Below are 72089 nucleotides of genomic sequence, written 5' to 3'. Positions count from 1 at the left end.
GTGTTATAAATAGGCAAAAATAGAGAAATAACCTTTGCTAAGAGCGAGGAAACCTTTGCTAAGAGCGAGGACGAAGTGGTGCAAAATATCACACTGACAAAAGTATTGCAGATATTAGAAAATAAGGGATACTGAGAGTATTATATTTCTTCTTTTTCTCTTCTTGATGTTTTTCACACTTTGAACAACCCGAAGTGCTCTATTTATAGAGCCACCTCAACGAAAGCTTACAAAATTTACTATTAGCATGTGAAACATTACTATACATATATGGGCAAACATACCCACTGTTTACAACATTGAGGAGTTTTTTTGGTTTTTTTTCTATTTTTAATCAATGTGGTGCATATGTGGTTTACACTTTAGGTCCATATAAGAGTCTCACGCTTATCATGTTATCAATTTAATAAAGATTAAACAATCAATCTGGCCAAATGCATAAATTGATACTATGGCGGGAACGAATTCCACACAAGTGTAGAATTATTATGGTATCCCTACGACCAAGAAAGAAAAGACAAGACTTTATCACACCGGTATGGTGTGAACCAAAGACTCTCTAATGCCTAAGTTAGATTTAACTGTAGGAAGAATGAATCTCAAGCTATAGGTTTCTTGGCTAAGAAATAGTTACATTGTCATGTAAATGATCATGCCTTTATATAAGGTCAAACATGGGATTGAAGACGAATCACCACAGCATGTGTAGTGCTCCCTTAGTGGTTAGTTTGAACCCCACGCAATTTCACTTATTTAGCCAACAATTGTTGACCATGCGGAGATGTGATGAAGGGCACCAATTATGAGTCCATTTAAAATTAACTCTTAACTACATCGGTGATTGTGGCATATATATGGATGGTTTGGAGATCATGTCGAAGCTTCCTTATTCAACCATTCTAGGCTAGGAATAGGATTCTCTCCCCTCCTCTTTCCATCCCCTTCCATCTCTTCTCACATTCTCTATTTTGTCTTTCTATTTATATATAAAAAAAATTAATATAAGATGTTGACATGGTTTAACCGTGACCGTTTAAATAGGAGGGGAGGGAAGGGGAGGGAAAAAAAGAGAGGAGAGAATCCTACTTCTCTAGGCTAACCTTATACGTGGGTCCAACTGGGCTCACGAGATCCATTTTGGGCAATGCATGTCCAACTGAGCCCATCCACTTTGTTGTATGGTTGTGGCTCAATGCATCATTTTATGCGAGTCCATCACATGTGGTGTGGAGAACGAGAGATATTTTTATGTACTCAAAACAAAAGTCGGTAAATCACATGTTATAATAAAATTGGAGAGAAGATAAATTTTTTAGTGGCTTTACTTATATTATGACATGTGATGTACCATCTTGTGTTTTCTGAGTACACTGAAAAATCTCTGGTGGAAAACACACTAGCCTGGCAGAGGTATCACCTCGGCCAAACGTGGTTTTGTGGGAGACATCTTTTCATTGGATTAATTCTTAACCTATGTGAGGGTTGGGGATTGGAGTAACCCTATGGGTTATTTTATCATCCTAACTCGCTTAGTTAATGTGGCGTTGTCTCTGAAGCCGGTGAAATTTGGTTACTAAGAGAAAATTAAAACTTCATAGCCCATTGTGAAAATCACTCCAAACCTTAAAGGTGTGCGATATAATTAGCTATATTCTTTTTATTCTTTGATAATACAATTACTCAGCCCTTATGTTGTTATTTTTCTTTTGTCTTCTCTATGGTCCTTAGTTTTGATTTCGTTGTTATGAAGCTTCATCTGATGATTATTACTTTGGTAATGGGATTAATCATTCACATGTTTTTACCCCATCATTTTGTACTTGTTTACTTTTCTCAAAGTGGTTTTTGAACATTACCAAAATAGTGGTTTATGAATTCTTTTATTAAGTTTGTTCCTACGCTCTAAGTAAATTACATATTTGATGCACCTGCACTGCACTCCAGGTAAAACATAAATTCAAAAATTGTTATATACCTAACCAATTAGACAGCTCTATTCCAGTTATTTAAACCCAAATTGTACTTTTTGAGCAGGTAATAAACTAGCATAAGCAATGCCCATCTACTGAGCCGGTAGAGAAGGTGATATTTTAGGTGTATTATTTATGAGATAAAAATTTACTCTTATGACTCATAGAGAAAGTAGAATTTTGCTTCCTATATGATAAATGAAATTAGCAAAATAGAAAGATTTCAATCTTTGGTGGCTGGAATAGAAAGATATGGAAGACATGAATGACAAAGTATTGAAGGAGTGAAATATCCGAAGTACCCCTCTATAGATATGCTATTGAGATAACATAGATATCATAGGTACATAGTCTTTAAGGAAAGGGATCGTCATTTTTTTTAAATGAGGATTAGTTGTGGGGTCCACACCACTTCGAACTTCAAACAATCTAAACCATCCATTTTTAAGTTGTACATCATAGATCATTCTTGCAAAACCTTGGCCAAATCGGAAATATTTAAGGCATCTATTTCATAACAGTTCAGCAAGATATATAGGGATTTGAGAATTGAGATTGAAGAATGTAAGAAAGAAGAAAGAGATGAATGATTTTTGTTATTTCATAGGCTAAAGGAATACACTGAGTTATCTGCTATTTACAGAAACTAGCTAGCTTGCACATTAAGCAACCTCCTAACTAACCAATACACATGATGATGCCATCTGACCTTACTAACTAACAACACAAGATGATGCCATCTATCATTACTCCCTTTCAATTTTAACTGGGGAACCCCAGCTTAAGATTGGAACAGTGCTGAAAGAATGATGGTCCATGTAGGCTTTTTGTAAACACCTCAGCTAATTGATCACCAATTGGACTATACTGCACTTGCATATCTCCTTTCTGAACCCGTTCTCAAACAAAATGAAAGTCAGTTTCCAAGTGCTTAATCCATGTATGAAACATTGGATTTGAACATAATGCTAAAGTAGGGACATTATCACAATGCAATGTTGGAGGTGAAGGCAGAAACATCTGCAAATCTTTCAATATCAACTTGTTCCAAGCAACATCAACAACTGAATTGGCTAGAGCCTTATACGCTGCCTCAGTGGAACTTCTTGAAAGATACCCTTGCTTTTTGGATTTCCAAGACACAAGATTTTACCCCAGAAAAACTACATAGCTAGTAGTTGATCACCTTGTATTAATATCTGAAGCCAGTCAGCATCACTATAAGCTTGGAGATCCATTGCTGGTGTAGTAGTATAATGAAGACAACATTCCATAGTCCCTTGCAAATATCTCATAATTCGTTTCACCAAATGAAAATGAACATCTGTTGGATTTGCCATAAACTAGCAAGCATAGTTAACAACATATGCAATATCTAGCCAAGTGAAGGTTAGATATTGCAAAGCTCCTACCAAGCTTCTAAAAAATGTAGGATCATCCATTGGCACACCTTTAACTTTGAGTAACTGAGTGTGGGGTTTACATGGTGTAGGAGAAGATTTGCAAGTTTCCATCATTTCCTTTTTTAATAAGTCTTTCACATACTTTGCTTGAGAGACAAAAAGATCTCCATTCGGTTTATAAGAAATTTGAAGTCACAAAAAGAATATAAGTGGTCCCATATCCTTCATTTCAAACACTTCACTGAGATCATCAATCACTTGTTGAACTAAAACTTATTTGAGCATGTGATAATAATGTCATCTACATATAATAGTAGAATGACCACATTAGAACCATGTGTTTTCACAAAGAGTACTGTATCTGAATCTGAGACGTTGAACCCCAAATTAGGTAGATATGCAGTGAACTTTGAATTCCAAGACCTTGGTGCTTATTTAAGACCATAAGGGGACTTCACCAATTTGCAAACATAGTCAGGATGTGTGGAATACTGAAATCTTTGTGGCTATTTCATAAAAACCTCATCTTGTAAGTCTCCATGAAGAAAGGCATTTTTTTTTTTACATCAAATTGCACTAAAAACCATTTATGTGAAGTTGCCAAGGCCAAAACAATTCTCATAGTGCTGTGTCGAACTACTAAGCTAAATGTATCATCATAGTCCAATCCATGTTCTTGACTGAAACCTTGAGCTACAAGTCTAGCTTTGTATCTATAAATAGCTCAATTATGATCCTTTTTTATTTTATAAACCTACTTACTCCCTATAATGTTTCTGTGAGAGGGTGGAGAAACCAATTCTCATGTTCTTTGTCTCTAAAGTGCCAAGAACTCTTCAGTCATAACTTCTCTCCACTTATCAGATGAAACAACTGCCTTGAATGAATTAGGCTTAGAAGGTTCAAATATATTGAGCAATGTAGTATAACCTTTAAAGTTGATATATCACTTGAATTTTTAGGTGAACATGCAAAGAATGCACTATAATCCTTTCTTTGAATAGCACCTAATCTTAATCTAGTATTCATAGAATGTAGAGAAGATGAAACTAGAGAATTCTGAGCTGTAATATCATTAGTTGCACTAAGAGAATCAAGTGAGAGAAGTACCTCTAGTTGTGTAAGGTTATGGACATGCGACAAAGTATGAGTTGATTGGAGAGAAGTGTTGAGTGGAAAGGTCTGTATTTGAGAACTTGGAGCACTATTCTGAGAAGAACTAGAACTCAACTGTACTGAATTAATAACACTACTCTGCAACATAGGATTTGAACCCAGCTGAGATGAATCTGATCAACTGACTATCTAGGATGACTAAAATGAATGGGTATGTATTTCAGGTGTTGAATGTATTTCCCTTGAGTTTTAAGCCCTTTTTGTATCATTATGCTGATGATGTGATAATATAATAGGAAAAATCATAGGGTGTCTCTAAGAAGCCTTATATAAGCTATTCAAAATTGATCCATAATTATCACTTTTTGAAAGGGAAAAATAGTCTAATCATGAATTACATCCATGGAGTTGAACAATTTATTCTTCAATGTATGATAACACTGTACCCCTTTATACCCTAAATAATAACCAACAAACACACATTGATCAGTTCTAGCCTCTATCTTGCTAGAATTGTGTGGTCTTAAGTATGGATAACTACTGTTCCATATACTTTCAAAGTTTTCAACTCAGGATAGACTTCTATTTATAGAAACTAGCTAGCTTACACATTAAGCTACCTCCTAACTAACCAATATACAAGATGATGCCATATGGCCTTACTAACTAACTACACAAGATGATGCCATCTGTCATTACTATTGAGTTCAAAGAAATTGTCAAATATTATGTTATAGGAAACTAATGAAATTTTATCGTGACAATTAAATAGGTAAATGTTCTGATTGAATTGAATTTTTGTAACGATGATCTATGAATCGAGACTTATAAAACAGACAGTTTGGATCGTTGGAATTCGATGTGAAGTGGGTCCTAGAACTAATTCACATTTTTTCGAAAAATAAAGATCCTTTTCCTTAAAGGGCATAGGATCATAGATATTCCCTTTCTTTAAAGGGCGCTCTAGCATTTTAATAATATAATAGAAAGTTTAGGGAGAAGAGCTTGATGTCTACTTCTCGAGCCTTTACCGTCCCATTCTGTAACTTCTCTTCTTTCAGAGCTATAACTAGATGATCATCCCCTCTCTCTTGACTAGACTAATCTCGTCCCATCTATAATTATATATTGTGTAGATTTTGTTGATACAATGTCATAATGTGTATAAACCATCTATAAGTACACAATGTTGTCGATAATTGTAATGGATATTTTACAATGTGGTGTTACATATGTTAGACATACCATCAGTATATTCACCATATTGTTCACTCACTGCCATCCACAATGTTGCTATCACCAAAACCTAAAATTTTCTCTCAGTTACAAGCAAAAAAATCCACATAGAAAGTATGAAAAAGATCAATTGAAAATTGAACTCATAAGGAGTTGGAATCAATTGCGATTCAATGAGGGAAAGCCTCGTAATTAAAGATCTTCTTGCCAGAGTTTTCCTTCTCTTCTTTTTTGAAGTTATGCAGAAGAAATATTTGAATACCAACTAATGGCCATTGACCAATATCATTTTCCAATGACGAATTATTTGCAATCGAAAAATAGATAAGTTTTATATTTGCCTAACTAGATCCTCTGGAAAGTATGAGAAAGAGGATTCATGGGTGGAGGTTGGCTTTCAATGGGGAGGTTTTTAGAGGCGACGAGATATGAGGGCGTGGATGTTTGGGGACTCCTGTGATCCTAAAATAATTCCAAAAATTCTAGAGGTGATACGTGGACTTTTGCTCAAAAAAGATAAGATTCCTTATTAAATGATCAGGCTTCTCAGATACCGCTACACCTAGCTTAGTACCCCGGAAGGTCTAAGCAGTTGACAACTGCCCACAGCTTACCGACCCATGGCAAGAACAAGTCAAAGTATTAAAGATAAGGATTAATAAACCAAATCCTATCTTTAATACATTCCCAATTGAAGATTGACTCCATTCAAGTATGTAATCCCTATTTAAATCAATTAGGGATATTTACACCATTATCTCAAGATATTATTTCCTATTTTATACCTTGAGAATATTTAAACCTTGGCCAATAGGATGCCGCCATGTGTAGGGTAAAACCCTAATACCATGGTCGGCCCCTTCTCCTATAAATACCGTCATCTCTACCAAATTTCTGTAAGCTTTAGCTACCCCTAAAAATCCTAAACACTTACTCTTTTCAGAGAAACTAACTTAGGCATTGGAGATCCATTGGCCTAACCTCCCACCTCGTGGGCGCATGAGGCTTAGGCCTTTGATCAAAGATGTTGATTATTCTAGAGGTGCATTTTTGTCAAAGCCAGAGATGACATAAAATTGCCTCGACGACTCCCACACAGAAGGGAGCTTGGCTGGTGGAGAGGTAGGCCGAGCGACATACTGAGGTAGAAGAGAGATTGAGATCGAGAGAGAAGGGAAGGAAACTCATGAAAGTGAGAGGAATGATGCGTAAGGAATTTACAAAATATGGGCATTTTGAACTTTTCATGCGATAAAAAAATTCTATACCAGCACAGATTTAAAAAATTTCTATTTCAGCACCTTACGTTTGAAATCATTCTATTAATTTCTATGCTATATATGAATTTATAATATGCAGATGTCTTTTGGGCGTTTTACATGTTCATAGTTGAATGTTTGGATGAGTTTATCTTAGTATTTTTTATCTGAAGATTTTTTATTGGTGAATGCATGTATTTTGGCACTATAAATATTTGAATAAAAAAAATGGTACAAAAAATTAAGAGTAACTTTGACTAAAGGTAAGAAGTGTTGTGCGGAAGCGGCATTCAACTGTAAGTGAATAGTTAAACAGAACAGAATAAAACCACTATCAACAAGAACACCAAGATTTATACTGGTTCGGCAATGCCTACATCCAGTTTGGAGACGACGGAGTATTCCACTATAATCAATGAGAACATACAATAGTGTTTATCACTCAATTTCCCAAAGACCCGAATAACCCAAGCTCTCACACTTACAATAGGAAGAGAAAACCAAAAATACAAAGCAAGACAATTTGAGAAAATTCTTCTCTATGCCAAATGGCTTCTTGCTCTTTCTCCTCTCTTCCTTGTTCTCCTCTTGTCTCTACTCCATGCTTATGAGATGCACCTTGCTCTCCTTTTATAGCCAAAGAAAAGCTTCTCAAAGACATCAATGGCCAAAGGCCTACCATCAAGTCAAAAAGAGTTAGGCACAAATTAGGCACAAATGTTGTTTGCCTCCCATTACCACAAAGTAGCCCAAAGATTTGGACTTTGACTACATGTTTGAGTCAATAATCAACAATCTCCACCTTGGCTCAAACCCTCTAAGAAGAACTCCTAATAGTCGTCTCCCAATCCCCCATGGGGCAATCAACAAATTTTACAAATGCCAATCAAGTCTAAGCAGTGCTTAAACTTGTGCAACGAAACTGGCTTTGTTAACATATCCGCAGGATTGTCAGCGGTCCCAATCTTCTGAAGAAGAATATCTCCCTCGTCAATAATCTCACGAACAAAATGGAACCTCACGTCAGTGTGTTTCGTACGTGCATGATGAACTTGATTCTTTGCTAAATGAATAGCACTCTGACTGTCGCAATGAACATCCACATGGTCTTGTTGAACCCCTAAGTCATCAAGCAACCCTTGAAGCCAGATGGCTTCCTTTATAGCTTCTGTCACAGCCATGTATTCTGCCTCAGTAGTCGACAAAGCAACTGTAGATTGCAGAATCGACCTCCAACTTACTGGACCTCCAACAATAGTGAATACAAAACCAGTAGTGGACCTACGCTTGTCCAAATCACCTGCGTAATCAGAATCCACATATCCAACAACACATTTACCAGTAACTTTATCCTGCTGGAACAATAAACCAACATCTACAGTACCCAGAATATACCGTAGAATCCATTTCACAGCTTGCCAATGCCCTTTTCCTGGATTATGCATATATCTACTGACAATGCTAACAGCTTGTGAAATATCAGGCCTAGTACACACCATAGCATACATCAAACTACCAACAACATTTGCATAAGGAATTTGAGCCATGTACTGACTCTCTTCAATAGTTTTAGGGGACATAGAAGCGCTAAGTTTGAAATGAGAGGCAAGAGGTGTACTAACCGGTTTTGAATTTTCATTCATCCTGAAACGTTGTAGTACTTTCTTCAAATACTGCTTCTGACACAGACTAATCTTGCCCTTCGCTCTATCTCTTTCAATTTCCATACCTAGTATCTTCCGAGCTTCTCCTAAGTCCTTCATCTCAAATTCATTACTTAGTTGAGTCTTCAACCTTTCAATCTCCACTTTGCTCTTACATGCTATAAGCATATCATCAACATATAAAAGCAGATAAATGAAGGTTCCATCTTGTAGTTTGCGAAAGTATACACAATGGTCATAGTGACTTCTTGTGTACTTTTGCCCGATCATAAATCGATCAAATCGCTTGTACCATTGTCTTGGAGACTGCTTCAAGCCATACAATGATTTTTCCAATTTGCAAACCCAATTTTCCTTTCCAGCAACCTTAAAACCTTCTGGCTGAGACATATAAATCTCTTCCTCCAAATCACCATGTAAGAACGCAGTCTTGACATCAAGTTGGGCCAACTCAAGGTCAAACTGCACAACCAAAGCCAACAAAATACGAATAGAAGAATGTTTTACTACAGGAGAAAATACCTCATTGTAGTCAATGCCTTCCTTCTGAGCGTAGCCTTTAGCTACCAATCTGGCTTTGAATCTTACATTGTCTTTTCCCAAAGATTCCATCTTTTTTGGCATACACCCATTTACAACCAATTGCTTTCTTCCCCTTTGGTAACTGAACCAGCTTCCAAGTCTTATTTTTATGAAGAGATTTCATCTCCTTATCCATAGATTTCTTCCACAACTCGCACTCTGAACTCACGACAGCTTCTTTGTAGGCGGATGGAATATCATCTTCAATAACGGGAAGTGCATATGCCACAATATCAGTAAATCGAGCAGGCTTTCGGATTTCCCTTCTCGATCTTCTGGTTGCAATATAGTCTTGTTGCTGTGGAGGTTCTTGGGTAGGTGCCTCCTCTTCATCATCCTCGTCCTCATCATCAGAATTAACTGTAGGACTAGTGTTTGAAACATCAGACCTTACTGGAACAACTGGAGTCTTCAGTAACTCCACCTGCTTTGAGCTCCTCATGGTTTTGGTCGCTTCAGTTTCGCCTTCATGCTTGTTCTTATTAACCATAGCAGCTTCATCAAAAGTCACATCTCTACTTACAACAAATTTCTTCTCATCTGGACACCAAAGTCGGTATCCCTTCACGCCAGTGCTAAAGCCCATAAATAGAGCTTTCTTTGCTCTTGGATCCAACTTGCCTTCTCTGACATGATAGTAAGCAGGACAACCAAATATGTGTAAAAACTTGTAATCAGTACAAGGTTTACCAGACCATACCTCCATGGGCGTTTTGCCCTCGTTCGCAACAGCTGGCAATCGATTAATGAGATGGCTTGCATAAGTAATTGCCTTAGCCCAAAATGCCTTGCCTAATCCAGCATTAGACAACATACACCGAACTTTCTCAAGTAAAGTACGGTTCATGCGCTCCGCCACCCCATTCTGTTGCGGTGTCTCCCTAACCGTGAAGTGCCTCACAATACCCTCATCTTGACAAACTTTCAAGAAAGGATCAGACTTATATTCACCCCCATTGTCTGATCTGAGAGTCTTGATCTTTCGACCGCTTTGCGTTTCAATCATCTTTTTCCACTTCAGGAATATCTTCAAGACTTCATCTTTACGCTTCATGGTGTACACCCATATTCTTCTAGAGAAGTCATCAACAAAGGAGACAAAATAATGGCTACCTCCCCAAGATGCATTCTTGGAAGGTCCCCAAACATCAGTGTGAACATAATCAAGAATGCCTTTAGTGTAGTGAATAGCAGTGCCAAATTTTACTCTAGTTTGCTTACCCAACACACAATGCTCACAGAATTCCAATTTGCATGCCTTTGCACCTTTCAATAAGCCTTGCTTCACTAATCCTTGCAACGCTTTTTCACCAACATGCCCAAGACGCATATGCCATAACCTCGTGGTGTCTGTGCTATCTGCGTCAGCAGCTTCGGTGACAGCTGCTCCACCAATAACTGTACTTCCCTGCAAGAAATACAAGTTATTTCGTCTTGTACCTTTCATCACCACCAGTGCCCCGTACACAGCTTTAAGAACTCCACCCTCCATGGTGATCTTGAGACCCTTGGATTCCAATGCACCCAGTGAAATGAGATTTTTCTTCATATCCGGTACATACCGAACATCACTTAATTCTCTGACTGTTCCATCATGCATCTTCAAACAGATTTTGCCTATCCCTTGTGTTTTGTAGGCATTATTATTACCCATCAAAACAACTCCACCATCCAGCTCCTCGAAATTAGAAAACCATTCCCGAATGGGACACATATGATAGGTGCAACCTGAATCCAAAATCCACTCATTGGAGTGACCATCAGCATATGAACTAGCCAAAGCAAACTCGAAATCATCATCTCCAGATTTTGCAATATTTGCTTCAGAACCCGCTTTCTCCTTCTCTTTGTTCTTCAATTTGGGGCAGTCTTTCTTCCAATGACCCTTTTGGCGACAAAAAGCACATTCATCTTTAGCAGGAAACTTCCCTCGTGACTTTGAACGAGATTTTCCCCGCTTCCCAGATTTTCTTTCCTCTGTTCGACCCCTTGCAACAAATGCCTCGGTTTGTGAATTGTGAGTCTTCAGTTCCTTCTTACGACACTCATGATTCACCAATGCCGTAGACACCTCATCAAGTTTCACCTCGGATTTTCCATACAATAGAGTAGTTGTCAAATGATCATAATCATCAGGCAATGAATTTAACAAACATAGTGCCTTGTCCTCGTCAGGAATTTTCACATCAAGGTTTGCTAAATCAGCAAGTATTTTATTATAATTATTGAGGTGTTCGTGCATAGAGATACCTGGACGATACTGAAATCGGAAGAGTCGCTTCTTCAAGAAGAGGCGATTTTCTGCGCTCTTGGTCATATACTTCTCCTCCAATTTCGTCCATAACTCCTTAGTAGAAGTTTCCTTCATATACGGGTATTTCAACTCCTTATCAAGGAACGATCGAATAGCAGCACAAGCATGAAGATTAATTCGCGTCCACTGCTTGTCATCAATATCTTCTGGTTTATCTTCCAGAACCATATCCAACTCTTGTTGATACAACACATCCATAACTTCACATTGCCACATACCAAAATTATTAGAGCCATTGAATTTATCAACCTCTAACCTTGTAGTAGTGGTTGGATGTCTATTGGATGTAGACGAAGACGATGTTGACCCCTTCTTTACAGATTCGTCTTTATCTCCAGCCATCTACTCGGCACTGTTCACAAATACGGCACTGTTCACAGGTACTGTAGCAGTTCACTGTTCACAGAACTGTAGCACCAACACTATTCACGGAACTGGGCTCTGGTACCACTTGTTGTGCGGAAGCGGCATTCAACTGTAAGTGAATAGTTAAACAGAACAGAATAAAACCACTATCAACAAGAACACCAAGATTTATACTGGTTCGGCAATGCCTACATCCAGTTTGGAGACGACGGAGTATTCCACTATAATCAATGAGAACATACAATAGTGTTTATCACTCAATTTCCCAAAGACCCGAATAACCCAAGCTCTCACACTTACAATAGGAAGAGAAAACCAAAAATACAAAGCAAGACAATTTGAGAAAATTCTTCTCTATGCCAAATGGCTTCTTGCTCTTTCTCCTCTCTTCCTTGTTCTCCTCTTGTCTCTACTCCATGCTTATGAGATGCACCTTGCTCTCCTTTTATAGCCAAAGAAAAGCTTCTCAAAGACATCAATGGCCAAAGGCCTACCATCAAGTCAAAAAGAGTTAGGCACAAATTAGGCACAAATTAGGCACAAATGTTGTTTGCCTCCCATTACCACAAAGTAGCCCAAAGATTTGGACTTTGACTACATGTTTGAGTCAATAATCAACAAGAAGAGCTACAAGTTTTGGACTCGAATCTAAGAACCCACCTGATTAGTGACATTGGTAATGAATAATTCATGATGATGATGATAGAGTTTTAAGAGGGGAGACCAAGGAACTTTCCTTATGTATTTCAATCAAAAGGTTGGTATTTATAACAAAAAGTTTGTGTAAGCAGTGACATCAATAAAAGAGAAAGAGTAGTGTGTACTGCTATATATATATATATATATATATATACATATACCATGCAGACTACAACCTCAATGCATAATGTCAAAAGGGTCCGCTCCCCTAACAAAAACAAATGAATAATAAACAAATTGATGAAAGGGTGGTCTGGGTATACAATGGAAACTCTCCCCTACACTTTTTTTACCTTTTCCTTTTCATTTGGTTCTTTCTTGGTTAATAATATTCGGTTATGGTGATTTGATCCGAGTCATGCTCACATCTGAATTCTCACTTACTGCCTTTCTGTTTCTCCTTCATGCCAATTGTAAATATCATTTCTTCAACATCTCCTATTTTTCTTGCACTTCAAAGGGCATGATTTTGTAATGGAACAAACTTAAATGGAAATTTAGTCGATCCAGCAGCCTCCGAGTAGTATGTGAACAAACCACATGCAGTAAAGCCTTTTAATTACCTAATTGAAGGGACATGCAAACAATGCTAAAAACAGTAATTTTGTTAAGTATCAATAGTGGCAAAGTTTACAACCCAAGTGAATAACTTGTATACAGTGAAGAGGAATAATCCTCGATGAGGAGAAATAGAAAAGAAACATCCTCCTAGCTTACAACCAAAAGCACTTCAATTTTAGAGCTACTTTTAAGGGCATTCACACTCTCCCTCTCTCACACGCCATGATCATAATTAAAATAATAATTAACAACAATAAGTAATTGATTAACAACCAAAGGAACCTTGATTGAAGCCTTGTTGCTGGTAACCCCCATGACAGGACAAAAACCCCCCGATGACCTGCTTGTAAACTTTTCCTTATTATATTTGACTGAAATTACGTAAATTATTAAACCACAGTTCTTTTGTTTAATTATTTAGTGAATTGACACTCACTAGCATGAGAATATAATTTTTTTTAATTAATCTCAATTTGTTTTCATCTTTAAAGTTAGCAATACTTGTTTGCACTTGCTTAAACAATCATTAATTTCTTGTGACAATCAAAGTCTCCATTATTCTATTTCCAAGGAGAAGATGTTAGCAAATATTTGATATGAGTTCATTTGATATTGAATTAGCGGTGGAAGTTGCTAAAGAGGGATGATAATGTTAATGCGGGATCCTTTCCAATCTCTAAAGACTCAAAAGGAACACAGGCCCAAAGAAAGAAAGATCAAGGCCTAACAAAATTGGGAAAGATTGTCACGAGCAATACAGACGACCTTTACGTGGTCTGTTTTGCCTGCTAGCAAGACTACATGGACAAACCTACTCAGGCATTAACTTCAGGCCACGTGACGTCTATCAAAGAGAACAGGAGCCTATGAAATGGCATAAAGGTTGACAGATATAAGCACTCGAATATCGGTTCCCACCAACCCTAAGGCCGCTCAGTAAGCGTTGTCCCAAGGAAACATGCAAGTTTACTTGAACAGATGTCACTTCGTTGCTACATGTCGTCCAAAGAACGAATGGGCAGCTAGCAGATCAAATTTATGTATTTGGCGAATTAAATGCACAGGTAGTGAAAGGCTCGAGCCTGAAGAGACTTGTGGCTCACTAAGGGCCTATATAAGGATAATGAGTACTCCTTATAATGGGTTGGAAGAATTAAGTGAGAAAAAAAAAATTAAGCCGAGCACTATTTGTAACCTCTTATTTAACATATACAGGAGACTCAGTGGACGTAGTCCAGTTTTAAGGGGTGAATAGCCTTAGTTCTTATCAAGTCAGCCCCCGAGCCTAGGCCTAACAATTTCTGACACAACCCAATAACCCGACACGACAAAACACCAAATTAACAGGTTTTCGGGTGACACGATAATGAATCGGGTCATTATCGAGTAACCCGATAAGTAGCTGTTAAGATAACAAGTCAGTCCAGGTATTCACGTGGGTAACCTATTACGCAATAAGAAAAATATTAATTTAAAAATAATTTTATACCACTAAAAAGAAATACTATAATTCACAATAGTAGGATTTGATCCCGAACTAAACTGAAAGTTAATATATATATATATATATATATATATATATATATATATAGGAGTAAATTACACAAAATTACCTCAACTATGAGTCGAACCACAATCACATACCTCATGTTTTAAACATTGCAATGTCATACCTCATCGTACAAATTCGTTGCAATGTCAATCCTCCGTTAGTCAATCCGTCAAATTGACTATTAAATGATGATGTGGCACATATAGATTTCACATATTTGCTTACATGACCATAAAAAAAATGTGCCACGTGGCAAAAAAAAAATTGTTTAAAATGTTAAAACAATTAGGAGGTGTTTGTTTTCTCTCACTAAAGTTCACTGGACTGGACTGGACTAAGGGTTAGTCCAACCCTGTGTTTGGTAGCAGCATGGCCTAGGTTTAATGAGACTAAGAAGGACTCACCTACACTAAAAGCTTCACTAACTGGTCCTAGCGAGGCCACCCAAAATTGGGCGCACTGCTAAGAACTTTATGCAGCTTCGCCCTTCCCATCTATTTCGTCTTCCTTACTTTGTCCCTCTGCTTAGCCGATGCGTGCATCTTGGCTTCTCGCCACTAGGAGAAACCCAAAACAAAACTACTTCTTCCTCACTTTGCCCTTCCCGCTGCAGGCATCTTGGTTTCTCGTCGTTCGGAGAAACCCAAAACACAAAACCCCAAATCGAAGAGACCTCTTGAAAATCGGCCAGTGAGATCTATAAGGAATGAGGGTCGTTGTTTGGAAGCTCCGATGCAAAACCTCCGATTCAAATTGCATAACTCCAATTCTTTGAAGCTCTGTAATAACTCCAATCCTTTGAAGCTCTGCACCATCCGCAGAGCCTTTTCAAGAAACAAAAAAGAACAAAAGAACAAGAAAAAGTTCAAATACCCCAATGCCTTGAAGCTTTGTGCCAGTTGCAGAGCAACTTTTCCAGAATAAAAAAAAGGAACAAAAGAGCAAGAAAAAGGGAAAGCATTCAAGAATTCTAGAAAAAGTAAAAGAAAAACAAATTAATTTTTATTATTCTACTTCTTAATCCGACAATGCACTAAACGTTTTACTAAGTCAATACAGCTTAATCTAATCTAAAGCCAATCTGTTTAGTCCCTAAAGCTAGTACAGTCCGAAATAATCAACATCACCCTAATGGATTCAAATATTAAAATAATCCATTGAATGCTAAATTGTTGAAAAGAAAAATATAAATTCAAAGTTTTTATTACCTTAAAGTACAATCTTCAAGACCATGTGATAGTTGATTTAAACATTTGTTAGAAAATTGAGAGATTGGGAAGTTGAAAGAAAAAAAGATTGCAATGGGACTTGAGTTTTATAACTTTATATGCATTTGGACAGATGAATTGGGAGTAAATTTGAAACATAAGAAAAAACTAGTGACTAAAAAGGCAGCTCCATGTTTTGAACTCAACACTCTAACAAAAAGTGAAGCAGAACATTTCCTCTACACCAACAAATGAATGATGATATTTCTTACTTTTTCTGTATTTATATGTTATTTACAGGATATACAAAATTTTTGGGACCCTCTAAAAGGGGGGCCTTAGGCGAGCGCCTACATGGACTAACCTCAAGGCCAGCCTTGCCCGATCACATAAAGAAACAATAGTAAAGTATTTTTACCAAAAATATTTTCAACCATATTAAAAACACTTCTACACAAGTTAGGTACGTAATTTTCACATATTCTTTTTATCTCTTCACACATATTTTTTTTTTAATTTTTGTTATTCATATTGAATAAATTGAACGAAAACAACAAATATGATTAAATAAGAGTGCGTGAGAGGCTTAACAAGGGTGTGTTGATTATTATTTTCCAAACTCTTGTTAAAAAATATTTTGTTTTGGTTTCTTGTTTTCTATTTTTGGGTGTTTAGTTTACAGTGGGCAAGTCTTTTTCTAATGTTTACTAGCAGAGAGCACACACTTTGTGTGTGTGCACAATTTCTCTTAATATTACATAATTACTATTTTGTCCTCCTTATGTAAATATTGTGTATCAAAAGTGAGGGTAAAATTGAAAAAATAAGTATATAATTGTCATTTTTTTCAAAAAAAGAATATGAGACAATGATGATGGGATCTCTTAATAAGGGCATATTTTTCTTAATATTACTTAATTACCATTTTGCCCTCTTTATGTAAATATTGTGTATAAAAAATAAGTGTAAAATAGGAAAAATAGGGATATGATTGTTATTTTGTCAAAAGGTACAAAATTACTATTTTGCCCTCCTCATGTCAACATTGTGTATTCAAAAGTTAGGGCAAAATTGGAAAAAAGAGGCAAAAAGTTGACAAGCTCTCTTCTCTTAATAGAATAGATGAATCACATCTGCATATTCTATCCGACCAAAAAAAAAAAAATAACAAACATCAACATATTCCAATTTTACTTTGTTTTATTTGTTGTCAAAACTTCCATTCTACTTAAATTGGTTAATAATTTTTTTCAGTACAACCATGTTGGGTAATTTGAAGCTACATCACGTATCTATTATGATAACGTTATATCGAACTAAACATTTGTAATATTTGAATTCAAATCATCTCATTTACAATAAAGAAGAACAATAATTTGATAAACACTAGCACTCTACAAATTCATATACATTTTTTCTTTACTTTACTCAATCAAATAATCAGAAATAAATTTAGACGTACGAGAAATAAAAAAAAGGTGAAAATCAATCACCTCTAAAATTCGTAAGAGCAAAGAAGCACTATAGCATAGCCTTTTTATTTCCTATTTTTTTGGTCAAGGAAATACAGCTTTCTCCATTGAATCGGTCTATGTGGAAATGGAAAGATAGTTATTTCAGTTGCCTAACAATCTTGACTCCGCACGCAAGCAACCTCCCTCGCTCTCTCTCTCGTAGTATATTCACGACAGAGACGCGGCGCCGCGGTGGGGGGGGGGAGAGATTGAGAGAGAGATAGAGAGAAAGGGTTTGTGTTGTATTGAGAGAGAGAGAGAGAGAGAGAGAGAGAGAGAAATTTAGAGGGTTTTAAAGGTTAGAGAGAGATGGAGAGCAGCCCCGTCCTCGGTGGTCTTCAGCCAAATTCCCTTCTTTGCCCCTCCCGCAATCCTTCTTCCTCTCTTCCCCTCCGCCCCTTCTCCTTCACCTCCCATTCCTCTCCTCTCTCCTTAAAGGTACACTCCATATATATACACATACACACACACATATATGTACATATTTTTTTAATTTTATTTTGATTTGACTTACGAATGGGGTTTTGCTCACTCTTTGTTTTGCAGCTTCAAAGGCAGCTTCCTTTGACTTCTCATGGAGCCGCCGCCGCCTCTCCCATTGGCGAATATACCACATTGTCCGATACGTTCGTGTAAATTCTCTTCCTTTCCATTTGGGTTGCTTTTAAATATTTATTGGTATTGTTGTGCAAATGGTGAATTTGATTGATTATTAACACATCGTTTGCTTTGATTATGTTGTTTTTATCATACGTTACATTGGTTAATCCCTGCTTTCGGATTTTACTTAGTTAACTTGTTCTGTTTTACTTAGTTTTGATTTCCTTGTCCAATTTGTTTTTTTTCTGGTTTATGTGATTTGATTTCAACTCCGCCTGTGTAAGTTTATCTTACATTGCCGGTCCCAAGCCCGGGTAAAAGATGAGGGGGAGGACGTCAGGTAGTTAACAGCCGGCACTCCACAGTTACGTTGAATCTTTATGAAAATGAATCCAGAATGAAATCGCGCTAAAGCTAGGGCGTCACCCGTAAGTGGCGCGCTGTGTGGCCGAGCACAGTGATAAGTGAGCGAGGGTCGCTGTATCTCCATCGGCACCCGGATGCAGTGTTAAATGAGCAAGGGGGCCGTAGAAACTTCTTTTCAAACGACTCCACTCAAAGTTGTTTGGGAGCATATGCTCCTATCAACTTTACACAGGACACACAAAAGAAGTACTTTGATCCTATTGGACGGGGGAGGGTGAAGAAGTTAGGACAGAAGGGTAGAGTTCAAGAGAGTAGAATGCGTTTAGGAACGTGGAATATAGGAATCTTAACGGGAAAATCTATGGAAGTAGTGGAAGTTATGGTGAGGAGAAGGATAAATATTATGTGCCTACAAGAAACTAAGTGGGTTGGTCTTAAGGCAAAGGATCTAGAAAATTCAGGGTTTAAACTTTGGTATTCGGGCACAAATAGAACGAGAAACGGTGTTGGCATCATCGTGGACAAGACCTTGACACAAGATGTTGTAGATGTCAAGAGGGTAGGAGATAGAATCATGGCAATCAAGATTGTAATAGGACAAGAACTCATCAATGTGATTAGTGCGTACGCACCTCAAGTAGGGTTGGATATGAGTTCGAAGGAGAAATTTTGGGAAGACCTTGGAGACTTGGTGCAAGGAATTGCCCAAACGGAGAAGTTATTTATAGGAGGATATTTAAATGGACACGTGGGCAGGGAGACAGGCAACTATGGAGGTTTTCATGGTGGCCATGGTTTTGGGGAGAGAAACGAGGATGGGGAAGCTATCTTGGATTTTGCAATGGCATACGATCTCTTCTTAGCCAACACATTCTTTAAGAAGAGAGAGGTTCAGGGCCGAAGGGGTAGAGGAAGACCTAGGAAAACTTTGGAAGAGACTCTAAGAAAAGACTTAGAGTATTTGGATCTAACGGAGGACATGACACATGACCGAGCATAATGGTGTTCTAAGATTCATATAGCCGACCCCACTCAGTGAAGAAGACTTTGGTGTATTTAACACAATACATTGAAATGAAGCAAAGCTTATTTATTGATATTTCCGATAAGTTACAAATATGTACATATACATGAGTCAAAATAAACAAACAAGAGGGAGCCTTCATAAAGGTTGCTTAGAAGAAGTCTCAGCAGTCGGTAGAGCCCCAGAAAGAGAAGGCACTGGAGGGGGATCATTCGGAGCCTCAGTACTGGACAGAACCCTAGAAGGAGGAGGCATCGAAGGTTGATTATTTGGAGCTTCATTACGCGGTACAGCCTCAGAAGACGAAGGCAATAAATGCCTTTGGAACAAACCCACAAACCGCTGATGATCAAGTAAAACCTGACCATCAGATTCCTTCATCTGGTCAAGCTTCCTCTTCATGTTTGTAGCATAGTCATGGGCGAGCCGGTGCAACTGTTTATTCTCATGCTTGAGCCCTCTAATCTCCTGTTTGAGACTCATCACTTCAGCTGCCAATGATTTAACTTGGCGGGTTCGAGCGAATAGGCGCTGGGCCATATTAGACACTGAACCTGCACACTGAACACTTAGAGCCAGAGAATCCTTAACAGCCAACTCATCAGACCGTTTGGAAAGTAGTCTGTTATCTTTGGGAGTGAGAAGGTTCCTGGCCACCACCGCAGCAGTCATATCATTGTTCATCACGAAATCCCTAACGGTAAGAGGACCAATAGGGGATAAGAAGGATGGGCGCCATATGTTGTCTAGAGAAGGCGTGGTTGCCTCTTCAACAAGGTTCAAGTCAAAACGACGGTCGGATGTGCCAGACATTTTCAAAGGTGTTGAAGAGAGAAGAGGTTGGACAAATCAAGATCTTAGAAGTGCAAGAAGGGAGCTTCTACTGGTGAGGATTCAAGTGTGCTTTGGAACTTAATGCCAGCCTCTATAAAAATCTGCACTCGACGGAGCTTCAGAAATCGAAGAGGTGCCTGCCCAGAAATTGAAGAGACGTTTGCTTTCTCAAAAGCTGGGCTGCTCAGAGACCACGAGGGCCGATCTCAGAAATCGAAGAGGCGTTTGCTTTCTCAAAAGCTCGGCTGCTCAAAGACCACGAAGGCCGATCTCAGAAATCGAAGAGGCACTTGCTTTCTCAAAACCTGGGCTGCTCAGAGACCACGAGGGCCGATCTCAGAAATCGAAGAGGCACCTGCTTTTTTCAGCCTTGTCAGCACCTGTCACATGCACACTCAGCTTTGCTGAAATTACGGGCATTCTGTTAAAGATTTCTGGTGAAGGAGAAAGCACGTGAATCTTACTGTTCAATCATCCACTTTCCACACGCACCATCAGCTCATGGGTACCACAGATAACTTTGCTAAAGATCTTTGACAAAGTTTAGACTAGGGGTGGGCACGGTTTGGTTCGGTGCGGTTTTGAGTGAAACCGAAACCGAAACCAAATTTTTTTGCGGTTTGGTTCGGTGCGGTTTTGAAGCCAAAACCGAAATGAAACCAAACCGTTTAGTTCGGTTTGGTGCAGTTTCAAACGGTTTCGGTTTGATTTTTAAGAAAAAATGTACAATTTTCAATTCAACATATTAATAAGCATTTCCTAATAGCAATAGGAAAAAGAGATTTGTTATGTAAACAATTAGCATGTTGCATGTAGTTGTGATGTTAAAATATGTTTGTGCAACAAAAGGGTGTCCCTTACAATGTTTATCATAAAACAAGTTGAATAAATTTGAATTCATTAAACATGAGCGAAACTTTGATACTAGAATATGTGATATCATACTTCAAATGAGTGGACTTTATTAGATCATTGTTCGACTCTTAATAACAAGTTAGTCCACCCTTGTACATATATGTGTGTGATGGTATAAAATAACAAAGGTCCTTCAAGTTAATGAACGAAAGAAAGTGATAAATGATGATATTCTAGTGTGGTGGAGTACTAAACTAAGTGTATGGATTCTAACAAACAACAAATTAAAACATGAAATATAATATGGACATTTAATTAAATGTTTATTAATATTTGCGGTGCGGTTCGGTTTCGGTGCGGTTTTCAAAAGCCAAAACTGAAACCAAACCGTTTTCTATGTTGCGGTTTGGTTTCAAAACCGAAACCGTTTCAAAACCGCAAAACCAAACCGTTTGGTGCGGTTCGATTTGGTTCGTGTTTCGGTTTCGGTTTTCGGTTCTAAGTGCCCACCCCTAGTTTAGACACGTGAAGCTTGCAGCTCCCACTACATCGCTATGACCAAGAAGGGTAAAAGAATAGCAAAGAAATAGCACTAACAAAGTTTAGACATATAACTTTTGAAGGTCTAGCTACCATATTATTACCCACAAGGGTAAAGGAACAGCACCGTTGCTGGATAATTGGAAAGTCCCTGTGTGTCAACCTCTGTGCTCCGTGGCAAGGTAGACTAGCAAACATGCCCAACCTTTACTTACATTCGAGAAAACACTCCCACCAAGATTGCTTGCTCCAAAATCGAAGAGGCACCATTCTCCGAATCTCGAGAGCCAGACTCCTAACATGATTACTTTCTCAAAAATCGAAAAGACACCGCTCTCTGAATCTCGAGAGCCAGACTTCCAACAGGATTGCTCTCTCAAAAATCGAAGAAGCACTATCTTTCGAATCTCGAGAGCCAGATCCCCGACAGGATTGCTTGTACGAAAACCGAAGAGGCACCGCTTTCTCAACTTCGAGAGCCAGATCTCCTTGGATAAAGCTTGTCTGTAATCTTCACACACAACATCAGCTTTTCCGATACCACAGACCACTTTTTCAAAGTGCTCTGACACACGTGAAGCTGGCAGCTCCCACTACCGTGCTATGACCAAGCAGGGTAAAGGAATAGCATTACTACTTGTTGTTAGGGAAACTCCTATATATGTCGACCTCCATCCTCAACGGACAGGAAGACCTGCAAAAATGCTCAACCCTTCCTCATATCTGAGAGGGCACTCCCAACGAAGCCTCTCGAAATACTCAGCTTTCTTTCCCCCCGATAATACCTATGCAAACAAGCTACACCAGAGCAAGAATATCTCATATCATCAGGGTTAAAAGCAAGAGTATCCCATATCATGCTTTTTCCCTGTCTTTTCCTTTGGCATTGTTCTTACCTGCAAGACAAGGAGAAAGAGAGCAATCAGTCAGCACTTGGAATCAAGCTTCCAGTCAGGAACTGACTGCCTGGAACCCCTTACCTGATTACTTACCTGACATTGCTCTCGAGTACTCATCTTCAACATCTTATGCTTCCAGTGAAGATACCACATCTGCCTGAGGAACAGATAGGGAAAGTGAGAAGGATACAAGGAAGCATGTGGAGACAAGCGTAACAGAACACGTGCCGATACATCCACTACTTTGTCAACAGTAAAAGTATCCCATATCAGCAGGGTCGAACGTACTCTAGATTTGATGGACTTGTTTTGACCCTCAAATTCTTCAGTCGGCCTTATACTCTGGAGGAAACCAGACAATCCTCCAGCCCAGTTCAAGAATAAGCCTGTGGAAAGTTACTTCTTCAAAAGCAAAAGTATCTCATATCATCTATTCTCCTTTTCTTCTCTTTATCCTTCATGCTGCCTGCAAGATAGGGAGAATGAGAACAATCAGCCGGAACTCGAAATCAAACTTCTGATCTGGGACTGATTGCTTGGAGCTTTGATTGCTTACCTTGTCTGTCACCTCTTTCAGTAGATCCCCTAGCTCGGCGACTTGAGGGACTCCCACTACATGGTTTGTATCGCGCTTGACCAAGCCTGAAACTACAAGTAAGCTTTAAGTGAAATTGATACATTACCTTGTGCATCTCCACCAGTTAAAGATACCACCCCTGGATGGAGGAAGCGTACTTCCAGAGAAGATGCCACATCTACCTATGAGACAGATAAGGCAAGTGAAGACGAAAGCTTGAACATATGTCATTTGTACTAAATCATTCACTTGTACTCACTAAAGGAGAGCTTCAACCTATGTACTTGCGTAAACCCTTCACAATTAATGAGAACTCCTCTACTCCGTGGACGTAGCCAATCTGGGTGAACCACGTACATCTTGTGTTTGCTTTCCTATCTCTATCCATTTACATACTTATCCACACTAATGACCAGAGCAATCTAGCGAAGATCACAAACTTAATACTTTCTGTTGTACCAAAGTCCTCACTGATTTTGTGCATCAACAATCCTTAAGTCATTACCTTTTTGCGTTGGTAATGGATGAGTTAACATGACATATTCAAGATGATATTCCTTGGTGTATGCTTTTCGCAAACGATATGGTGTTGATAGATGAAACTCATGAGGGGTAAATGCGAAGCTTAACCTTTGGAGAGAAGTGTTGGAATCTAAAGGTTTTCGCATAAGCCGATCAAAGACAGAATATATGGAGTGCAAGTTCAGTGCAAATGGAGGCCAAAATGAGTTAGGGGTGAGGATCGGAGATCAGGAAATACCAAAGAGCGACCGTTTTCGCTACCTAGGATCTATATCTTGCAAAAGAGCGGAGAATTAGATGGAGATCTCAACCATAGAAAACAAGCTGGATGGATGAAGTGGAAGAGTGCATCCGGCGTGTTGTGTGACCGTCGTAGGCCACTAAAGCTCAAGGGAAAATTTTATAGGACGACAATAAGGCCGGCGATGCTGTATGGCACAGAATGTTGGGCGGTGAAGCACCAACACGTACACAAAAGGGGTTTGGATATGTGCAAAGAAGGCCTACTGACGCTCCGGTTCGAAGATGTGACTACGGGATAGAGGTTCAGGGCCGAAGGGGTAGAGGAAGACCTAGGAAAACTTTGGAAGAGACCCTAAGAAAAGACTTAGAGTACTTGGATCTAACGGAGGACATGACACAAAACCGAGCGCAATGGTGTTCTAGGATTCATATAGCCGACCCCACTTAGTGGGAAAAAGGCTTTGTTGTTGTTGTTCATGTGATTTGATTTCTATGTTTACATGTTATTGTTGGGCTCAGCAGTGAAACAAGTGAACTAGCAGTGAAACAAGTGAAACAAGTAAAATAGGAAAAATGAGGATATGATTGTTATTTTGTTAAAAGATACAAAATTACTATTTTACCCTCTCATGTCAACATTGTGTATTAAAAAGTGAGGGCAATATTGGAAAAAAAAGGCAAAAGTTGACAAGCCCTCTTCTCTTAATAGAATAGATGAATCACATCTGCATATTCCATTCGACCAAAAAAAAAAAAAAAAAAACAACATCAACACATCCCAATTTTACTTTGTTTTAGTTGTTGTCAAAACTTCCATTCTACTTAAATTGGTTAATCATTTTTTTCAGTACAACCATATTGGGTAATTTGAAGTAAGCTACATCACGTGTCTATTCTGATAATGTTATATAACTAAACATTCATAATAGTTAAATTCAAATCATCTCATTTACAATAAAGAAGAACAATATAAACACACGCACTCTACTTATTCATATACGTTTTTTCTTTACTTTACTCAATCAAATAATCAGAAATAAATTTAGACGTACGAGAAATTAAAAAAAAATGTGAAAATCAATCACCTCTAAAATCCGTAAGAGCAAGTAGCACTATAGCATAGCCTTTTTATTTCCTATTTTTTTGGTCAAGGAAATATAGCTTTCTCCATTGAATCGGTCTATGTGGAAATGAAAAGATAGTTATTTCAGTTGCCTAACAATCTGACTCGGAACGCAAGCAGCCTCCCTGGCTCTCTCTCTCCTAGTATATTCACAACGACAGAGACGGAAAAAAAGGGGGGGGGGGAGAGAGAGAGAGAGAGAGAGAGACAAAAACAAATTGAGAGAGAGAGATAGAGAGAAAGGGTTTGTGTTGTATTGAGAGAGAGAGAGAGAGAGAGAGAGAAATTTAGAGAGTTTTAGAGGTTAGAGAGAGATGGAGAGCAGCGCCGTCCTTGGAGGTCTTCAGCCAAATTACCTTCTTTACCCCTCCCGCAACCCTTCTTCCTCTCTTCCCCTCCGCCCCTTCTCCTTCACCTCCCATTCCTCTCCTCTCTCCTTAAAGGTACCCTCCATCCTCCACATTAATCTCTTATATATACATATATATATACACATACATACACACATATATGTACATATTTTTTTAATTTAATTTTGATTTGATTTACGAATGGGGTTTTGCTCACTATTTTGTTTTGACGCTTCAAAAGCAGCTTCCTTTGACTTCTCATGGAGCCGCCGCCGCAGCCGCCGCCTCTCCCATTGGCGGATATACCACATTGTCCGATAGGTTCGTGTAAATTCTCTTCCTTTCCATTTGGGTTGCTTTTAAATATTTATTGGTATTGTTGTGGAAATGGTGAATTTGATTGATTATTAACACATCGTTTGCTTTGATTATGTTGTTTTTATCATACGTTACATTGGTTAATCCCTGCTTTCGGATTTGATTTAGTTAACTTGTTCTGTTTTACTTAGTTTTGATTTCGTTGTCCAATTTGTTTTTTTCTGGTTTATGTGATTTGATTTCTATGCTTACATGTTATTGTTGGGCTCAGCAGTGAAACAAGAGAACTAGCGGACATCGATTGGGACAACCTTGGCTTTGCGTTTCTTTCTACCGACTACATGTACGTCATGAAATGTGCTCAAGGCGGAAACTTTCCCAAAGGTGAATTACAAAGTTTTGGGAACATCGAATTGAGCCCCTCAGCCGGAGTCTTGAATTATGGGCAGGTTCAATATTTAAAACTTTGCACCCTAATGTTACTTTATTCAATATAAAGTTTTGTATTTATGTATTCTTACTTTAGGAGTAAATTACAAGCCCAAAACTATAATGGGAGTATTGGAGTTTATACTAATTGGATACCTAGTCCACTGATATGCCTACTATTATATGAGTTCTGTGTGTGACGTCTAAACATTTTCTTTTTCATCTTCTGATTTGGAGCATGTACGATAAAATTTTCAGTCCAATTGTTTACCGATGTGATGCTACGGTGTTTCCTTCTGAAGTTTTTATTCTGTAACAGGGACCCCTAGGGTGTAGAATTTCCTTGTACGATTTGTGTTGTAGAGTTTCACTCTCTTAATTGGATGTTAGCTCAAAGTTGGAGAGTTAAACCCTAAAACCTAAGCCCTAAATAAGTGCATTTTAGGAAAATCATTGGTTCACTGTTTGAATTGTGCCATGTCTTTTACTAGACACCATCGAACCTTATAATTATTGTATGATAAATTTTCTTATTCTGTTCTGTTTTGATGTTGGGAAAAATCGTTGTTTCAATTGGGCTTATGGTGTGAATTTTCCTGTTTGTTATTTTTGACTATTTGCATATAGTGTTGGATGAGCTTTTAAAGTCAATTAAATATAGCTATTGTGATATATAACACACTTTGAATAAGTATCATATTCTGCACCAGGTAGATGTTGTTCTGTTAATTAGTTTGGAGTTTGAGATATATACGAGTCTGAATCTTAAGGTATCATGTCTAAATCTTAAAGAATAGTTATGAACATGCTGAGGCTTGTAGTGCGGGTTTGTAACTGGGTTTGTAACTAAATAGGGCATTAAAGTGATTGGTTTCATAGATGGAGGATAAGTCAAGGAGGTGAGAGATTCGTTATCGCCTCATGATGAGGTTAAACTGAAAGAAAAGTTTGGGAAATAAAATATTTTAATTAAGTAATCCAAGTACTTGAATATTGACTAATCATACTTTAATATTTCTCTTGTTCATCTCCTTAGGGATTGTTTGAAGGTTTGAAAGCCTACAGGAAAGAAGATGGTACTATACTCTTGTTTCGTCCTGAGGAAAATGCATTGCGGATGAGGTTGGGTGCAGAGCGGATGTGTATGCCATCACCAACTGTCAAACAGTTTGTTGAAGCTGTAAAGGCTACTGTTTTAGCAAATAGACGCTGGGTAATAAAAACACACATGTAGTAAGAATTTTTTATTTTGAATGTTAGCATGTGTAATGTTGTTAATGAGTTGTCAATCTCTTGTTTCAGGTTCCCCCTCCAGGCAAAGGTTCCCTATATATCAGGCCATTGCTAATGGGAAGTGGTGCTGTTCTTGGTCTTGCACCTGCTCCGGAGTACACATTTCTTATTTATGTTTCACCCGTTGGAAACTATTTTAAGGTTTGTTGTCGTACTTGCATATTGCTATGAAGTGTAAAATACCATGTCACTGCCCTTGTTTTTCCGGAATTTTCTTCTAATTGTTTTTGCTATACCAAGTTTAATATTGGCATTTTATTTTATACCAATGCAGTCTTGTGTAATTCACTAACTAATGATTATTTCGATTTAATGCGTTGTTGGATGCTATCACCAAATTCAATATTGCCCATTGATTGTTCAACATGATTGAGTCACGATTGGTATGGGCATTTTGAAATCTTTTTAGCGAGTCATAATCGTGAAAAGTGCACGTTACATTTTAAGTTTTTATCTAAGTGTTTGGTGCAAAATGTATGATTTAGGTCATTATAGAGCAACGTTTCTTTCCTTTTTCCATTGGGTGTGTGGATTATTTCATTACTTTTAGCTTCAATGTTCTTGTCTGGTATTCCCTTGTCTTATTGTAAATAGGTCACTTGTTTGAATTTGGTTTTACCCTATTGTTATCACTTTGTTCTCGGATTCTTTGCTTGTTTAGTTGCATTTCTACCATCATTGAGTGGCTTATATCTGCATATCTGGTGGCAGGAAGGTGTTGCACCCATAAATTTGATTGTTGAACATGAATTGCATCGTGCAACTCCTGGTGGTACTGGAGGAGTCAAGACTATAGGGAATTATGCCGCAGTAAGCTAGTGCTTCTCTTATTATGTAGTTCTTAATTACTTGAATCTTGGCCCAATTCAGCTTTTTAAATTATTAGTTGTCTGCTTCCTATGACTATGTTCTGTCTTGATTTTTTTGGTGTAAAGTCATAAAACTGTGACCATAATATTTCCCCTCTGCATATGGTTCTAACTTCTTTAGTGCGTCAAGAACTAAAAGCAGCAACCCTTTATTTAGTTTCATAGATATTAATTGCGTAGTGATTAAACTTTTATACTCTCTTTAAAATTTAAATACGAGGCTCCGTCTGTGTCCATCAATGAAAATCATATATTTGTTTCTTTAATGAATTAATTAACTTGTGTAATGTCACCGACTAAACAAGGGCTCATTCCAACCATTTTCCTGTAGTTAAGTTAGTATTTATCATTTCACTTTGTTAACTTAAAATTGCAGTATTTAGCTGCGGACCTGTTAATCTTCAAAATGTTAAATGGTTTATCTGTAGGTTTTGAAGGCACAGTCTGCTGCAACAGCAAAAGGCTATTCTGATGTTTTGTACCTCGACTGTGTTCACAAAAAATATTTAGAGGAGGTTTCCTTGTGCAATATTTTTGTTGTCAAGGTAATGTGACTGGAATTTTTTGGGTGCGCATGTCTTATTTTTATTTTTATTATCATGTACACAATATATTATTATTGATTGGTGGCTCCCTAGATGTTTGCCTTCTCAATGTGCTATGATGTCATTTTGTTTATGAGTTCACAAAATTGCATGCTTAATAAAACCATCCACCTGCACTTACTGCGATCCCAAGCCAACACTTTTTCTTTTAAGAACCTTACCAAATAGACACTTTGGTTTGCACACCAGACCATACTATAGTAACAACAGGAATGCATTGCTGGTGCTGCCACAAATTGCATCAAACATTTACCAATTGTTATCACTTGGCATGTCTGATAACCTTAAGCACTGAAATCCACTTTTATAATTGCAGCCTTTCCTCAATACTGTTACGCATTACAATAGATACTGTAGCATTGCCATGTCTCATAAAATTGAAGAAGAGATTTTACTCCCTTTAAGTTCTGGAACAAATTATAATGTAATTTTCCTCAATACTTGAACAGCAGCATTGTTTCTTAAATTTAAATGCAGCCTAGAGCTTTCCAAGATTAGCCTACTGGCTTCTAATATAATTATTAAAAAAATTTCTTTCTTTGAGATGGTCTGTCGTCTTCGACCCCATATGCAAGTACATTCTTTTCATGGAACTTAACGTTAGTTGCAACAATAAACCCTTGCATCTGACATGTCATTTGCACTTTCATGAAGCATATATGTACAATGTTATAGTTTAAAGGTGGTCAAAGCTAATTTGTCCATGTTTATTGTGTTTCTAGGATAATGTTATCTCTACTCCGGCAATAAAAGGGACAATCTTACCTGGCATTACTCGAAAGAGTATAATTGATGTTGCTCGTAGCGAAGGATTCCAGGTATGAATATGGTATATGATTGGGGAGTTGGGGATGGGAAGACATTTCCTTAATGTTCTCTTGTTATTGACCTTTTATTTTGGTTTTTACATGGTGCAAGGCATACTCTACTAGTTATAGAGCTAAAATAATAGCTTAAATATTTTCTTTAGTAACTTAATTGCCGAATGCCATTTTATAATGTGCAGGTTGAGGAGCGCCAAGTGGCAGTGGATGAATTACTTGATGCTGATGAAGTCTTTTGCACCGGAACAGCTGTGGTTGTATCACCTGTTGGCAGCATAACGTATCTTGGCAAAAAGTAAGTTTTCTATGTCTAACAAAAGTTCCAGAGAAAGAAAACAGCTTTTCGTTTTCTTTATTGGCCTGCAAAGCAAGTTTTTCTTTGTCCATCAACAAAACGGTAAAAATGAGTGACACTTTGAAATGTTTCCTCAAAATGGGAAGCGGAGATTACTTCTTTTGCCTAGTTTGTTGGTGAAGAAATTAACGTAATCTTTGATTATGTCATCCTCTTGTAAGGGGGAAATTGCCCGTTCAATTTTAAATTAGAAAATAATACCCCGACAATTTTATACAAAAACACTTTAAGATATTCCTTCATCTGAACAATTCTTAGTTGTGAAGTTTCTTTGGTGCCTCTCTTCCATTACAATGTAGCTGGGCTTTTTAAAATAAACTATTGGGTTTGAAGTCCTTTTCTCTAAAGTACAATGTTATCGTGAGCTTGTATGTGAAAAGCCCTAAAATACATATATGGCTATTACTCGGGCAAAAGTAAATTTCCAGGCCTAACATGTCTCAGTAGCACTCCTGCTTATTGAAATAGAAGATTGGGTTTATGTGGGAGCATCCATACCACAATCAAAGAAACATAATTGTAATCTTTTTCTTGTGTAGGGTTTCTTATGGAGAAGGTGGTTTTGGAGTCGTGTCCGGAAAGCTCTACTCTGTGCTTACCAGATTACAAATGGGTCTTTCAGAGGACAAGATGGATTGGACTGTTGAGCTAGAGTAAAGCATACTAAAGTGAAAACTCTACTTAGCCACCCCGCTGAAGGTGCTGCAAACCACCGTTAATCGTATGGTACTTAAATCTTGTTTAGCTTTGTTGTTTTCTTATTCCCTAAGTCTGTAGATAGTAGGTTCTTGAACTGGTATTTGGCACTTTCGTTAGAATTTCTTATGTGCATCACTGGCCTCAATATCTATGTATGTGTTTTTTATCGTGTGATGGCGAATTCAGCCCCGAAAGATAAACTGCCACATTATTGTAAATCTAGATTTCTACATGGAAATGACTTTAATTACTATCTTTCATTAAATTCTTTAGTTATTATAAATCCGTTTATTTTCAAATTTTGAGAATTAAGAAAGAATGTTAGTTCCAGTCATGGCTGCCACCTGAGGCACGGACGCCTCTGCAGTGGAGGTGTCCCATGATGGTGCCTCTGATCGCGAGGCATTGGCGGCACATCGGTTGGGAGAGGGGTTGGGGGTGGGTGGTGGGTGGTTGGGTTAGGAAACAAGAGAGCAACTTTTTAAAAGTTTGTACCCCAAAGTCTTATTCAGTGGTGTAAATCAGGATCGGGTTACAACAAAGTTAGATGGTTCTGATAAAAGAGTTTTAAACTAGTTGACATTAGTGAGCTAAAGATTTGTGGACTAAATTTTAGGGTGAACTTCATTTTACACCCTTTAAGTTCGGGTGAATTTCAAAATAGGCCACGAAGATTCAATTTTCTCATATTGCACTTCAGGTATTGAAATTGTATCAATTAGTGCCTTCGATCTAATTAATTGTTTGATAATGTATTAAACTGATGACGTTCGCTTGAGACCTTTGATTATATGAGCTAATGTATAAGCTACATTTGCGTCACGTTGACAAAAAAAAACTCATCAATTTAGTTGATGATTAAAATTTTGACGAGACAAAAGGTGTAAATTGATACAAATTCATGCTCATGTGCAATATGATAAAATTGAGACCTGATGATTCATTTTGAACTGCTATTTAAATGTATGTAATCGTTTTTGTTTGGGTCTGATAACATTTGTATGGATTTTCTTCCTACGATATTGGTATACCATAAACTGATGAGCATTCTGCCAAGACCATAAAGCCACAACTCAAATAGTGACCAAATTATTTATTTTTTTATTTTTTTATTTTTTTAACTAGTGATGTTGGAGATGAGGAATCAAAATCAAGATTTTGGATGTAAATTAAATGCTCTAATCACTTGAGCTACGAGTTTTTTGCAACTTTTTGTCTTAAACTTTTGACTAACCACCATTAAATCATTGTTTTGGATGATTGCCTTTGTGATTCCAAATTGGATCTTAGTTCTTTTCTTTGTGTTGACATTGGTTAATTTAAGACACACTTAATGTTTGGGAGTAGATTTGATAACTCACTAGATATAACGTAAGTTGGAAAAAATAAAAACAGATGCAATGTCCGAATTTTGTTCAATTAGTCATGAACAAAACTTACCCTTTCAATCCCCACCCTAGCCCATTGAGTGCTCTACCTCGAGTCATTGACATCATAAGCTATGCTGATATTACACTATGAGATGGTTCTTAATCTATAAAATTAGGGTTAGATAAGAGATTACGGAAAATTATTCTATATGATAGTAGCACCATGTGGCATGTTGAGATCAAGTGTATGAGTTCTTTGTGATCATTGACCATTCAAGGAAAAATTCATTTTATTTTGGATAGTGTTATTCACACATCCTTGTTAATTTTTTGTCCTTGATATCTTTTCATTCATTTGATCCAACGACCGAAAATTAAAATGGACGTGTGAGAAGTAAAAATGAGCATATTGAGATCAAATATGGCCGTTAACTTTCATTTAATTTGTTGAATCCAATGATTGAAAAAAAAAATGTGAAACATATGAAAAAGGATGTTCATAAATCATTACCATTGCAGGGGATGAGCAACTCAATTACTCAAAACCATGGCCTCTGCATAATTTGTTCCTTTTGGGAGAGTTTTTGAACAAATACTGATGTCCTTTTCAACTCCGGCAATCTGCTATATTTGTCGTTTGTCATATTGCTTTCTGGTTTCCACTGTGTGGAAGATTTTAGCCTCCCCAGACCTAAACACAATCTCCGTTCCGCGATATATTAACACAACATGCAAAAGCTAAAACCCTAATCATACCACTGACGTTTAAAAGTAAATGCTAAAATATACGTAAAGTTTATCTGCATTTTTGTCTTATCCAATTTTTTCCATGCCTCTGCACCTCCTTTTCCTCCTCCCAGAAAGAACGAGGAAGAAACCGCGTTGCTGACTTCCATTTTTAATGGAAAGCAAGGCAAAGTTGAGCAGATCAATGATTTTCGTAAGAGAAAGCTTCAATGGCTTTCTTCTTGGAAAGTTTTTTTGTTGCAGTCAACTATGGGATCACTTCCCTTCTCCCTTTGTCACAAAGCATTCGAGATCTGTCGCTGTCCGTCGTTGTCGTCATTACAGAAATTATTGGATAGTTTCTCCATGATTGCAGAGTTTTTTTCTTTTTCTTGGAAAGTTTTTATTTTACTTTCCATGTTTGTATTTAGAAAGTAGACTGCAACAAAAAGAAAAAAAAATTGGTGTCACACTGTCGATATTCTCACAAAATACATGGGAACTATTTTGAATTTTTTTGTATACAAACGATAATGGAGAGGGAGAAATCAATCCTGAAATTTTAAGTGTAGAGATAGATGTTCTTAACTATTTGAGCTATAAGTTTCTTGTACTATTTTTGAGATTTTAAGCAAGCTTTCCGATATACAATTTCCAGCTAAATAACACAAATCATAAGACACATGTATTAGGTAAACTAATATTTTTCGTGCTTAAGAAAATTTTGTTGAGGGCATTAACTCCATATAAGGGAAAGTTGTATGTGTTTATAAGTTCTTGAGCTACTTCTCATATTGCCGATTAATTTTATGGTGGAACCTCATCCTTCTTTATGATATCAAAGCAAGTTGTTCTATGTGTGAAGTCCAACGGGCACACGTGATTTGTGTCACCTGATTTACGTTGTCAACGTGTTAGGCTTGAAAGTTCGTTATACGTGAATGTGCATGTTGAGAATAAATCTTACATGATAGGATAAAATCCTTGCGTAGATAGTTCAACTTCTAGAAATCCAATTGGAGTTCTTCTGTTTCTGACTATACGGATCAGTATTCTTTCTTTTTTAATGAAGTGATAAAATCCTTGCGTAGACAGTTCAACTTCTAGAAATCCATTTTTTGGTTTAACTTTCCATGCATAGCTAAGGGTCAAGATGCGATCAATGTTGTCTCAGACTGTCGGTCTTCAGAATCCAAAGTGTTTCTTCATCCTACCGTGGAATTGAGGATATCAGGTTAATTTTGTACGTATTCGTACATCTTCATAGACACTTCAGCATCATATTTGTCCTTTTTTCCATTTCTATTCATGTGTTACAATAAAGTAACAAAATTTTGTAGATTAAATGAAAGTTGATAATTGAATTATTATTTAAGCGTTGATGAATTTGCTCATCTTTTAAAGATGACAAGTCATTTAGTTTGCAAATTTTATTTAACAAATTTAATCCCCCTATTTTACAATATAAATTAGTTATATAAAAAAATAATTATGTTATTTTCAGTGGAATCAGGATCCTCTCCTGAGTTTAGGAGGTTGAGCTTCCTGAGCAAACCCATCGGACCCTTGAAATTTGATCAAACGGCTACAATTATTATAACTTTTAAAGGGACCCCTTGTTTGTAGCCGATGGATTAAATTTTAATGGTCTGATAGGTTTGCTTAGGAGGCTCAGCCTCCTAAACTCAGGAGAGGATCCTGATCCTTTTCAGTGGACTTCAATAACAGTACTTCTAGAAACAAATTAGACGAGGAAAAAAACCGTGTTTATTATAGATTTTCTTCTCAGACTAAACTGACATTCTCCTACATATAATTCTCGCTCTCACTGCAAAGTCCAATGGTGGGAGCCTTCTATGCATTCACCTGCATTGGAAGCAAAAGTTTGGTTAATGTCAAAATGATGCCACAAATAACAATTTCAAAGCAATATTAAACCGCAAATCAAAATCCCCTTCAGTTGTCCAAGGAGAAAACGAGGCGTCTTTAAAGCAATTCTAGTTGAAAATTAGAGTACGTATGTGGAACAGACGAGTAAACAAACTACAAAATTACGAATATTCCTTAACTAACCAAAAACAAATAACTTTATAAATTTCTTAAAAAGCTATATATCCCAAAAATAATAATAAGCAAAAAAGGCTGACTAATTATCTTTTCCAACAATACTTGTATTCTTGCATGAGTGCACCTCCTTGTTCACCAACCCAAAGTGAATAATGGATTAATCTAATCATACAAAATAATGTCACAATTAGAATAGCAGCAATTCATAAAAGTTAGCTCACACATGACACATGAAGAACAGTTTTGTTTCCATTTGTCAAATGTACTTGTGCTGTATTCCATTGGTTTGGTTAGAAAAATGCCTCGAGAAGGAAGTGGCCTTGAGCTGTATTGCGCTTTGAACCCTGTCAAAATAACCCCTTCACACTAAGTAGATCTACGATCACACACAGAAAAAAGAAGTTATCAAAAGATTAAATAAGAAAAAACCATGAGAGAGAAAGAGGGAGAGAGAGGGTCAGTTTACTTGGCCTACCAAGAAGACCGTTTCCTTCATTTTAATTAAAAATATTACTTTCCTTCAACCATACTTTACTACTAGGTACCCTTTTCTTTCATTATAAACTTTATATACTTTTATTTTTCTTTCAAAAAATTTCGTGTACTTGTTGATACCACATGTATATGCGACAACAAAGCACAATAAAAAAGAAAATCAAGGCAAATCTAAGCATTGTTAAAAATCAACAACCATTTTGTATAAGCCCACCTTTGACTTTTACCCTTTCATACTGAGTCAAGTCAGCCAATATTTTCTTCCTTGGTATCCATTTTCTGTTTTTCTATGTTCTTTCCCTTAGAGGTCGCACTTGGTGCGATGGCAAGTGCCTTCGCCCATGAGCGGTAGGTCTCGGGTTCGAGACTTGGGAGCAGCCTCTCCATAAAATGGGGGTAAGGCTAGCCGACATTTACCTCTCCCAGACTCTGCGTAAAGCGGGAGCCTTGTGCACTGGGTACGACCTATGTTCTTTCCCTTCAATAATTAAGTTGGGCCTCTCATGCAGAAATTACAGAATAATTTTATAATCTAAAGACATAGTGAATGACTGCTTTGATGGTTAAAGTTTTTCTTTCTAAGTCACCATATTTTAAGTTCAAGCCATTTCCTCTTCTAGTGTAAATTAGTAAAGAATATCAAGCGTGATAATAATTAAAAAAAAAATCTAAAATGTGACGCAACAAGAAATGGGATAGGTAATCGATCATCGTTAAATCCTAGAACATAAGCTGAAACACGTTAGCAATCCGGAATCCACGATAAAATAGTGAAAAATCTAAAGTTTAATGGATAATAATATGAATAAATGTCAATACAACCTTAAAAGTTGTTTATATAGTCTAAGCAAACCCTAGATACAAAAAGAAAATTAAAATATGAACGATAAACTAGAATGGTCACAAGACCGATAATCCAAAAACTTAGGTGCAAGTTTCTGGAAAACAAATCTTGACACTAAAAGCCCAGAGATTTGATAAAATAACTCAATTTCAATGCCTACAGCATGATGAATTCTAACTTAATATTATGATCTTGTTGTATTCATTTCTATTTAAAAGTTAGAAATTTTAAGTTCGATTCATATGATTAGTTAGTCAAAACTAAATCGTTATATTTGATTCACCATATGACTTAGTCCAAATCCCTTTAATTGTTGTATGAAAAAAAAACTCCACAATAAAATTATAATCAGACCGATAAACGACATGCAAGAAGGTCTAAGATGTGATATAATGGAATTGACAATGGGATTCCTGTATGTGTGACTGGCTGCTAATATAAACAAGTACACTTGTCTCTTAAAGTCTTTGATATATTTTTGCCAATTGGGTTCAAAAATGGCATGTGTCATTAGCGTAATTGGTTGCTTTATAAATTACAATGGTCCATGGTGTTCAATTAATTAATTAATCAAATCCTTGTTATATCTTGTTTTGTTATCTATAATTTGTTATCTATAAAAAGCTACCCATTATTGGTGCCAAATTTGTTGTATGTGGTGTGTGCGAGAAGTTCTTGAAATCTTTGAAAGCAATGTTGTCCCACGACAGATATGTAATCCCTTGGTCATATCTCACCTTCACATCACAGTTTCTGATTTAATCTCATGGTTCTTCTAGTGATTCATTCACCTACCATAACGAAAAACCTCCCATTATATTCCACACAACAGTAATATCTGTTGGCGCTTCCTGACTTCTCAATCTTTCAAAATATATATTATGTAATGCAAAAATGATCGAGTATAATACATATTCATTTCTTAACCTCTTAATACTTCAACGTTTATGAGAAAAGATTATCACATTTTTTACAACATTAGCAACACGTTTCAGTTGATCTATTTTTTTAAAATGTAGTCACAATAATTGATGCAATAATATGTACGTGTCCCAAATATGCATTATGTGACTAGCTAAATAGTTTGAAAAATATTTTCTTGTCAAATTTGAGAATGTAAATTTAAATTACCGTTCACACATAGTTTTTCATACATGCGTTGTCCATACTTACGGACTTATGGTCTAGAATCATAAGTATTTATATGTTGGTAACGTGTAAGTATAACAAGAAAACATTATATACAAGATGTAAAAGTTAGAAATGAGTGTCCATATATAATTTTAGGCAAGAAAGAATTCTCCACTTGTTCTACCCTAGCCTGCTACCTCCATAGCCGTCAGCCTCTAGCTATGGCTAAGAACCGGTGACAACTTCTCCCTTTCTCCTCCTATCCCTTTATCCCCTTCTCTCGTACCCTTCTCCACATCCCAGCCTTCTCTCCCCTCCTTTCCCATTCGTGATTCTGCCCTCTAACCTCGCACCACCCAACCTTTCTCGGCCTGCACGTACCTCCTCTCTCCCTCACGTATTTCTCTCCCACCATTTTGTGGTGGTTTTGTCATGGATTTCAATCTCATACCTAGATCCAGGTCATGCTCTCTCAAGGTTCTTTGAGTTGGCTCTCGATTTCATGGTCTGGGTTGGATTTGTGGCTGTAGATAGGTCGGATCTACCGTCGTTAGCTCATTTTCCATAGTGGTGACACTTTCCTCGATTCATTTTGTGGATGCACCGACTAATGCGCTAAGATCAGGCGGCTCTGGTGCTTTGTGCGTTCCATTTTTGTGGCTCTGCTACCTTGTGCGTTTTTATGATCTGGCAGCTCCACCATATGGTGCCATTGGATTTGGCGGCTTTGCTGCCGTCAGATTTGACTATTGTGTCAGATCTTAGGGTGCTTGACATGTGAAAGTCGGAATCTCACTAAAGCAGTGCAATTGGAGGTGGCCTTGGCATGAGTGTTCTTGTTGTCCACTGAGATGAGCTCGTCAGTGATTCCCTTCTCAGGGTAGTGTAGTTATGTTTTGTCTTACCATTCGATCATTGTGGTCATGATGTTGTGATCGCTAGGTTCATCTTCATCTTTGAGTGATGAGTTATGTGGTCTCGTCTGTCAACGAAATTTGATGTGGTATTGCTCTATTGTGATGACTTTATGTGGCCTCGCTATTCAACGATGACTGATATGACTGCTAGTATAACTTTGTTGTGTCTATCGTTTATTGTGACAGATCAATATTGATGGCAATTGTGCGTTTGTGCTTGTTGTTGCCATTTAGGGGTTTACTCTTGTTTGTTTATCTATAAAAACTATTTCTATATCATTTTATTGGTCATTAGAGCAATGTACCCAATATCTCTCTATCGTTAAAAAAAATAAAAATAAAAATAAAAAGCCGCCACCGGTACTCCAATTGAGAATGTCATGTAACTTCCGCTTTATCATATTACAATATTCATCCCTTTTCTTTACCTTCTATGTTATCAGGTGAACCGAATACATAATAATTGAGAAAGAGTTTGCCCTTGCCAAGTAAATAAAATATATTTTAGTTGTTTGTTCCCATTTTAGATGGAGGACTAAATTTTCTTTTAGAAAAGTATATAGGGACTGTTATTGCTTCATCCACTATGGAGGTCTGACATTGTGGTGTGTTCCTTCACAAGAAATTGCCCCTAATTAATACCTCATGACCCTCTTGGTATTTTCGTCGAAAACCAACCCCGACTACTCCAAAACCAGAGAAATGAAAAGAAAAGAAAAAGATATAAAGAAGATTAAGACTTGAAATGGTCATTTAACCATATATATATTTAAACCATGCTTACATGGGTAAACCCTTTTTATCTTTAAAACACAAATTTATATATACAAAAAATACCTTAACTCATGCTTAAAAAAGATCCTAACTAGGGATTATTGTTTTAATGTGTATTGGAACTGTCATATATGTAGTTTTCTCATTTCACATTTTATCGAATAAGTGTGTGACATAATTGATATGTCCTATTTTTAAGTTAGATTGTCAAGAAATGACTAGTCCCTTATGTTACATATCAAGATCATGACAATGGCTGCATGGATGAACCGTTCTTATTAAAGGCTTGAGGAATCATTCACGGTCATAAACTAGTGGAAGAGTTCAAACCAAGCTGATGTTTGCTTTGTTTGCTTCAACTCTTTAAAGCTTCTAGTTGCGTCACTTATTTCTTGATCATCATCATCATCCACTTTATTATGTTTCTTAGAGAGAGGGAGAGAGAGATTCTGAAGAAAGAAAGACAATGAGATAAAACCCTGGTCTCCTGTTCTGGCATTTCCAATTTCTCTAATATTCTAAAGGCTCATCCTTTTTTTAAATTCACCTTTTCGAATTTCTGTGACCCTTTCCATGTCCTCAGCCCTCTCCCCAGCTCTCCAGCCATTATACTCTCCGATATATTTTATTAACATTATCATAAACTTTATCAAATTTTCATCAAGCGGTGATCATAAAGGGGAGCTAGCTTACACACACACACATATATATATATAGTGAAACCAGGCTCATCACAACATAACCCACACAATAAGAAAAAAAGCCAAGTTAAAGTAAAAGCCATGGGGAGAGCTCCTTGCTGTGACAAAGCCAACGTCAAGAAAGGCCCTTGGTCACCAGAAGAAGATGCCACCCTCAAGGCTTACATCGAGAAGCACGGCACCGGCGGCAACTGGATTGCCTTGCCCCAGAAGATAGGTCAGGAGCCAATCACTTCAAATTCTCCTCACCCCAGTTATTAACAAAATTATTGATCATGATCTAATTAACCTATATTTTTTTAATCTAATATTATTGTACTACTTCTCATGATCAACAGGCTTAAGAAGGTGCGGCAAAAGCTGTCGACTTAGATGGTTGAATTATCTCCGGCCTAATATCAAGCACGGCGGGTTCTCAGAGGAAGAAGATAACATCATCTGCAGCTTCTACATGAGTATTGGAAGCAGGTATATATATTAACATTTTCAAGGCCATACATATTATATATCTCTCTCTTAATTTTCTTTATCATGCTCTTTGAAATTGGAAGTTAATCATGTTATGGAATTTAAGTAGTACTTTTTGTTTTCTTTTTGGATAGGTGGTCTATCATTGCAGGCCAGTTACCAGGGCGAACGGACAACGATATTAAGAACTACTGGAACACAAGGCTGAAGAAAAAGCTTTTGGGCAGGCAGCGCAAACAACAACAGGTTCAGCAAAGTCGCCGCACGGCCAGCTTTAAGCAAGGGATGATCAAAAGATCAGAAAATATTGCAAATTTTATTAATATCCCTGCTGGGTTTGACAACCAAAACCCTTATGACTTGCCAGAGCTACCAGTAGTCCCAGTGACTAATTATCAAACACATAACCCTCAACTCATCAAGGATCAGGCTTCCATTAAGAATATGCTCATCAATCTTGGAGGAAGATTTTCCCATGATTCTGACACTAACAATACAAGTTTTCAGTACCCCATCGATATTTTGTCAACCTCATCCTCAGATCAACAATTTTATCAGAGCTCCATTAATGTACTCAGTTGTACTTCAGCAGCCAACAACAATAACTATTCTCAATTTCCAGGCACACACTGTGATGCTAGTAACGGTACTGGGGGTTCAAGTAGTCCAACCATGTTTCACGGGCTCAACGATCAGAACAACAACCTACAGGTTGATCATCTTCACCCGCTAAGTGAACTGGAGATTTACGACAACAATTTTGCTCACCAACATCAGCAATTGGGTGGTTTTTATTATCAAGCCACCACGGAGACGTTGAACAATGGTAGCACTGCAGGGACTAGTACTGCTTCTGCAGAGAGTGAAATTAGTTGGGGAGACATAAATTCCCTGGTTTATAGTACTCAAATGGTTGCAGGCTATGAAACCAGCTGCCCACAAGCAGTCACAGTACCACCAGGTCTTCCTACTGTTTTTGCAGAGTCGACCTTATTGGGCCTCAAATAACACCAATGTACATGCATGGTAATTAGGGTTAGAGGGTTGTAAATTAATTTGGTGTCTGAATTCAGTAGGATTTCTTTCCTTTTCAGTCATACTTCTGTCTTTCTTAATTGTTTTTTGGTAATTCATGAATGATGATTCAACTGGGTGCTAGTGGAACACAATACCTGCATGACCTTTAACTGTACCACTAAGCAAATAAATTACAGGGGGACCGACAATCTATTTCTCAATTTTTTGATTTATGGATTATAAGCTTCAATTTCTTTCCCAGTTCAAATTTGAATTACTTGTGGACAGTGTTGATTGTTGAGTTTAATTAACGTAGGAACTTGAAGTCTTGAACATAGAACAATGTGGTCTTGCGCACCTGCAGTGAGTTCAATTGGGATACCATACATATTTCATTGACTAGTCTGATCTGCAGGTGCCGTTTGAGCAACTTTATGATTCTTTGTTAAAATTTTTACATGGTAAAAAAGTACTAGACTACTAGTACTTCTCTTCATTCCAATCACATGGGTTGAATTCCATGTGGCAGAAAGTACCTCCGAACCCTCCATGACAATAAAGTTAGTGCTTTGACGTTTTGGCCATAACTGGCTCGGCTCTAGCATGCAGGGAATCACAATGTGGCTGCTTTCCCTTATACTTTTCTTCATGTCTTCAATGGCGACAAGAGCTGTAAAAACACATTGTCTTGTCCATCTTATGTGTATTTCCGACTAAAAAGTGGATATATATATATATATATATATATATATATATATATATTGTTCTAGGCGTATTTGACTGGGCTATTCTAAGGGAATAGAGAGGGAGGGGGCCGGTGGTAGCAAGAGAGAAGAGAGAGATTTAATTGTGAGGTGTGTGTTGTATCACTTCCATTGTGTCTTTATTTATAGTAGTAGGATAGGTAAAATCCTTACACTTTTAGGATTATAACTCTTAATAGGTAATCAACTCCTAATAGGAATATAAGAGATATTCCTAGATCCACTAGGATTTACACAATCACATTCCTATTCTAAAAATGACTGCAACATATACACACACACACTTATTTGGCTGATAATGGAATAATATTGTTCCTTTGTTAATTGTCCTCAACTATTGTGAATCATATATGTATATGTATTATACATAAGTCGTAGCCCTATTTGTTAAATCATACACTTTCCTTTTAATAGAACATGATCAGGGATTACTTGTAGATATAGTTAATTTTATGGTTTTTCTAATTCCGAGTTCTCTGAAGAAAGTTGAGGTTCCATCATAAAAGCAATTAGCAATAATACTTATAAGCACATGCAAGTCCATTCTTTTCCCGATTTGGGATTCACTCTCAACTCTCCCCCTCACGTATGGTGAAATTTTAAAGCCTAACACATGAAAAACACAAACGGGGTGACGTGAAGCACGTTTGACTGCTAGGTTTCAGTCGTGGGACAATCTGCTCTGATACCATGAAGAAAGTTGATGTTTAATCATAAAATATATTTGCAGTATGGGCAGTAGGGCAACTTTTTATAAGCACATGTAAGACTCTCTCTTTCCTCGATGCGGGATTCACTCTCAACACTCTCATAGTAAGTTTTCTATTTTTATTTTTTTTTACTAGTATAAGAGAGAAATTTGAACTTGAGACCTCGTCAAATATGGGGAAGAATACTCACGATAACTTATTCTTTTGTTGAAAAGTCTTAAGTTTAAGTTTTATTAACACTAAAGGTATAGAGTAGAACTTCCATTTGTACGTATTAAAATTTTCCAAGTCCGTAAATAATAATTTCAAAAATCTTGACATCTAAATTTCAATATTTTTTTATTTTTTTTACCTTAATACACTGGACGATTTTCAATCTATCGAGACACAAATGGTACTGTTTGGATCAAAACTTGAACTTTGAGCTCAGGAAAGGGGCTGGCCCAAAAGGATGCCTAAAGGAAGAGTCGGCCTAAGCCCCGCCAAAACCCAGAAAGCAGAAAAGGGCTTTTCTGACTTGGTGCAGCTCATGAAGACCACTTGCTCACCTACCCAAAGGCCAAGTGGTATAGACTGACCAGTTATATAGCCCATAAAGTACTTTATAATGGCAAAACAAGTAAAATAGCTGACAAGTCACTGCCTCTCAAGTTGCATTCGGGCAAGGCTGCTGCCACAAGAGGCCAAACTGAGTTGTCTATAAAAGAAGAAAGAAAAATCAGGAATAAGGACACTCAATCAAACAAACAAATGCAAGCACAAACTCTGCTCAAAGCCAGATTTGCCTTCAAAACGAAGCTGTAGTCAGCTCAAGCCTTCATCCCTCTCGGGACAAGCCTTCACTCAAACCTTTGTAATAGCTCTGCTACCCTGTTCAACCTTGCTGTAGTATCGATTTCTCTTTATAAACTCCTCTCCTTACCTCTCTCTAAAGCTCTCAGACCCTTGATAAGCCATAAAGATAGGGACCTGCAAGACGACCAGGCTTGCCCGACAAGCCTTGCCTGACGAGTCTTGCCCGACAAGCCTTGCCTGACGAGTCTTGCCCGACAAGCCTTGCCTGACGAGTCTTGCCCGATAAGTCTTGCCTGACGAGCCTTGCCCGACAAAGCCCGACAGTGAAGCAGAAGCCCGACAGCAGCCCTCAACCGGCGCCAACCTGCCGGGGAGCTGTGTACTCGTCGGCCAGGAAAAGTCCCCGACGAAAATTCCTGACGTGAACATAGTTTTGGCACACCCGGTGGGATACATTTGATCAGAAGATATATGTCAAAAATGCTAGAAGATTTGCAAACCACGTTGCTGCAGATGTTGCAAAGATTGGAGAAAGCCTCCACAGGCTCCAGAAAAGAAACAGACTTGGTTCATCCCGAGGGAAAGAGACTTAAAACCAACCAGCCAGAAGAGGTGGTGGTGGACAAACCTGCAATTCCCTTCTCAGATGCCCCTATAAATATGATCAGTATGGCATGGGCTGAGAAGGGAAAAGAAAAAATCACAAGGGAAGTGGAGGAAGGAAGACTGGTTAAAAAACCTACAGGAAGTGTAATCAAATTGCCCGAATATCCAAAAGCAGCCATAATCAAAGGGATGGTTATGTGTAGTAAGTGCCAATGCGAGTGTGAGCTTGAAATTCCCCCTGCTGGAATCTTCATTGATCATGAACTGATCAGGAGGAAAGAAGAAGATGAAAGGAGAGAAGCTCACGAAAAGATCAAGCAGGCAAAAAGAAAAGACACTTCCCGAAGCGTTTTTCAATGATTAGGAGGTGATTCCCAACCCAAAGCTTTATCAGAAGTATTTCGAAACCATGAAGCTTCTGAAGAGGCAGAAGATATGGAGGCCAAAACACGGAGGGATGCAGATCATCCTCAATATGGCCATATGGGGAAGGAAATCAAGAGGATTTATGGGATAACAAATCCTGTTAGAAAAGGAAATCATACCCACCTCGGGCGAAAATGGTACGTAGTCGGAAAGAATGGACAGCCTACCAAACAAATGGGAGCCTCCATGGTTAGGAGAGTTCAAAGGCAGCACAAAGCCTACATGAATTCCCTGAAGACCCCCGCAACATCTGAAGCCTCCCAAAATCAAAAATTGGAGAAGACATCATCTGGGGGAAGTAGTCAGCTCCGCTGGAGAAGTAAGAAAGAGGTGGAAAAGGCCAGTAGCAAGACAGAAGGCGAGGGGAATCGCGTGCCGCAGAACCAGCACCCTGAGAAGTATAGGATCTTGAGGCGGGCTCAAGAAGATCTAATCATGGTACCAACTCCCGGATGGAAGCCGGATGGAACTGTTTCATCTAAAAGGAGACCACCTTCTCTACCATTGGTAGATCCTTTTGGTGAAGTTCCAAAGCAAACGCTGTATACGGGCATGGATCGACAAGAAAGGGCACTGGAACCACTACTTCCAGCAGATGCGATGGCTTGGTTGGATGAATTCATGGACCAGATTGAGAGCAAGAAAGAAGATTTGCCCGAGCCTAGTAATTTTCATATCAACATGGCGTATGTATTATCTGCCATGTTTGGTGCCAGACCTGATCAGCCCGCTACTATGGAGGGTGATTACTTGACAACTGAGCCAATGATGGCACATGTCAATGTGGAGGTAGTCGAAGAAGGAGAATCGGGCAAGGCTGAATCCGCTGAAGCGTCCAAAGATGGTCCTTTCAGGATTTATACAGACAAAATGGTGTTTAGCCGCCCGAACATCTCGTTGGCCAATCATCTGAAGCCCATATACGTTACAGCTCATTTGGAAGGGGTGCCCTTCAAAAGAATTTTAATTGATGGGGGAGCAACTGTTAATGTGTTACCAGCCAAGCAAATGAGGAAAATGGGAAGAGGCACGGAGGATCTTATTCCTACAGACCTCACGGTCTTTAGCTTCTCGGGCGCTATCACCAAAACTCATGGGATATTGCCTTTAGAAGTGGATTTGGGATCTAAACAGATCATGCTGGCATTCTTTGTGGTGGACTGCACCTCCACTTATGGAGCCTTACTCGGAAGAGATTGGATCCATCAAAGTCTAGCCATACCCTCCACTCTTCATCAACAAATGACTGTTTATCATGAAGCGGGCACAGAAGGACCAGGCTTTTGGGAGATGGTAGAGGCCGAATCACGGCCATTTCTCCCCACAGCTAATGTTGCGGAAGCAAGTTTCTACAACCCCAACATAGGAATCTTGAAATGTTCAGGAGCTGATGAGAACGGCTGCCCTACCAAGGTGACGGCCCAAAAGCTTTTGGAACAAGGAATGCTCCTTACTAGATAGGAATGGGATAGACCTTGTATCATCCCAAATCCCCTACATCATCAATGACTGAACAAAAGAAGAAAGATCAGGTAATGGCAGTCAGATCCCTGATTAAAAGACTGTTGGTATATGGGAAGGGAAGAAGGCAAGAAAATAAGCTTTTGGACAAAGAAGAGCAGGAAAGGCAGGTGGAAGCTTCAACCAGCCAGCATGAAAGCAAGGAGGAATCTTGCAGAGAAGAATTGGAAAGGGCCATTCAAATGGCCGAATGCATTTATGACCTAGATGGGCTATACGACTTGCCCGAAAGCCTAGAGCTAGTCGAATTTTTGTGTGCAGAACCGGATAAGCCACCACCAGAAGTCCAAGATCCTCTGGAAGTTATTGATCTAGGGACAGAGGAGGATCCAAGACTAATACAAATTAGTGGTTTATTGGGGGTTGATGATCGGGCAAAGATTATCTGCCTTTTGCAAAAATTCAAAGACTGTTTTGCTTGGCATTATACTGAGATGCCAGGTTTAGATTCAGCCTTGGTGGAACATAGAATGCCCATCAAGGAGGGATATAAACCTGTTAAGCAAGCACCACGAAGGATGTCAAAGGAGATAGAATAAAAGGTCAAAGAAGAGATTGAAAGGCTAGTAAAAGCTGGCTTTATCAGACCAGCCAAATATGTGGAGTGGTTGGCCAACATTGTACCCGTTTTAAAAGCTATAACAAAAGTAGTACGATGTTGTGTGGATTACAGAAATATTAATGGTGCTACACCAAAAGATGAGTATCCCATGCCCATGGCCGATTTATCCATAGATGCAGTAGCAAAACATAAAGTCTTATCTTTTATGGATAGGAATGCTGGGTATAATCAGATAAAGATGGCTCTAGAAGATATACATAAAACAGCTTTTAGGTGTCCTGGTCATGTGGGGGCATATGAATATCTGGTCATGCCATTCGGGCTCAAGAATGCTGGTGCAACCTACCAAAGGGCAATGAATGCCATCTTTCACGATCTGATTGGCCAGAGCATGGAAGTATACATCGATGACACAGTGGTGAAATCTAAGACAGAAAAGCAGCATCTGGTAGACCTCAGACAAGCATTAACAAGGATGAGGATCCACAAATTAAAGATGAATCCAAAAAAGTGCGCGTTTGGAGTAAGAGCAGGCAACTTCTTGGGATTCCTGGTGCATCAAAGAGGTGTAGAAGTGGACAAGAACAAATCTCGGGCAATAATGGAGTCACCTTCACCCACCAACAAGGTGCAACTCCAGAGGCTACTGGGCAAAATTAACTTCTTGAGGAGATTCATTGCCAATTTAGCAGGCAAGATCCAGCCGTTGACTCCTTTACTAAGATTGAAAGATAAAGAAAACTTCGAGTGGGAACCACCACACCAACAAGCCTTTGACAACATCAAGGCATATTTAACTTCTCCACCAGTGTTGGTGCCACCTCAAAGGGGAAAACCCTTAAAGCTGTATATTTCTGCCTCAGAAAAGTCAATCGGGAGTTTGTTAGCCCAAAATAATGAAGGTGGGAAGGAGCAGGCAGTGTACTACCTCAGTAGAATTCTGACCGAGGTAGAAACAAGATATTCCCCAGTAGAGAGATTATGCTTGGCTCTATATTTCACTGCCAGTAAGCTAAGGCATTACATGTTACCTTGTCACGTGCACATCATCGCCAAGACAGATGTGATAAAGTACATGTTGTCAAAGCCAATGCTAACAGGAAGGATTGGGAAGTGGATTCTAGCATTATCAGAGTTCAGCTTTCAGTATGTACCCTAAAGGGCAGTCAAAGGCCAAGCAATTGCTGACTTCCTGGCCGAGCATCAAGAATCTCAAAGTGAGGTAATCAATATCCCAGGAAGCTTGGAGGTCACTAGCATTTGGATCCCGCCAAGAAAAGATATCTCGGGCAGGGAAGATTGGATCCAGCAAGAGATAAGAAGAGTGACTGGTCTTTGGATCATTCCTTGGAAGCTGTATTCTGATGGATCTCACACTCAGAAGGCTTCAGGAGCAGGAATTGTGATTGTAAACCCTCAAAGGGTTTATCATTATTACTCATTTCTCATGGACTACCAACGAAATACTAATAATCGGGCAGAGTATGAGGCCTTAATAATTGGTCTGGAAATCTTGATGGATCTGGGGGCAGTAGAGGTAGAGGTCTTTGGAGATTCAGAGTTAGTAATAAACCAGTTAAATGGGGAGTTCAAGTGCAGACATATCACCATGGCGGGGTATTACTTGGCGGCTACGCAATTACTGAGTTTCTGGGATTCTGAGATATCAGTCAATCATGTTCCCAAAGGATCCAACTTAGCGGCCAACGAGATGGCACAACTAGCCTCGGGAGTGCCAATACAGGAGAGAATATATGGGGTAGATGTCCAGATTCAAAGAAGAAACCTTACTTCTATCTTAGAAAGGGGATTCAGTCTAGATATAATGGTTCTAGAAACCGAGATAGAAGATTGGAGGTCATCTATCATTCATCATTTGAAGGATCCCTCTTCGCCTACAAGTAAGAAGAATAGACAGCAAGCAACCAAGTATGTCTTATGGGCGAAGAACTTGCTAAGGAAAACTCCAGATGGGTTACTATTGAAATGCTTGGGCCAAGAAGAATCCATGAGGGTAATGACCGAAGTACATGAAGGAGTATGTGGAGCACATCAGGCTGGAACGAAGATGAGATGGTTGCTTAGAAGGTATGGTTATTTCTGGCCCGACATGGAAAAAGATTGCAAGTCTTATGCCCGAGGTTGTGAAGAATGTCAAAGGCACGGACCTCTCCAGCATGTGCCCTCGGTGCCTTTAAATCCAGTAGTCAAGCCTTGGCCCTTCAGAGGATGGGCAATGGACTTCATCGGGCAAATCTATCCAGCTTCTAGTAAAGGGCATACTTTCATAATTGTAGCAACGGATTATTTCACCAAGTGGGTGGAAGCATCAGCAGTAAAATCCATAACTTCAGCCGCAGTCAAGAATTTTATCGAGACCAAGATTCTGCACAGATATGGGGTGCCCGAAACTATAGTAACGGATCGTGGGCCATCTTTTATTTCAAAAGAAGTTGAGGAGTTTGCAAGCAAGTACAAAATAAAAATGATCCAGTCCAGCCCATACTACCCTCAATCAAATGGCCAGGCAGAGGCCAGCAACAAAATCCTGGTCAACATTATCAAAAGAATGGTGATAGATAGTCCAGAAAATTGGCATGAAAAGCTGGGGAACACTTTGTGGGCATACAGAACTTCCAAGAGGGCAGGAACAGGGACAACTCCTTATGCTTTAACTTTCGGGCAAGATGCAGTGCTCCCCGTGGAGATCAATGTAAGTTCTGTCAGAATTCAAAATCAATTTGGATTACACAGTGAATAGTACATCGAAGCCATGTGTCAAGGAATTGAAGACTTAGATGTAGCCCGAATTGAAGCTTTGAACCAGATTCAGGAAGGAAAGCAAGCCGTTGCCCGAACTTATAACAAAAAGGTAAAGATGAAGTCTTTCAAGGAAAAGGATTTAGTATGGAGGACAGTCCTTCCTCTAGGAGCTCAGCTCAGGGGCTTTGGAAAATGGAGCCCGACATGGGAAGGTCCTTTCATTATTAGTCGCGTTTTGGATAGGGGAGGATACTATTTGGCGGACCTTGAAGGAAACAGGCAGAAACATCCCATTAATGTTAAATTCTTAAAGAAATACTGTCCTACGTTGTGGGATGTTAGAGATTGTTATATTGAAGAGGATGCAAGGTAAAGCAAGCTTCAGGATATCAATGGGCAGTGTATATTTATCAATCATTCAAGAAGACGGGAAGAAAAAAGTTGCTGAAATAATGTATATTTCATTTTGACAAATTGGTAAAATTTACAACGGATTCAAGGCCGATGTATTACAATCAATTCTCTTTCTGGATGCAATGATATCTTCAGCTGATTTTTCGATGTCTTCATGGATGGAACCCGATCAGTTGATCGGGTTGTGCGGCCAAGACACGCCTGGTAGAGCATCCTCAATCAAGACCATCACCATGTGTGATGGTGAAGCCTGACTTATTACGGTAGGGGGCAGGAAAGCAAGCCTTCGTGAGGAAATCGCCTGACCAAGGGTGTTGGAGATAGCAGGGTGTTCGACCAAAGGTGTTGGATATAGCGATTATCTGATGAAAACTCTTTTTCTCACGGAAAGGGAATTTTAGGAAACTCCACTTAAAATTTGAAGAACTCATTCCACAGTTTTGGGAGGAAACTCAGAAAGAAGAAACACTTGGGGAGAATGAAAGTTGAGTTCAAGGATGGTTTGTTAAGAAAGCTGACATTTATAAAGAATATCAGAGAGTAGTTCAAGGGTTGTGAGAAGATCAAGAGACTCCGAGTGCCATTAATTTCATCTAGAAGATACAAGTTCTAAGGGTAAGGGTGCAGCCGCATGCAGCTATTCAATCAATATTGGCGCCTGGAATTCCAGGCTAAATATCAATTGAAGGGGGCACTGTTTGGATCAAAACTTGAACTTTGGGCTCAGGAAAGGGGCTGGCCCAAAAGGATGCCTAAAGGAAGAGTCGGCCTAAGCCCCGCCAAAACCCAGAAAGCAGAAAAGGGCTTTTCTGACTTGGTGCAGCTCATGAAGACCACTTGCTCATCTACCCAAAGGCCAAGTGATATAGACTGACCAGTTATACAGCCCATAAAGTACTTTATAATGGCAGAACAAGTAAAATAGCTGACGAGTCACTGCTTCTCAAGTTGCATTCGGGCAAGGCTGCTGCCACAAGAGGCCAAGCTGAGTTATTTATAAAAGAAGAAAGAAAAATCAGGAATAAGGACACTCAATCAAACAAACAAATACAAGCACAAACTCTGCTCAAAGCCAGATTTGCCTTCAAAACGAAGCTGTAGTCTAGGGGTGGGCACTTGGAACCGAAAACCGAAACCGAAACACGAATCGAATTAAACCGCACCAAACGGTTTGGTTTTGCGGTTTTGAAACGGTTTCGGTTTCAAAACCGAACCGCGGCACACAAAACGGTTTGGTTTCGGTTTTGAGTTTTCAAAACCGCACCGAAACCGAAACCGCACCATATAATAAATAAATGTTATATAACTTATATTTTAAACTTTTCAACTAGGTTATAACTTATAGGTTTGTATTATGGCAAACTTAACCTTTCAATTGGGTTGTAAAGTATTGTGAATGGTGATCAAGTTCAATTTTAGTAGATGTGATGCATAAGGATTTAAAGTTTAAAACCTTTGATGTATTGGATATTGTCTCAATTTTAGTAGTTGTCATTTGTTGCAGTTTTGGTACAAGTTCGGTACAAGTTAGCTGCACTTTTGGTGCAGATTTTTGTTTCTGTTTTGTGCAGTTTTTTTGTGCTGTTTTGGTGCTGTTTTTTTATGCAGTTTTACTGCATTATTTTTTGGTGCAATTTTGTGCAGTTTTGTGCAGTTTTTGGTGCAGTTTTGGTGCTGTTTTTTTTTGCAGTTTTGCTGTATTTTTTTGGTGCAGTTTTATGCAGTTTTGATGCAGTTTTTAGTACTGTTTTGGTGCTGTTTTTATGCAGTTTTGCTGCTTTTTTTTTTTGCAGTTTTGACTCTTTTTTGCTGCAATTTTACTGCATATCCATTAATTAATATACGAAGAAAATAAGACCGTCTTATGCATAAATATGTGTATATTTTAAATTGTACATTTTTTTTCTCAAAAACCAAACCGAAACCGTTTAAAACTGCACCGCGCCGAACCGAACGGTTTGGTTTCATTTCGGTTTTGGCTTCAAAACCGCACCGCACCGCACCGCAAAATGTTTCGGTTTCGGTTGTGGTTTCACTCGAAACCGCACCAAACCGCACCGCGCCCACCCCTACTGTAGTCAGCCCAAGCCTTCATCCATCTCGGGACAAGCCTTCACTCAAACCTTTGTAATAGCTCTGCTACCCTGTTCAACCTTGCTGTAGTATCGATTTCTCTTTGTAAACTCCTCTCCTTACCTCTCTCTAAAGCTCTCAGACCCTTGATAAGCCACAAAGATAGGGACCTGCAAGACGACCAGGCTTGCCCGACAAGCCTTGCCTGACGAGTCTTGCCCGACAAGCCTTGCCTGACGAGTCTTGCCCGATAAGTCTTGCCCGACGAGCCTTGCCCGACAAAGCCCGACAGTGAAGCAGAAGCCCGACAGCAGCCCTCAACCGGCGCCAACCTGCCGGGGAACTGTGTGCTCGTCGGCCAGGAAACGTCCCTGACGGAAATTCCTAACGCGAACAGGTACTTTCATGTCCTATATATAATTTGTTGGATGCAGCTGCATTCCTACCTCGAAGTCTCTAGGATTCTACAATACTACACCTTTATATTGTGAGTGTCAGTTGTTTCTTGAGAGAGTAGAATGCAATGGAATCAAGTGTGCCCATCTAACCAAATTTCTTTACAATATTGGAGAAACATTTGCATCTAAGTGATCCTTATTATAACTTTGTCCTTGTGAGTTAGTTTTTAATTAGAAGTGTAGCTCTAATTTATTTTTATATAGATATGAATCATGAAGCATATTGATCGAATGTCTCTTATGCAAGGACATAAGTTTATGCAGAGAGGATGTCAAAAGAATGAACGACAAGATTAAATTTGTGGAGACGGATAGAGAGAAGATCAGGTTTGTCCTTTCTTCCGCAAGTCAAAAGGGCATAAAAGCAGACCGCACTAATAGCAAAATTAAACAAAATTGACCAAGTCATGAACAGCTAGCCTAAGCAGAACTCAAGCTCACAGTGTTTACTCAGTACTAATCTATTCAGCATAAATATTGAGCAACTGCTGTTCACAGTTCATATTCCCTAATCGTGACTACGCATCTTATTTAATTTAGGATATGTTAGGATGATCAAATTTTAAAACCAAATTTGCAAACTAAATGATGTTTCACCAATAAGAAATAAGCACGTTAATTGACATTTAATTAATAATTCAATCATGAACAAACACATTTTTTGGTTTACAAATTTTGGTTTTAAAAATTTGATCTCCCCTAGTATACTCTGATAAAGATTGTAGTACGATAATGTGAAAGTATGAATAGTCCCTGATGCCAAAAGTTATGAATCCTAGGTGGCATACAGGCTGTAAATCTAGGTCCTGGAAAGGGATCATCTCCGAATTTCTTCCACAAAATCCACTCCCCTGTTTGTAGTCGTTGGATTAAATTTCAACGGCCTGGATTCTCAAACTTGGTGAATTTGGTGGAAGGGATTTGGAGAGGGTCCCTTTCCCTAATAATTAATTAGATTTTTGAATAATGTTAGGAAGCTAAATTTTTTGTGCAAACTTAGAAAGTTCATAATTGATCCTTTAGCTTCAATTTCGACGACGGATCAACAGGCAAATGTCACCGGCGTAAGTTAGTTGTAAGCCACAAACGGGCTGGATTTTGAGAACGCTTGGAGAGTGAACAAATGTTTGAGATTTGAATTGGTTTTGGAACCTTTTTCACGTTGTGCCAATATACAACTGTATTAGTATTTGATTACTTGATTTTTTTGGGAAATATTATGAGTATTAAATTACGCAGTCGCAGTCAATAAAGTATCACACTTCTCACATTGTTGATCCAAAAAATCCATGACATTTCCCGATCCGAATTTCATCATCATTGATCCCAAATCAGGTGCTGCCTAATCCATGATGTCATGCACAATTCTTTTCTTGTTAAGAACATATTTGATTAGTTTCATGTATCATATAATTTCTTCTAAATTATTAGAGCAGCTAAAGGCCTTACGGTAGTGACATGTTCAAAGGATATGTGCTGTGTTGGTCATACAAAAATCATTATACGAAATTCAATCAATAATATATGGATAAACTTGCATTCCCCTTTTTGCGGATGAGCTCATTCCCCATTTTGGGATGAGCTCGTTCCCGCATACGAATAACGTATCCTGATCATATAAATTTCTTAATCGACCATTCAATTTCTTGATCTTCAATTCATTTGAAGATCACCCCTACAAAAAATTATTTCAATAAGAGATTATTTAATCATTCAAATGATTAGAACAAATCGACGGAGTAGGTACTATGTAATATGTTCATGATAAACCGTCCATTTATTGGATGTGTTTGGGTGATTATATGATATCGAATTCGAATGATTTTTTGTAGAAATAATCTTCAAATGAAGACTAATAAATTGAACGGTTCTGATTGTTGATTTTATTTGGTCAAGATAAGGTATTCGCAAGTAGGAAGATATGTAGGCATCTACGACATTGGGGGATGCAAGTATATTATCCAAAACATATTATACGATTCATTTTTAATTAGGCCTTTCACCTCTTCTGATTGCGTTGCTTGCTGAAAATTGAGAATCCAGTATCGCATTCCTTACAAAATAGAATGCATATATATCATGAAGTATTGGAACATAATGAAAACATGTGAAATAAGGTATAATGTTTGTTCATTCAAGTATGCAACAAGTCTCTTACAATTTATTGAAAAAAAAACAAAATGCAAAATGAAAGTTATGTATTTTCTGTCTAAGTGAGTTGCAACCTAGGCAGGTCTAGGCGGGTGCCTAGGCGGGCTAGGTGGGTGCCTAGGTAGTCTAGACGGTGGGTTGGGGCCTAGCGCCTAGGAGGGGCCTAGGCAGCGTTAGGCGGGGATTTTTAGAACAATGGTTATTACTGAAGTACATTACCGACACTCTTATCCCTTCCATCAACTTACCGTAAACATTTTTGACATATTATGGTTACAGTCCTCAAAACGTGCCAATAATACATTGGCCTACGCTAGTATTCTAACGCGAAAGCAACTCAAACATCATGTAAACAAAGTCAAAGAAGCAACTTTTCAATTCATCCGAAGCGAAAAACCAAAACTTTCAATGCACAAATCAATCAAAAACCCTAGTTCTTCACGGCATATCTTTATCGGAGCTTCAAGCTCGAGAAGATTCGACTAACTGAGAAAGATCTCCTTGGAGTCTGAGCAAAGCTGCCGTATTTGTATGTATACAAGTCTTTTATAAGACTACGCTTCAGATAAATAACGAAAAAAAAAAAAAACTTCAAACGCAATACTTTAGATGGACGCTCTAGCTTTGCGAGCCGGATTTCTTAAGACAAGGCTGCAAGTGAAGGCAAAACAATTTCTGGCCACTGAACACAGCAAAGCGATGATATTCGGGAGAAAGGAATCAACGAAAATTTTCAACTGAGAATCAATTTGGACATGACAAATGAATTGAGAGATTTTTTTTTCCTTCCAATTGAACTCTTCAAGTGTTACTTGTAAGTAAAATTGTAGTATTTTTGTATTGTAACTATAATATGGTGCAGAGGGAGCATGGGAGGAGGGGGAAGCGAAATATGTAGTCGCACAAGACTTCAAATTTGAAGGGGCCCCAAAACAATTTCCATCTAATATTATGTAATAATGTTATATATTTAAAAAAAAAATCTTTTGTTAGCATTTTAAAATCTCATTGTGCATTCTTTATAAAAGTAATTTTTTTTCCCTTCTAAATATAAGAGGGTAATACTAGATAAACTAAAATTTTAAACTAAATGATGTCATTTATAATAAATGAGCACGTTTATCAATGTTTAAGTAATAGTCTAACCATCATCTTACATGTCATTTAATTTACAAAATTTTGTCTATAAATTTAGTTTCCCTAGCATTATTCAATATAAAAATTTGGAGTACAATGAGATATTCTAATTGTCAATAATAACACCCTAAAAAATGATGGTTTTTCAAATTTATTATATAAAAATGTTATATATTCATGTGCAACTTTAAAGTTAGAGCTTGAAGTTTTTTTTCATGTTTGGTTGTTTAAGATCAAACTGCTTTTGATTATTTAGTTAAGGTTATGTTTGTAGCTTTTTACTTGTAATTAATGACATTTGTAAACTTGCAATCAGTGAGTTTTAAAGTTTGTTTTGATTTAAGTGATTGTTTTCTAATATCAATACTTTGTTATACCTTTTTTAAAACTATCTTAAGGATGGGTTCTTTTATAATTTTTGCACAAGGTCACCGAAATCTCAGAGACGGCCCTGATATGGTGCCGCTCTTACCTAACTTTTTTTTTTTATCTGACGTACATTAGATCACAAAAAAAAAGTTGGGATAATATTGTCTGTATTACTATACTCCGCAATAACAGTAGAATATTTTTCTTCTTCAATTATTAGGCTTTTCTTTATTAATTGATCATGAGGATATAAGATCTTCGATTATGCATCCATATATGTGAATTTTGTTTGCTCTTTCCTTAGGGTAAATTAAAGTCTCGCTAGTAATAAAAAAACAAAGATGACTGAGGAACATTTCGTAGTTAAGAAATTTTCTTACAAAAAACGAGTGGACCAAGGAGTTGGTGCATACAGAGTGTTATATCATATATATAATATTTGTTTTATTTTCTCAGATTAATTTTGTTCTGGTAAGAAATAAGATAGTTGATTCGGTCCCTCACTCTATCTATGCGCAGGTCATTTTCACGCTATATATATGGTTGTCATGCAATATTGTCGATCATAACGAGAAAAACATGAGTCTTCAATGAAAAAGTAACAAATAATTTGTGTCCAATCTTTTTCTCGACAAAGTGCCAACTTTAAATTCTTTTAAGGTCAAATCGGGCCGACTCAAATAATAGGTGGGTTATATATCACCTGTATTTGTTTAAAAATGGTTCATCTTGACTTCTGCTTCTTGTTTGGTTGGCTAATTAGTAATTTTCATTTTTCTAATCAGACGTTGTTGACATAGTTTGAAAACTGTGAGTTGATTTGTCAATACACTGAGAAATTAGCAATCAATATAAAATGCCCACCTATATTACATGTAGATGGCTTGAGTTGTATCAGTTGTTTCATATATATATATATATATATATATATATATGTATGTATGTATGTATGTATGTATGTATATATATAACTAGAGTGACGTTATTTACATATTATTTTTTACTTTGCACACATTTTTTTTTAATTTTCAGTTATCAAATCGAATAAATTAAAAAGATTAAATGACAGAAATTAACATAATGAATGTGAAAAATAAAAAATAATGTATCGATAATACCACTCTATTTCTATACATAGCTGTTTGGGCCCAAAATAATAGTTTGGGCCGAGTGTAGAGCCATTCTCGGCCCGGAAGGCCTTGCGACAAGAAGACCATGGATCGTTCAGCTTATGGGCTTCCAAACCTAGGCCAGTTAGGTCAAAATGCAATGACAAGCCGAGTCCTGATACAATAGGGATTCTCGGCAGGATTAACAACCTAGAAGCGGATAGGGCTCGAATAAGGACTAGGTTCACAATCCTAATGAAAACAGGACTGGTCGAGGTGATATTGATCCGGAGAGGGAAAACCTAGTCCGAATGGGATTCTATCTCAGAGTCGGGGTCCAGTGCTATAAATAGCGGAAGCTGTGCATCAGGAAAGACCCCACAAAAATCAATACAAAATTGCCCTGCGCAAACTCTCACAACTTGAGATCTTTTTCTTTTCCTTTTTCGCTGACACATCTTCCGTTGGCATCAACAGCACTGTGGAAGCAACCGGTGATATCTTAAGTCGGCATAGATAGCTCTGTCACCGTAGAGTCGGTCGGTCTCGCAGTATCTTCCGTTGGCATCAACAGCACTGCGGCGAGAACGGTCGATTGCCTATCCAAGTCTCGGTCGAGAAGGGTTTTCGAATCCTTGTTGGTCGAGGTCATCTCATTAGCCTTCTCGGCGAGGTGAGGTGTTACAGTTATTACATTCGGCACATTGTAAGCCGAATTCGGTTCGTGAACTTTGTAAGAAATAGCAGCCTTGTCTTCAGGCTCGAGAACCCAAGAGGCCGAGACGCGTTCCTTTCTCGGCCGCAATCGCAAGACGCAGAAGTCAGTAGCGCGACCCAACGCAGCATCATCAAATTTACTCCTCGGCCGAGCCTCGGCCGACGAGTTGGCACGCCCCGCAATCACCGAAGGACGTAGTTAGCTTAGAATATATTCGGCCTGCGCGCCACGTAGGCTTGGTAGATTTTAGGGTCAACATTTTGGCACGCCCAGTGGGACCCAGTGCTAAAACTACGAAGTTCATGCCAATTGAAACGCGATCGGTAAAAAAGAAAACAGCTATGGGAAAATCAACAGCCGATTTACCGATTCAGAACGTAGGACAAAGTGTGCCACAGGCGCAGAATCCCCTTAGCGCCGGGACACCTGAGTCCACAAGTGCGACTCGCCGAGAAAGGGAAGTTAATCTCGGCGGTCAACACCGCAGTCTAGAAATCCCTAACAGGAACACTTGTGTTCTCAATGAAGGGATAGTGGAGGATTGCGACGAGGATGGCGGTGAAGGATCTGACCCACCAACAAGGTCGTTTCTTCGAAAGCGACTCGACGAGCAGTCTCGGTCAGTTGAGCAGACGTTTAGCCGAGGTATTGACAAGCTACATGACGTGATACTCAATTCCACTGAGCAGCAAACCAGACTGCTCGAAATGCTGGTTAGTAAATTCAGTGACGGCAGGCCTTTCGATCCTCTCCAGCGCTTGCCACCAAGAAATAATCCGTTACCAATGGTACAGGCCGAGCCAATTCCTGCTCGGCCCAAACCAATTGACTTGGAAAAGGTCGGAGGGTCAAATAGTAGGTCGGACGGAATCGACCAGAGGGTCGAAGCAACACCTGTTGATATGACCGAGGTTCAGCGGATGATCGACTCGGCCATGAAGAAAGGGCCGAAGTTTCCTAAGTTTATCCATCCGTACCCGGCCTACATAGAAACGTTCGGATATCCGAAAGGTTTCAAGATTCCGGATTTTAGCCTTTTTGCCGGTGAATCGTCCTTGTCTTCGTTGGAGCACGTGGCTCGTTTCACCGCGCAATGCGGCGATGTTCATAGTGATTTCCATAAATTACGGCTGTTCAACTTCTCGTTGACCGGCTCGGCATTTGCTTGGTATATCAATCTCCCTCCTAATTCCATCCAAAATTGGGAGGAGTTGGTCGAGAAATTCCACGAGCAGTTTTATCGACCAGGGTTGGAGGTGTCGGTTTCTTCATTAGCAAGGATGGCTCAGGCATCAGATGAGTCCCCAATGGATTATCTTACCAGGTTCAAATCAGCCAGGAATTGGTGCCGAGTACCCTTGCCCGAAGTCGAGTTCGTCCGGCTTGCTTTGAACGGCCTCGACGTCGAATACAAAAAGAAATTCTTGGGGGCAAATGTTCGGGATATGTATGAATTAGCCCAACATGTCGAACAGTATGATTATTTGCTCCGCGAGGAAAAGATTTCGAAAACTCCGTCTCGGGGGACGATTTACAAGAATCCTACCGTCAGTTATGCGTCAACCGAGGATGAATGCGTTAGTGTGGATGCGGCTGAGATAGTAATAGATAAGCCATACGTTTGCAAGGCCTTGACTCAAGTTGACTCCAGGGAAGTCAAAAGCCGCTCGGCCACTGAAGGAACATTGAAATCGTCAAAAGTGTATACTTTTGATATTACAAAGGCTGACGCAATTTTTGATCAACTGTTGTCAGCAAGGATCATCAAACTTCGGCCTGGTCACAACATTCCCAAGGCCGAAGAGCTCAAAGGAAAGGTGTATTGCAAATACCATAATTCAAGTAAACATACGACAAACAATTGTGTCGTATTTCGAGACAACGTCCAGAGCTGGATTGATAATGGAAAACTGAAATTTCCAGAGAAGAAGATGAGTATTGATGCTGATCCTTTCCCCACAGCAACCGTGAATATGGTCGATGCATACCTACCTAAGGACAAAGGAAAAGGGAAGGCCGAAGTTGTTGCGACGCAAGACTTTCGTACTCAGAATTCTCGGCCACGTTTCATGGCCGATTTTCGTTCGAACAAACCACCTACAGCTTTAACAGGACCTGCTATTGTTAAACCTATGAGGGATTATAGCACCGATGAAGATAGTGGGACGGCGGTTTTTTGCAGTAAATGTAGAGCGAAGGTCGGCAGTGAGCCAGAGAAGAAACCATATTCGCCTATCACAGAACGACCTACGGCCGCAATTCAGCAAAAAGCAGCCGGCGTCGGCCGACACCAAGGGGTTTTTGATAGGCTCGGCCCAAAAGTGAAGATGGAAGAGACATCCTCAGTCAGGCGGCGCCTCGATTTTGGCGCTTCATTTTATGACGAGGACTATTATACGCGTAATTCTGGTAGTTCGGAATCGTCGCGGAGTCAAAAAACCTTCAAACCTCCCGAGCCTAAAGATCAACGTTGGTACACGTATCATTCTTCGAAAGGCGTCTACACCGCGTTGTCCAAATCCCAGAAACGCCGGCACCAGAGGATAGATTGCATGGCCCGTCGGCAGGCAGCCCAAGAAACTTCGGCCCCTAAATGGCGGCCGAAGGACACAGTTGCTACTGGTGATGAACGACCATCTCCAGCTATTATGACAGAGTTGGGTCAGGGGAAACGGTTGGTCGACCGAGATATCGAGACCACGTTCGAAGAAGCCGATAAACGGATCAAACTTCTTCTTCGCCCAGGGGAGATGAAGGCACGCCTCGAGCATTTCAGGCAAGAGGCCGAGAGCAAATTAGCCCAGCCAGCTATACAAGAACCGTTGATTAAAATTCGACGGAATTTGCATCCACCATTCCTTGGGGAGGCTTTAGAATATATGCGCGAATTCCATAAGAAACATTCGGCCAACGATCTGTATGGTTTGCCGAAAGCATGCCAGGACACCATTGATCTAGTCCTGACTTGTCCGGACGCCGAGCGCGTCATCCAGAAGACCTCTGACCCGGGATTGAAGGCAAGGTTCCAGCACATACGAGAAGCCCGTGTCCTTGGATTTGAAGTCGACCCATACACTGATATCGTTGCAGCCGACCTTCCTTTCTCAATGGAGGATCTTCAGTATTTACGATATCACTTCGAAGTATTTTCGGCGGTTTCTCTCTTCGGCCTCACGACCGATGAAGTAGCACGTGTTGCACGTCTGGATGCTTATCTCGATACCAGAGATGCCCGGCTATACTACCAAGAGCAGGTGCAGGTCCTGACCCCAAGCACACTGTCGATCTCAACCTCGCCTGCGGCGGTCACACAGAACCAACAAGCTGCCGAAGCAGCACCGCAGGTTCAAACCCTCGAAGAAGGGACAGATGAGTCTTTTTGTCCAACTCTGACAAAAACAGAGCCCGCAGTCATCGACCAAACGAGGGATGAGGTTAGCAAGGAGGGTCCCAACCCGATGGGCCCGTCAGTCTTGGATAACATGGAAATTAGTATGGTCCATGTGTTACCTGCTGATTTTCAATCAAGCACGGCTCAACCGAATTTCCTCGATGGTGATGTAGTCGCCGAGGAAACTGGCCATGTGGATTTTGTGTCTATTGCTGAAGATGAGTCAACAACGAAAGATGACAGTCTGAAGGCCGCTTTGACCGAATTATTTCCTCGTTCGTCATCGGCCGCACTCCACCATTTAAAGCCATTGTATGTGACGGCCCACATCGAGGGATATCCCGTTTCTAAAGTTTTTGTCGACTGTGGCGCGACCGTCAATATCCTGCCTCTGAACATCATGAAGGCCTTGCGTCGCTCGAACGACGAACTTATTCCGTCAGGGATCACAATGAGTAGTTTCGTCGGCGACAAATCGCAAACCAAGGGTGTACTTCCGTTAACTGTGACTATTGCCGGTCGCACTCACATGACCGCTTTTTTTGTAGTTGATTCCAAAACCGAGTATAATGCACTGCTCGGTCGAGATTGGATTCATCAAACCAGTTGTATTCCTTCCTCATTGTATCAAGTGCTTGTTTTTTGGGACGGCAAATCGGTCACTGTTCACCTAGCCGATAACCAGCCCTTTGAAACTAACATGATCCAAGCACGGTATTATGATGACCACGTCGGCTACATTACTTTGCAAGGCTTCAATGATGAAGGCCGGCCGACTCGGATTTCTGTACAGAAAGCTATCGAGGTTGGCGCCGAGACTGTCCACCAGGATTCGGCGAGACTCGGATTAGCCAATTTCCTCCCCGAGGCCGATGTCTGACACCGATCGAGAAGCACGTAGGGCCGCGGTTTCATCTACTATGGAACGACTGCTGGCCCATTGGTATACTATATCTAAACAGCCAAATTCGGGCGTTAACCTCGTCGAGTTCCTGGCCGAAGGAGATAATGGTCCTGTTTTGTCTCTTGATAAAATTCAAGCCGCCCCGGCCGCGCTCGAAGACCATCGGCCCCAAGTTAAGGATCCCCTGGAAGAGATTAATGTTGGGACGGCCGATGACCCACGGCCTTTGTTTATTAGTGCTTTACTTCCCCAACAAATGAAAGATGAGCTTCGTGCCTTGCTTACGGAGTTCAAAGATTGCTTTGCTTGGAGCTACCATGAGATGCCCGGCTTAGATCGTACTCTTGTCGAGCATGAGTTACGTATTAAACCCGGATGTAAACCTTTCCGTCAGCCACCGCGTCGATTTTCGACGGAAGTGCAACTCAGCATCAAGGACGAGCTGGTTCGGCTTTTGAAAGCCGGGTTTATTCGGACAGCTCGATATGTTGAATGGTTGGCGAATATCGTTCCTGTTTTAAAGAAAAATGGTGCACTGCGCATATGCATCGATTTCAGAAATCTGAATCTGGCAACTCCCAAAGATGAGTATACAATGCCGATTTCAGACCTGTTAATCGACGCCGCGGCGAATCATGAGATGTTATCCTTTATGGATGGGCATGCTGGGTACAATCAAATATTCATCGCCGAAGCCGATGTGCATAAAACTGCTTTCCGTTGCCCAGGGGCACTCGGTACTTACGAGTGGGTTGTTATGCCATTCGGCCTCAAAAATGCCGGCGCCACATACCAACGAGCGATGAACACCATCTTCCACGACTTAATCGGAACCATCGTCGAAGTTTACATCGACGACGTTGTCATCAAATCTAAACGCCGACGGACACATCTGGACGACCTCCGACAGGCTTTCCTCCGCATGCGTCAGCACAACCTCAAGATGAATCCTGCCAAATGTGCTTTCGGCGTGTCGGCCGGAAATTTCCTTGGTTTCCTCGTGCATCACCGTGGAATTGAAGTCGATGCGAATAAAGCACGCGCAATCGTCGATGCCCCACCCCCAACGACGAAGAAACAACTCCAGTCCTTGCTTGGCCAGATCAATTTCCTCCGCCGATTTATTGCTAACTCGGCCGGTAAAATGAAAGCGTTCTCCACGCTTTTGAAACTCAAGGACTCGGATAAATTCGTGTGGAACGGCGAGCATCAGGCGGCGTTTACACAGATCAAAGTATCCCTCACGAAACCCCCTGTCATAGTTCCCCCTCGGCGTGGTAAACCTCTGAAGCTCTATATCTCGGCGGCCGAAGAATCTATCGGCTGCCTCCTCGCGCAAGACAATGATGCCGGCCGAGAGCAGGCTATATTTTATCTAAGCCGGAATCTCAATCAACCAGAGATCAATTATCCCGCCGTCGAGAAACTGTGTCTCGCCGTATTTTTCGCCGCATCCAAGCTCCGGCATTACATGCTCCCGTCGGTCACCCAAGTCATTGCCCAGACCGACGTTATCCGGTACATGCTTACCCGACCAATCGTCAAAGGCCGAATTGGGAAGTGGACAATGGCGTTGTCCGAATTTAGTTTGCAGTACGTGCCGCAGAAAGCTGTGAAGGGACAGGTGTTGGCCGATTTCCTTGCTCAGCACCCTTCGCCTTATGGTTTCGGGGATGCTGACGTCGAAATCGGCATGGTGGTGACCCGCGACAACTATTGGACGATGTATTTTGATGGTTCCAGTACTTCGTCTTCGGCCGGCGCGGGCATCGTCATTCAATCTCCTCACAACGATCGCTGGTATTTTTCGCTCAAACTGGATTTCGAGTGCACCAATAATCAGGCCGAATACGAGGCTCTTGTCATTGGTCTTGGCCTCCTTCTTGACCTTCGAGCCACTCGTGCCCTCGTCCTCGGTGATTCTGAACTCGTGATTAACCAAATTAATGGGTCTTTTCGTTGCATGAGTTGTACTCTGGCGCCCTACCACATGGTCGCCAGCTATTTGGCCGAGTCTTTTGACGGTATTACATTCGAGCATATTTCTCGGGTTCATAATACCGACGCAGACGAGTTGGCTCAGATCGCCTCCGGTGCTCAACTCATGGGGGGCAAGCTAGGCCGGGAGATACCAATATTACGACAGCTATACCCGGCCTTGGTTAATCAGCAAATCCTCCGTCGAGACAATGTGATCCGCACCAGGGTCATGTCCTTGCCTTCGTTGTTGGATCGGCAGGACTCTATAGAAATTTGCGCGGCCGAGGCTATACCAGATGATTGGAGGAAACCCATTATGCAGTACCTTGATAATCCTAACGGGACACATAGTCGCAGGACACGGGTTCACGCCATGAACTATGTCACGTACCAGAACGAGTTGTACCGAAAGGGCGAAGATGGTTTGTTACTGCTATGCCTCGGCCCCCAAGAGAGTGCTCGGGCGATCGCAGAGGTTCATGAAGGGGTATGCGGAGCTCACCAATCTGGACGGAAAATGCGATGGCTACTCCGACGACACGGCTATTTTTGGCCGAAAATACTGAAAGATTGTATCGAGTTTGCACGAGGATGCGTGCAGTGCCAAATCCATGGGCCTATACAAAGGGTCCCGGCCGAATCACTACATTCGGTCATTAAGCCGTGGCCGTTTAGAGGATGGGCCATGGACGTAATCGGCAAAATCACGCCGACTTCTGGAGCTGCTAAGCATGCATGGATAATAGTCGCAACTGATTACTTTACTAAGTGGGTCGAAGCAAAATCATATGCCGAGTTAACATCTAAAGAAGTTTGCGACTTCGTGGAGGAACACATTGTGACTCGGTTCGGTGTACCAGAAACAATCATAACCGACAATGGAACAATCTTCACAGCCGAAAGGTTTAAAGAATACACGGCAAATTTGAACATTCGGTTGGAGCAGTCCACACCGTATTATCCACAGGCGAATGGGCAGGCCGAAGCAAGTAATAAAGTGTTGATCGGCATCCTCGAAAAAATAATAAAAGACAGGCCTGGCATGTGGCATTTGAAGTTGAACGAGGCATTATGGGCATACCGAACGTCGCCCCGATCGGCGACTGCAACAACCCCATACGCATTAACCTACGGACACGATGCAGTGCTACCAGTCGAGTTGAGCATAAATTCGTTGCGATTAATTGAACAAAGTAGTTTGTTTAGCGCCGAATACAATCAGTCCATGAGACAGGAACTAGAAGATTTGGAAGAAGCGCGACTTGACGCGTATAACTTACTAGTGGCGCAAAAACAGATTGCCGAGCGAGCCTATAATCAAAAGGTGCGACAGAAAACGTTCGGCGAGGGTGAATTGGTATGGCAAACGGTGTTGCCCGTAGGACTAAAAGATCCTAGGTTCGGCAAGTGGTCGCCGAATTGGGAAGGGCCGTTCATTGTGCATAAAGTATACGGTAAAGGGGCGTATCATCTTAAAGATCGGACTGGTGTGATTCACAAATTACCGATTAATGGGAAGTTTTTGAAGAAATACTATCCAGTTACTTGGGAAATGCGTGAGTAAAAAATCAATCCATTAAAATTGATAAGTATTTACAAATGAGTAGGACGGTTGGTTTACATTCGAATATATCTAAGGAGAAGAGGGAAGAAGAGTGCTGAGCAAAGCCTTCAGCTCCAACCACCGCACGTCGGCCATGATGACTTCGGCCTGCCGATTCTTTTTATCCAGCTTCAGCCGCTCGACTCGTTTGTTGGCCGCCGCATACTCAGTTAGGCGATCCTTCCCGCCTGACTCGAAGTCCCTCGCAAGCTCAGAAGCAATGGCCGACCGACGTTTTGCTAGTTCGGCCATCTGACGGTCGAGCTCGGCTAACGTTTCTCCTTTTGCCCGTAGATCGTCAATCTTCGGACGGAGGGTGTCTTGAACGGCCATGGCGGCTTGCAGGTCCTGTTCGGCCTTCAGAGCAGTCTGGAAGATACTAAATGTCTCCCGAACGCGCTCCAAGGCAGACGATGCCCGGACAATGGCATCTCCGCTCAGGCGACCATCGGCTCCAAGGTCGTTCAGACACACGCCAAGCAAATCGAGACCGTTGCGCTCAAGAACTTGCGATGATGAGAGCGCTAGGACTTCTCGCAGCTGGGTTAGGGCACTTGGATCGGCAGCATCAGTCGAAGCGGCCGAAGGGCCGGACTCTGCAGTCGTGCTGGAGAGGAGGGCTTTGAATTCAACCTCCCATGAAGCCTGCACAAATAAACAAGGTTAAGTTTAAAGGAAGTCATGACAAGAATAGCAAGAAGGTGTCGTGTGTTAACCTGCCGAGAGGAGACCTCGGCCATGTCCCCAGGATCGTTGCTCGAACCTAAAGAACTCAATGGCCGAGCCCAGTGTCTCAGATTGCTTCTCACTTCACGCGGCCGATGGAGGTTATCTACGTTTGATGGCCACTGAGGCGGCCAGGAAATATAGATAACGCCCTTCGGCGCATAGAATTGACGGTGAAAAGAATGTATAGGCACCTGACATTTGGTATTTTCTTTGTTTAGAGGTCTAAAGCGGAAAAGTAATCAGGAGGAGACGAGTGAAGGTACTTACAAAGGCCGAGGTAACCTCCTGTGGAGGAATATGGAAGCCTTGGTCTTGGGGATGGACCGGCGATTCCGCCGTAGCCTCGGGTTCCTCGAGCAGCCGTTTGCCCCGGTCGGCTGCCGATGGGCCGACTGGCGCAGCTGCTTCAGAGGAGGCCGGGACGCCCTGGTCCTGAGAAGGAACGAGAGGTTCGGCCACCGGGATCGGTTCCTCGACCGTGCGCTTGCCACGATTAACCGGGGAGGGGCCGGTTTGAACCGCCATCTCGGGTATTGGAGGAGGTTGTCGACGAGTATGAGGACGGTGCACCAGCGGGACCTCGTCGCTCCCCTCGCTTTCGTCCAACACAAGGACCGAGGGCTTTGGATTCTTGGGAGAAGTTCCCTCGGTCGTAGAAACCGCCTGTTGAGAGACAGGTGCCTTCTCGGCAGAGGGAGGTACAACTGATGCGCCGGCCACAGAGGCAGGCCGCGCTGGTGCCGTCTCTACGGCCGAGGCCGGCTGTGTCTCGACCCCAGAATGGCCGGCGGCGGGAGAAGAAGCACTGGGAGTCGTCGTGTGACTGGAGATAACGTGGATCTCCCGGGCACCCTTCTTCGCCATTTGTTTGACCCGCTTGGCTGGCGGGGAAGGCTCGACAGCCGGCTCGGCCTCTTGGCGAGGCCGTTTGATCAGCACGGCCCTACCAGCGGGTTTGTCCTTTTGGGCCACGACCGATTTTTTCCCGGTCGTGGCAGCGGCAACTGCCTCCGTCATTCTCAAAGGCCGACTACCTAAAAAGATAAAGACAACTCAGTAAGGCAACTCAATATGCAAGGTTGATGGAAAGGAAGAAAATGAAACCGGTACCTTGAGGATGAGGGGCCGAGGCCTTCTTAGGCCGGTCACCAAAGAGTCTGCTAAGCACGTCTTCGACCGGCGCACCAAAGAATTCCTGGGTGTATTGCTCCCACCACTCACCAAAGGTGTCGGTGCATTGGGTTTCCGGGGTGGCTGGTCGAAGGCGGAATTTTTGGCAGCGCTCTTGGAACTCCTTCACGGCGATTCTACATTCCTTCTCAGAGGAACGAGGTTCGCGTCCACGGCTTAGGACCGTTCGGGAGAAGAGAAGGGGGATAGGGCAGCCCTGAAGGTAGCCGAGCTGTCGAGCGAGGAAGTTCGGATGATATACTTCCCATCCTGACCGTTTCCCATCGCAGCCGAGAGGGAGGTCGCGGGCAAGCACAAACGACCCCCAGGTCTGACGGAGATCGGCGTCCTCCTCCGCGCTCCATGAGGAGATAGGCAGCCTGATGGAGGAAGGATAGTCTCGACGACGACATATTAGGAACTCGTCGTTGGAGAAGTCGTCGAGGGCAAAGAGGTACCGAAATACCTCTTCGGCTTGATGGGGAGGTGTCGGTCGAGAGGCCAATTGAGACCCAAGCGCCTCTGTTGGTGAGAATTCGGCTATGGCCGGCCGAAGGGAGGTGAAGTATACCTGCAACCAGAGTTGGAAGACCCAGAGAGGACCATTCTGGTGCGGGTCGACCTTTTGGAGGGTCGCCTCGGCCAGGCAGCGGAAAAGTTGGGCGAGAATGTTGGAACTCAGCGCCAAGACGTGACCACTGGCCAGGGCTTCGGCTACCGGCATGTTCTCGACCAAACACTTGTTTGACTTGGTACAACAAATGTATTTGTTGTACCAGTAGAAGAGGAAAGCTTCATGCTCTCCCTCTCGCAGGTCCTCTTCTCCTCGGCCGGCGAAGTGAAGATAGAGGGTGTTGTAATTACAGAAGTTCTTGTGGAGCTTCTGAATATCTTCCTTCGACGGGATATGACCGTCACGGCTCAAGGTCTCGAAGGCCCGACGGTCGAAGAGCGTTTTCAGGTCGATATTCGACGGATGCCCAGAGAGGGTCGCGTCGACAGGGATCCCGGTCGCCGAAGTCCCCAGAATGGCAGTAATATCCAGGACGGTGGGACCCATGGGACCCAGAGGAAGGACCATTGTGTTGGTAGCCGAACACCAGAAGCACAGAGCGGCTTGGAGAAGTTCCTTGTCGGGGACGATTTCCATGGACGAAAGGAGGATGGCGTCGTAGATGCCAAGGGCCTTCCATTGCTCGCCGAAGAGTCGTTCCATTCGAACGACCCAGGCTGCCCAGGATGTGGTCGTCGAGGGCCAGGAGCCCTGGGGTTTAGCCGCATCCCATCGCGACCATTCAAACCCTCGAAGCAAGGGTTTTAGGCAGTGCTCCTGTAGAAGGCCGATGATAGTCGGCGGTATTGTAGCCTTGAAGAGAGGACCCAGGATTTGGTACTGGGTGTTCATGTCGTTTTCAAACCGGATGGTCTTGATCGAGCTCCGATCAAGGATCTTCGGATGTTGGTCACATTCCCTGGAAAGCTTGGAGATGAAGGATGCCATTATGAAAAAAGAAGCACGGAGTAAAAGGGTTTTTCTGGGTTGGGGATTTAAAGACGAAGACTCGGAATAGGAGAGGCACTAGAAATCAATGGCAGAGAATTTCGGGAAGTTTGAGAGCGTAAAAGTACAAATGAGGAAATTTCGGTATTTATAGAGTTGTGGGGGGAAGAGCAATCGTTCGAAATTCAAAACAAAGGGCAAAATCGACCAAAGGAATTGTTGATCATGATGAACATTTGGGGAATGCGGTTGAGAAGACCGAAGGTTTTAGGGTTTTGGGGGCGCACGATTGCGTGTGACGGCTAAATTAATGACGAAAAGACGGTTCGACGACCGCACGATGACAAATGGGCTCACGGACTGAGGTAGTGGCTCGCGGATTGAGATAGTGGTCATGATGGCAAGACAGTTCAGGCTGCCGCACGCCTTAGACGTCATTATGTAGGATTGGCCATATTAGAGGACGCCACGTGGTGAGTAGGTTAGCAGGATCAAGATCGTGCGATCGTGCTCAATAAATGCACCTTGGAACTCGGGTATGAGGATTCTGAGTGGTAGATTCGCTTCTTCAAGGCCGGAACTCGGCCGAAGATTGCAGGCCGAGGACCTCAGAAGCGAGGGGGCAATGTTTGGGCCCAAAATAATAGTTTGGGCCGAGTGTAGAGCCATTCTCGGCCCGGAAGGCCTTGCGACAAGAAGACCATGGATCGTTCAGCTTATGGGCTTCCAAACCTAGGCCAGTTAGGTCAAAATGCAATGACAAGCCGAGTCCTGATACAATAGGGATTCTCGGCAGGATTAACAACCTAGAAGCGGATAGGGCTCGAATAAGGACTAGGTTCACAATCCTAATGAAAACAGGACTGGTCGAGGTGATATTGATCCGGAGAGGGAAAACCTAGTCCGAATGGGATTCTATCTCAGAGTCGGGGTCCAGTGCTATAAATAGCGGAAGCTGTGCATCAGGAAAGACCCCACAAAAATCAATACAAAATTGCCCTGCGCAAACTCTCACAACTTGAGATCTTTTTCTTTTCCTTTTTCGCTGACACATCTTCCGTTGGCATCAACAGCACTGTGGAAGCAACCGGTGATATCTTAAGTCGGCATAGATAGCTCTGTCACCGTAGAGTCGGTCGGTCTCGCAGTATCTTCCGTTGGCATCAACAGCACTGCGGCGAGAACGGTCGATTGCCTATCCAAGTCTCGGTCGAGAAGGGTTTTCGAATCCTTGTTGGTCGAGGTCATCTCATTAGCCTTCTCGGCGAGGTGAGGTGTTACAGTTATTACATTCGGCACATTGTAAGCCGAATTCGGTTCGTGAACTTTGTAAGAAATAGCAGCCTTGTCTTCAGGCTCGAGAACCCAAGAGGCCGAGACGCGTTCCTTTCTCGGCCGCAATCGCAAGACGCAGAAGTCAGTAGCGCGACCCAACGCAGCATCATCAAATTTACTCCTCGGCCGAGCCTCGGCCGACGAGTTGGCACGCCCCGCAATCACCGAAGGACGTAGTTAGCTTAGAATATATTCGGCCTGCGCGCCACGTAGGCTTGGTAGATTTTAGGGTCAACAATAGCTCAACTATATTTTCAAAGAAAATGACGACTATATGAAAGCATAAGAAATAACAGTCCACGCATTTTTGGCGTTGTATTCTCATTAAGATTTAGAGCTTCCGCAAGTACTTCCATATGTCAAAGTTGGTCGATCTGTATCTTCATGTAAGTCGTCAAAACGTTCTTGAAAGAAAATTAGCTACGGAAAAAAAAAATTGAATAGAAGATTGGGGAGAATGGATTTTAATTTCTACCGGAGTAGGTAAGGCAGGTTAGGCCATATTTAATTCATCAAAGTTGAAAATTTGTCACGTAAAGATTTCGGATGTGTTTATGTTGACCTCAAGAAGAAGATGAGGTGATGAATCTATCACCCCTTTACATTAACTTTTATCATACAACCAATTAGTTTTATCTCCTGATTTCGTTGTGTATTCTTTATTGACTAGTTATATTTTGCACCCTTCAGGTTTGCAATGATTTTAAAAATGAATCTTGAGGTTCTACTTTTATTACATTGTACCTTGAAGTTTTGAAATTGAACACTTTTCATCTTTTGTCTCTTCGAGCATCTAATCTTTCATTTAATTGAGGAGTTTTTTTGGTTTTTTTCTATTTTTTAATCAATGTGGTGCAAATGTGGTTTACACTTTAGATCCATATAAGAGTATCACGCTTATCATGTTATCAATTTAATAAAGATCAAACAATCAATCCGGCCAAATGAATAAATTGATACTATGGCAGGAACGAATTCCACACAAGTGTAGAATTATTATGGTATCCCTACAACCAAGAAAGAAAAGACAACTGAGACCTTATTACACCGGTAAGTTGTGAACCAAAGACTCTCTAATGCCTAAGTTAGATTTAACTATAGGAAGAATGAATCTCAAGCTATAGGTTTCTTGGCTAAGAAATAGTTACATTTTCATGTAAATGATCATGCCTTTATATAAGGTCAAACATGGGATTGAAGATGAATCACCATGGCATGCGTAGTGCTCCCTTAGTGGTTAGTTTGAACCCCACGCAATTTCACTTATTTAGCCAACAATTGTTGACCATGCAGAGATGTGATGAAGGGCACCAATTATGAGTCCATTTAAAATTAACTCTTAACTACATCGGTGATTGTGGCATATACATGATGGTTTGGAGATCATGTTGAAGCTTCCTTATTCAACCCTTCTAGGCTAGGATTAGGATTCTCTCCTCTTCTCTTTCCATCCCCTTCCATCTCCTCTCACATTCTCTATTTTGTCTTTCTATTTCTATAAAAAAAAATTAATATAAGATGTTGACATGGCTTAACCGTAACCGTTTAAATAGGAGGAGAGGGAAGGGGAGGGAAAAAAAGAGGGGAGAGAATCCTACTTCTCTAGGCTAACCTTATACGT

At 40.4% G+C, this 72089-nt stretch overlaps 3 protein-coding genes across 16 annotated transcripts; all 3 read left to right on the top strand.

Annotated features, from left to right (window-relative positions):
• The first annotated feature begins 17470 nt into the window (after positions 1-17470).
• Positions 17471-31034, top strand: LOC103431826 (branched-chain amino acid aminotransferase 2, chloroplastic). Of its 14 annotated transcripts, none has more exons than XM_029092617.2 (10): positions 17471-17882; positions 17991-18076; positions 25970-26144; positions 27161-27337; positions 27427-27558; positions 28129-28227; positions 28715-28831; positions 29614-29709; positions 29898-30010; positions 30610-31034. In XM_029092617.2, exons 1-10 carry the CDS (start codon positions 17754-17756, stop codon positions 30725-30727), a joined length of 1242 nt encoding a protein of 413 aa, XP_028948450.1. In that variant the 5' UTR covers positions 17471-17753; the 3' UTR covers positions 30728-31034. The 14 variants fall into 14 exon arrangements, with proteins under 14 accessions (XP_028948450.1, XP_070672532.1, XP_028948444.1 ...); XM_070816431.1 differs by having other exon boundaries at positions 17533-17882; positions 17991-18070; XM_029092611.2 differs by having other exon boundaries at positions 17595-17882; positions 25967-26144.
• An 8695-nt stretch (positions 31035-39729) lies between these two features.
• On the top strand, positions 39730-41533 carry LOC103431825 (transcription factor RAX3). The gene is made up of 3 exons (XM_008369993.4): positions 39730-40011; positions 40133-40262; positions 40397-41533. The coding sequence occupies exons 1-3, from the start codon at positions 39876-39878 to the stop codon at positions 41268-41270; spliced, it is 1140 nt and encodes a 379-aa protein (XP_008368215.2). The 5' UTR covers positions 39730-39875; the 3' UTR covers positions 41271-41533.
• A 5440-nt stretch (positions 41534-46973) lies between these two features.
• On the top strand, positions 46974-49799 carry LOC139191326 (uncharacterized). Its single transcript, XM_070812009.1, has 4 exons — positions 46974-47670; positions 47830-48751; positions 49295-49376; positions 49497-49799. The coding sequence occupies exons 1-4, from the start codon at positions 46974-46976 to the stop codon at positions 49797-49799; spliced, it is 2004 nt and encodes a 667-aa protein (XP_070668110.1).
• Positions 49800-72089: the final 22290 nt, after the last annotated feature.

The sequence above is a fragment of the Malus domestica genome, chromosome 02, assembly GCF_042453785.1.
Source record: "Malus domestica chromosome 02, GDT2T_hap1".
Classification (NCBI taxonomy): domain Eukaryota; kingdom Viridiplantae; phylum Streptophyta; class Magnoliopsida; order Rosales; family Rosaceae; genus Malus; species Malus domestica.
The sequence above is the reverse complement of the archived record's forward strand: the minus strand, read 5'-3'. Positions and strand labels throughout refer to the sequence as shown.

Excerpts from the sequence above, each read along its gene's own strand:
- LOC103431825 (XM_008369993.4), top strand. The coding sequence starts at position 39,876 with ATGGGGAGAGCTCCTTGCTGTGACAAAGCCAACGTCAAGAAAGGCCCT. Across the intron at positions 40,012-40,132 it reads TGCCTTGCCCCAGAAGATAG|GCTTAAGAAGGTGCGGCAAA; the intron begins GTCAGGAGCCAA and ends CATGATCAACAG. Across the intron at positions 40,263-40,396 it reads TACATGAGTATTGGAAGCAG|GTGGTCTATCATTGCAGGCC; the intron begins GTATATATATTA and ends CTTTTTGGATAG.
- LOC139191326 (XM_070812009.1), top strand. The coding sequence starts at position 46,974 with ATGCCATTCGGGCTCAAGAATGCTGGTGCAACCTACCAAAGGGCAATG. Across the intron at positions 47,671-47,829 it reads GGCTCTATATTTCACTGCCA|TCAAAGGCCAAGCAATTGCT; the intron begins GTAAGCTAAGGC and ends CCTAAAGGGCAG. Across the intron at positions 49,377-49,496 it reads TGCTCCCCGTGGAGATCAAT|GAAGGAAAGCAAGCCGTTGC; the intron begins GTAAGTTCTGTC and ends AACCAGATTCAG.
- LOC103431826 (XM_070816408.1), top strand. The coding sequence starts at position 25,342 with ATGGAGAGCAGCGCCGTCCTTGGAGGTCTTCAGCCAAATTACCTTCTT. Across the intron at positions 25,471-25,609 it reads CCTCTCCTCTCTCCTTAAAG|CTTCAAAAGCAGCTTCCTTT; the intron begins GTACCCTCCATC and ends TTTGTTTTGACG. Across the intron at positions 26,145-27,160 it reads GAGTCTTGAATTATGGGCAG|GGATTGTTTGAAGGTTTGAA; the intron begins GTTCAATATTTA and ends TCATCTCCTTAG.